Consider the following 70,662-nt stretch of genomic DNA (forward strand, 5'->3'; position numbering starts at 1 on the left):
AAGCAGGAAGTTTATGTCCCTGTATCTTTAAGATATGGAAAGGGGCTGGAGATCTGGCTCACAGGTTAAGAACACTGGCTGCTCCTCCAGAGGACCCAGGTTTAATTCCGAGCACCAGACGTGACAAAGGGTTAATAGCTGTGTTAGTTAGCTTCTTGTCAACGGGACACAAGCTAGGGTATCTGGGAAGAAAGAACATCAGTTGATAAAGTACCTCAATTAGATAGCCTGGTGGCAAGTCTGCAGAGCATTTTCTTGATAAATGATTGATGCAGGACGGCCCTGCCCATTGTGGATGGTTCCATCCCTGAGCAGGGGTCCTGGGTTCTATAATAAGGCAGGCTGAACACACCATGAGGTAAGCAGTACCTCCATGGCTTGTGCATCAGCTCCTGCCTCGAGAGTCCCTGGCCCGACTTCCTCCAGTGATGGAGTGTGACCCGAGGGTGAGCTGAAAAAGCATCTCCTCCCCAAGCTGCCTTTGGTCCTTGTGTTGTATGTCAGCAATGGAAACCCAAACTGAGATAGTAGCATAGAAGATCAAAAGATGGCCTTTGTCGTGCAGACTTAAGATACTATCACTTCCTCCTTTAAGAGCTGAACAGCCCAGAGGGAGATGCTTTTGCTGATGAAAATGTTTTTCTCAATGTTATTTAAACCTAAGATATGTGTGTGTGTGTGTGTGTGTGTGTGTGTGTGTGTAAATTTACCGTGAGGGCAAACCAAATCCCCCTGATTATATTTGTATATGAAAGAAAAAGGGACAGAAAGAAATGAAAGAAGTGTAAGTTTTGGATCAGGCATCATCTACTGCCCCGGTGTCCATCTGGACTTTGGTTCCCTTACCTAGATCTGGTGATGCTGGCCAATGTCTTCTCTTGCATTAGGGAACACAGACCTGTCCCATGCAGCCATTTCCCTAGCTACCTTTTCAAACATCTTATAAAGAGGCAACATGTGGAGCTTAAATGTACATATTTTGACCTTAAAAGTTAGAGAAGTCAACCTCTCCTTCAGAACACTGTGAGGGAGGAAGCCAGCGGACTCCTCCCTGCCCGTGCTGCTGGCCTTCCAGAGAGCAGAGACAGGTAAAAATGCCAAGAGCAGTGCTGAGACTCACGGGAAGCCAGGCAGCGGTGGCGCATGCCTCTAGGGAGGCAGAGGCAGGCAGATCTCTGAGTTTGAGGCCAGCCTGGGCTACAGAGTGAGTTCTAGGACAACCAGGGCTACATAGAGAAACCCTGTCTCGAAAAACCAAAACAAACAACAACAAACAAAACTGATGCCTTAAACTAAATATGTTGGAAACAGAAAGGGGTCTACCAAACAGGATACTTAAATAACCAGCTCAGAATAAAGAAATGAACATTGGCCAGACCAAGGGAGGTCTGAGAGAACCCGGGTAAGAGCCCCCTGCAGTCTGTGGATGCGGGATGTCGCCTCTCAGAGGCTTTCGGAGATGCTCCTGCATTCAGAGCTGTGCAGAACAGCACTTTAAGGCATGGTGTTGGGTGGCCCCTCCCACCACGGCTGGACGACGAGGATGGTCAGGTTGTGGTGGCCCGCTCCAAGCCTCCCGTCCCAGTGAGGCGTCTGGGTCAGGCCACGTGGGGACGGCTTTCCATTGATTCAGGGGTCTGAATGCGTCCACCCAGGTGACTCCTCCGGTAAAACGTACATTATTTTCAGAGCCCCATGTTTGGTGCGGTAAGAGTCAATGCAGAAACAGAGCTCTTACCTCAAATGGATTGAGAGATGGTTCCTTCTGGAGCAGAATATGAGTGACCATGGCTAAGGAACACAGCGTTTAGGGCCCTCCAAATTCCATGTTCCAATTCGGAAGTTGTTCCATTAAGTTTTTATAACAAACAGGATAAAGAATGTCACACCTTGGAGCTGGAGAGGTGGCTCAGCAGTTTGTCCAGAGGACTCAAGTTCAATTCCCAGCACCCACAGCAGGTGTATTTCCTGCTCCAGGGGAAATCTCACTCCTCTAGCCTCTGGAGGCACTGACCTCCACATACACATAATTTCAAATAATAACAATAAATCTTTAAAAAGTCATAAATGAGGCACTTTTCAAGTACATTAGAAGAAACATCAGAGAAGTAATTTCAACTTGAAGATGTAACTTTATTCTGGGATGGTGTGTGCATATGTGCATGTGCGTGCGTGCGTGCGTGCGTGTGTGCGTGTGTGTGTGTGTGTGTGTGTGTGTGTGTGTGTATTTGGGTATATATGATGAGTGTGTATGATGGATATGTGCACTGATGGGAATACATGATGAGGCTATTGCTGACAACTATATATGATGGGTGTGTGTGTTAAGTTTGTGTGCTAATATGTGCTGTGTATTTTTCCGGCCTCCTTTTGAAGGCTGAATGTTGAAACAGACACTTAGAAATGCAAATATGGGCCGGGCGGTGGTGGCGCACGCCTTTAATCCCAGCACTCGGGAGGCAGAGCCAGGCGGATCTCTGTGAGTTCGAGGCCAGCCTGGGCTACCAAGTGAGTCCCAGGAAAGGCGCAAAGCTACACAGGGAAACCCTGTCTCGAAAAACCAAAAAAAAAAAAAAAAAAAAAAAAAGAAATGCAAATATGGGGCTGCAGAGATGACTCAGAGGTTAAGAACACTGACTGCTCTTCCAGAGGTCCTGAGTTCAATTCCCAGCACCCACATGGTGGCTCACAACCATCTGTAATGAGATCTGGTGCCCTCTTCTGGTGTGCAGACATACATACAAACAGAACACTGTATACGCAATAAATAAATAAATCTTTAAAAAAAAAAAAGAAGCCGGGCAGTGGTGGCGCACGCCTTTAATCCCAGCACTCGGGAGGCAGAGCCAGGTGGATCTCTGTGAGTTCGAGGCCAACCTGGGCTACCAAGTGAGCTCCAGGAAAGGCACAAAGCTACACAGAGAAACCCTGTCTCAAAAAAAAAAAAAAAAAAAAAAAAAAAGAAATGCAAATATGTTTTGTGGTCACATATGTGGGAATAGGTGTGCTTCTAGGCCGGATGGTCATGTGAACAAGCCAGGTGTCCCACCCTTGTGTGTGTAGGAACATAGGGCACGGATCTGCCTGCTGCTTGGACCCCAGTAAGCGCTGTCATTAGTGTCCTGGCATGAATCACAGCCATACCCCTCCAGCCAATACCCTACTATCTGTGCACAAGGCAGAGCTTACGATGTGACTGTCTTAACTTGCTACTGGTGAGCCTTGAATTAGAGTTTATAGCTGAACCCCAGGAGATCGGGTCCCCGCCCCCAGGCCCACAGGTCCTCCCTTGGGAGAGGGACATGTCTGTAGGCAAGGCGGGGGTGGTACCAACAAAAGTCAAGAAACTGGCTTTTTTTCCCTCTTCTTTTTGAGATTATAATTTAATTACAACATTTCTTCCTTCCCTTTCCTTCCCCCAAACCCATCTACATACACCCCTCCTTCAAATTCATGGCTTCTTTTTTAGCTGTTATTGCATACGTAAATGTATTTGTGTATACAAACGTTTTTCTAAATATAACCTGTTCCATCTGTATAGTGTTACCTGTATGTATAGTTTCAGGGCTGGCCCTTTGGCACTGGGCAGCCCACTGGAGTGCTCTTCCCTGGGGAGGACCACCTCTCCCACTCCCAGCTTTCCCCGGTGGCCTGCAGGTCTGTGTAGGGTCGAGGCCTCATGGGCTTTTCCCGTCCACTTTGACTTGCCCATTGGTGTCCTCTGTGTTCAGCTCACATTTGGACAGTCATGTGGCTAAGACTTGAACTTGGCTTTCAATATGCCTTAGGCACATAGTAAATTTGTGTGTTCTTTTTTTCCTACAAAATGGGGTCCTGGGGATGTAGATCAGTGGCAGCACACTTGCCCAGTGTGAGTAAGGTCCCAGGTTTGACCCCAGGGTTCCTAGAAAGAAAAAAGAAACACATGAACATGACCCAATCAGTCCCCGGCTCCCCCACTTCCTGTAATAGGGGGGTCAGCAATAGATCTGAGGCTGCAGCGTGGGTGCCTGAGAGCCCCTCACAGTTCTGCAGCTAGTAGCTGTAGGCAGGGGCATCTTTCTGATCCTGTCCCTTGCCTCTGCAACTTGGCTGACAACTGCAAGAGTCCCTGGTGACACCGAGCTCCGGGGCAAGGGGCAGACAGACAGCAGACAGGCCAAGGGACCAACAGGAGCGTGAAGCAGGCCAACACGGGAGATGATGTAACACAGAGCGTGAGAAGCAGGCCATGTGGGTGGTCAGGCTAGTGTCTGGAGAGATGACGTCCTCGCTGTGGTCGGAATGACGTGCAGGTGTGATGGGGACAGCGAGGGCAAAGGCCACCAGTATTTAAGGGTCAGAGGTGAGTGAGTAAAGGGATTGCGCCTAATCAAAGAGCCCAGAGAGAGAGAACACCCTGCACGAGCCACTTGTGCAAAGGGCTAGAGCCAGACCTCCGGGCCCAGGACCCCCACACAGCAGTCATTGGCAGTACTTGGCTGCCTGTCTACCAAGTACTGAGTTGGGAAGATCCACTGCCCACACTGGCTGTCCCCAGGGCTCCTCACTACCGTACAGTCTTTGCCTATGCTGTTCCCACTCTCTTAAATGCTGTTCCTTGTTTTTTGTTGTTTTTGCTGTTTGGTTCCCAACAACCATGCCCGGTGGTTTGCATGGCCTGTAACTCCAGCCACAGAGGGGTCCGCTCCTCTGGCCCCCACAGGCCCCTGCACTCACACACATAATTAAAGATAAGCTAAACCTCAACACAAAAGCTTAGTTTTTCCCTATCCAGGGCCACCAAGTGGGCTGTGCGTTTTCTCAAAAACCGCTCGTGTGGAAGCATTCTTCCTGGCTGTTGGCATCATCCCTGACCACCTTCCCAACAGGCCTGTGGCCGCTACCTTCGCCACCTTCATTTGGTTCCAGCCTTGCACACTGTCTGATACACACTACCAGCGAGCTTAACGAGAAGGAGGCAGGAGAGGGCCCCGCCCAGAGAGGAAGAGGACGGCTGATCCTGAGCCCGCCTGAGGAGAGTTCACTCTACCCATCCCAACATCCCCACAGCTGGAGCACCAGGTCTGCTAAATCAGGGGATGGCTCTCTCTCTCTCTCTCAAGGCTGCCCTGACCACAGAGGAGAAGGGGGCTTTCCTTGGCCTGGGCTGCCGGGAAGCTGTGGGTGGGAGGTGGTACCCACAGAAAGACAGACACCCCCAGCTTCCTGAAGCAGAACCGGAGCGGGCTGCGGCAGGCGCTGAGGTTGCCCACAGAGAGGGCAGAGGTTGGTCTGCAGAGGCAGGGCAGCGCGACCTGTGGCTGCCCCGCCCTGGCTGAGTTCTGCACCCCTACCCAGGAGGCTGTGTGAGCGGTCTTTGGCCTGGAGCAGGACCCATCTCAGGAAGTAGCCGAGGATGCTCCCGGCGCTGTGGAAGAGTCTTAGGCACATCGCCTAAGTCGGCAAGGATTTATCCTCCACCGGGTCACAGAACTGATGTCTCCCAAGATTGGCCCCTGCTCCTCTGCGCCTCCAGAAGACATGAAGGTCCTTTAAATCCAGCTCACCATCATCTCGGCCAGCCCCACCCATTGTCGGCATTCTGTCTGGCCCACTCACAGTGTTGCTGAATCCCAGCTCACCCTTCCCTCTCCGCCGTTATTCAGGGCTCCACCCCCTGCCCCCGATGGTTCATGCCTCATCTCGCTCCATGCTTCTTTTCCCCTTCCTCAGCCATAGTGTAGACATCTCGGTGTTATCATATCTTCTTCCCCTCCCAGAATCCCACAGTATCTTCCTGCCTTCTAGCCTGAAGCTTCCGTTCCAGACTTGTCAGGTTCCAGCAGCTGGGCCACCTCTCAGGTCTTAGTCACTTGTTCTATTAACTGGAGGCTTGCTTACGGTTTCAAGAGTGAGTCCGTGATCACGGCAGGTAGCAGACAGGCATGGTGCTGAGAGCTTTGCATCCAGATCCACAGAGAGCAGGCAGAGAGAGAGAGACTGGGCCTGAGGCTTCTGAAACCTCAAAACCTAACCCCAGTGACACACCCCTTCCAACAAGGCCACACCTCCTAATCCTTCTCAAAATAGGTCCACTCCCTGATGACTAAACATTCAAATACATGAGCCTATGGGGGCCATTCTCATTCAAACCACCACAGCATCCTGAGAGAAGGTCAGGCCTTGCAGCCTGGCCTCCTCTCAGGCCCCTCACATCCCTGCCCTGCAGCCTGGCCTCCTCTCAGGCCCCTCACACCCCTGCCCTGCAGCCTGGCCTCCTCTCAGGCCCCCCACACCCCCTGCCCTGCAGCCTGGTCTCCTCTCAGGACTCCCACACCCCTGCCCTGCAGCCTGGCCTCCTCTCAGGCCCCTCACACCCCTGCCCTGCAGCCTGACCTCCTCTCAGGCCTCTCACACCCCTGCCCTGCAGCCTGACCTCCTCTCAGGCCCCTCACACCCCTGCCCTGCAGCCTGACCTCCTCTCAGGCCTCTCACACCTCTGCCCTGCAGCCTGGCCTCCTCTCAGGCCCCTCACACCTCTGCCCTGCAGCCTGGCCTCCTCTCAGGCCCCTCACACCCCTGCCCTGCAGCCTGGCCTCCTCTCAGGCCCCTCACACCCCTGCCCTGCAGCCTGGCCTCCCCTCAGGCCCCCTACACCCCTGCCCTGCAGCTGTCTTCTCTGAGCCCTCCTCCGTTCCCTACCCCTTGCATTGCCCTGCTCCAGTTCAAGTACCCCCATCTCCTTGGCCTCCCCAGGAGCATCTCCCAGAGTGCAACATGCAGAGCGTGCCCTGGCCCCAGGCACTGTGAAAGTCTCAGGCAGGGCTCTAAGCAGCAGCTTCTGAGCCCAGTGTACGAGGAGCCAGAAGGTAGCTTGCAGAGATGAACTGGTGTTCTCTCCACAGTCCTGGGAAGGGACAGAGAAGTCATTGCACTCCTCGGAGCTAGCCCCAAGCTCAGGAAGACAGAAGGCCCCCCAGGCCATTCGAAGCTGAGGTTTCGGGGTTTGTTTTTTGCTTGTTTGTTTGGCTGGGTTTTTTGTTTGTTTGGTTTGGTTTTGGTTTGGTTTTGTGGGGAGGCAGTGGCAGTCACAGACCTAGTCGCTGATATACATCATGCACTTAAAAGCTGAGCCTGGAGAAATGGCTGGCTCAGCTGCTGAGAGGATTTGCCGCTCTTGTACTCAGACGGCGGCTCTCAGCTGCCTGTAGCTTCAGTTCTAGGGGACCTGACCCTCTCCCATGGCCCCTGTGGGTGCCAGGTACCATATCTACGAAATTAAAAATAAATAAATACATAACATCGAGACGTTCTCTAGGATCCGGGGCCTGGTGATCGGAGAACAGGCCCTGGCGGATACAGTGCGTGTTCCAGCGAGTCCCCAGTCTGGACACTCATCCTGGACCCAATAGAGGCGGCATGAGCACCTGGGGCTTCCGAGCTCACTGTCCCAGCTCTTTCTTTGTTTTGGTGCTGGGAACAGAAACATTGGCCTTAGCCAGGCAGCGGTGGCGCACGCCTTTAGTCCCAGCCCTCGAGAGGCAGAGGCAGGCGGATCTCTGTGGGTTCAAAGCCAGTCTGGTCTACAGATCCAGTTCCAGGACAGCAGGGCTGCATAGTAAAACCCTGTATCTATCTATCTATCTATCTATCTATCTATCTATCTATCTATCTATCTATCTATCTATCTATCATCTATCTACCTATCCATATTATTTAAAAATCGTATAATCGTATGTATGTGTGTATGTGCATGTGAGTACAGGAGCCTGCAGGGACAGAGGAGTCGGATTCCTCTGGAGTTGGAATTACAGGCAGTTGTGAGCCGCCTGACATGGGCTCTGGGAAATGAACTTGGGTTCTCTGCAAAAATCTTCCCACTCTTTAACCGCTGAGCCGTCTCCCCAGTCTCTCCCACTTTATTATCTTTTAAGATTTATTTTATTTTATGTGTATTGTGTTTCCCCTGTGTGTATGTCTGTCCACCTGATGCCCTTGACTACTGGAAGATGATGCTGTATCCCCTGGAACGGGAGTTACATGAGCCATCACGTGGGTGCTGGAGACTGAACCTGGACCCTCTACAGGAGCAGCCAATGTTCTCAAGCGCTGAGCCATCTCTCCAGCCCCAGGCTACCTTTTTTTTTTTTTAAGTTATTTATTTATTTATTTATTTTTTATGTGTATCGGTGTTTGCCTGCATATCTGTGTGAGGGTGTCAGATCTTGGAGTTACAGACAGTTGTAGGCTGCCATGTAGGTGCTGGGAATTGAACCCAGGTCCTCTGGAAGAGCAGTCAGTGCTCTTAACCACTGAGCCATCTCTCCAGCCCCCTACCTTTTTTTGAGACACAGTCTCTCATTGAATCTGACCCTTAACCATTCGCCTAGGCTGCTTGACCATCTTGTGTCAGAGATGGCTGTCTGTCCCTCAGTGCTGGGCTCACAGGCCCCTGGTGCCGCGTGGGGACTCAGATTAGATTCATTTGCTCCTGCACCTGCTAACCGCTGTCCGGATTTGAACTTGTAAAGTGATTTTGTGTGTATGGGTGTCTTACCGGCTAGTGAGGGTGTGCCTGGTGCCTGAAGCATTAGAAGAGGATGTGAGTCCCCTGGGCCATCCCTCCAACACGCCCTCATCCCAGCTTTAATGATTACTTTCTTTTTAGTGAGAGATGGAGACCTTAGAGGCAAAAATGAATATGACCCCTGCTTTTACCTTACTTGGCCTTCAAAGGCCAAGCCTCAGTTTCCCTTCTGCATAGTGTATGGTTGAAGCCCACTTCCCCCCTGACAGGATTTCCTAGGCAAAGTGTAGGGCTAGCATTGCCTCAGGCAGGTATGTAAGCTGTAAATAGCTCCTCCCTCCCTCCCTCCCTCCCTCCCTCCTTCCCTCCCTCCCTCTCTCCCTCCCTCCCTCCTTCCCTCCCTCCCTCTCCTTCCCTCCCTCCCTCTCCTTCCCTCCCTCCTTCCCCCTCCCCTCCTTCCTTCCCCCTCTCTCTCCTTCCCTCCCTCCTTCCCTCCCTCCCTCTCCTTCCCTCCCTCCCTCTCCTTCCCTCTCTCCTTCCCTCTTCCTCCCTCCCTTCCCCTCCCTCCCTCTTCCTCCCTCCCTTCCCCTCCCTCCCTCTCCTTCCCTCCCTCCTTCACTTCCTCCCTCTCCCTCCCTCCCTCCTTCCCTCTTCCTCCCTCCCTTCCCCTCCCTCCCTCTTCCTCCCTCCCTTCCCCTCCCTCCCTCTCCTTCCCTCCCTCCTTCACTTCCTCCCTCTCCCTCCCTCCCTCCTTCCCTCTTCCTCCCTCCCTTCCCCTCCCTCCCTCTTCCTCCCTCCCTCCTTCACTTCCTCCCTCTCCTTCCCTCCCTCCTTCACTTCCTCCCTCTCCTTCCCTCCCTCCTTCCCCCTCCCTCCCTCCCTCCCTCCCTCCCTCCCTTCCCCTCCCTCCCTTCCCCTCCCTCCCTCCCCCTCCCTCCCTTCCCCTCCCTCCCTCCCTCCTTCCCTCCCTTCCCCTCCCTCCCTCTCTCTCTCCCTCCCTCCTTCACTTCCTCCCTCTCCTTCCCTCCCTCCTTCCCCCTCCCTCTCTCCCTCCCTCCCTCCCTCCCTTCCCCTCCCTCCCTCTCTCCCTCCCTCCCTCCCTCCCTCCCTTCCCCTCCCTCCCTCCCTCCCTCCCTCCCTTCCCCTCCCTCCCTCCCTCTCTCCCTCCCTCCTTCACTTCCTCCCTTCTTGATGCTTTTTTTTTGCCTTGCTGTTCTGTAAAGCTCTTCTCTTAGTCCCTGTCCCCTACCATCTTCTGCGGTCCACGCCAGGCCTGTCCGGGCCGTCCACAGAACCCCTTGTGGCACCAAGAAAAAGGTCACAGTCCACAGTGGATCAAGAGGCCTCAGCACAGGCAGCAAAGCTCCTTGCTTCCTGGAGTGTCCCCAAGGGCTGGGCTTGCCCAGGGAGGGACGAAGGTCCCAGAGCAGGTGGGGCCCTGAAGCCTGGGGCAGAGAGCAGATCAGAAGGGCCAGGTAGCTCCCCGGGTTCTGAGGTGGGTGCTGGGGCAGGGGCAGCTGTGGGCCTGTGGCTCTTAGGACAGAGGCAAGGGATGGCTGCTGTGCACACAGCCTGTGGCAGGTCTGAGTCAAAACACCTAAGGTCGACCCCAGCTGGTCATGAGGAGAGCTGCCCAGTCATTGCCTTATGCTGGCTCCCGTCACCCAGACAGGCTAGGCGCGGCCCAGTCAGCTGTGACTCAGGCCACAGTGGCCTTGCCACGCAGCCCAGGGGCATCAAGTACAGGGACGCCCCCTCCCCACACCCAACCCCGCTGCTTCTCCTAGCAACCCAGCAACACCTTCCCCACCCCTGTAGGCCCTGTCTGTGGTGTGGGCTCTTTACCTCTTGGGTCCTCAGCTCGGGCTTGGGGTGGAAGTGGGGGGAGCCTCAGGCCACCAGCTCTGGACGGAAGTCAGGTGGGGGGCAGGGTGAGGAGTCAACGCCAGAGAAGCCTCAGCAGGAGAGGGAAGCAGAGGGGCCCAACCACGATGGTGTCGCCCTGAAGACCGGACAATCTGTGCAGACTGTGGAGGGCTGCGGCAGGCACAGAGACCACGGTAGGCTTCCCTTGAGGGGGCAGGATTGAGGGCCTCTGCTGCTCCCCACGTTTATCCTCAGGAGGGTAGATGGTACATCAACTGCTCCTTGTGGCCTACACAGCTCTCCAGGACTCGGTCTCCCTGTCTGTAATGGATGCATTGTGAGGCAGGTTCGTAAGGCTCTCTTGGAGGATGTCCAGGCAAAGCTGGAGATGAGCTGTGAGAGTGCCCTGGGGGTTAAAGTTCACGGGAGGGGTAGAGGCCAGTGGGGACAGCACATGGATTCAAACCTTGCGTGGAATGATCGTCGGAGGGTTAGTAGGTTCCGAAGGCAGTCAGTCTTGATACCTGGGTGTCCGAGGGACATTCAGGTTCCTTTCTTTGTTCAGAGCAGCGGCGTTCTGAGAGTGCAGAGGCCTCATTTACCCTGTCCCCCCAGAATAGGCTGCAGTGGGCCACAGGGGCCCTTGTGGGTGCTCGGGGGAACTTGACTAGCCAAGGTCATCACTCCTCTGTCTTTGACCTTGGCCAGATCAGAACTTGGCTGTTCTGGGAACCTGGACATCCTAATCCCAGGACAGTGACAAAGTGGGGGAAAACCAGAGACCGAGTCTGTGCCGAGGCCCAAACCGGGGGCTTGTCGCCCCAAATGAAAAGAGACACTCATCTTTAGCTTGCGGTCAGTGTCTCTCCAAACTTGGTAGGGGCTGCCAAGAGGCTGGGAAGTTGTCCCCAGGATCCTGTCCATGCCGTACCATGCTGGGACAGGACGGGGCAGTGGGGATCCTGTGACTACAGATGGCACAGTCAGGTGTCCCTGGCTTGAATTTGGCTCTTGCCTCCTGCTGTGTGGATTAGGGTAGTTCATTTTCCTTCCCTGGGTCACCCTGGCTCCCCTGTAAAACCGGGAGCCTGATCCCCACCTGGAAGAACCGTCAGGTCAAGGTGGGAACAGGTAACAGGACCAAACGGGGCGCCGCCCTTCCTCCAAAGCCTTCTCACCAAGGCTGCACCCCATAGTCCACTGCATACAGTTCTGCCACCCCCTTGTGGCCAGGCTTTTGGACTTCACCCTGCAGATGTTAGGGTAAAGCCTCTCTGGGAATCTTCTTCCCCTGTGTTGGCTGATGGCCTCTGCCCACCCCCACCCTGCTCTGAGCCCCAGGCACCACTCACTTCCTCAAATCCACCCGTCCAGCCCCACCCACCTGCCTGCACCAGCTGAGCCGCTCTGCCTGCTGTCCCTGCCGCCCCTGGGAGGCGCTGCTGCCCAGGGCTTGGAGCTGCTAAAAGTGCCTGGCAAGAAGCCCTGAGCTCGGTTTTCCAGGACACTGGGGAGACAGACCATCCACATGCCCCAGATCAGTGACTGGATCTAGTCAGGGAAATGGGGTCTCAAGAAGCAAGTCCTCTCTGGAGTTCTCACAAGCACACCAGTTTTGAAGCTCTGGGGTCCCATCACCTTGGAAGCCCAGGACAGGCACCAGGCCACGTACCATTAAGGATGGCCCACTGATTTGCTGTGTGGCTTTTGGAAAGTGTCATCCCCTCTCTGGGCCTCACCTTTGAAGCTGTACCAGATAAAGATGTCAATAATAAAAGCGTACCTCTGGCTTTGCCAACATATGGTTGACGACACTGTTACCAAGTTCGCACATGTCGGAACAGGTTTGAGTGATGGTATCTCCTGCCTCAGGTGGCACAGCTCGTAGGTGACAGAGAGGAGACTGGATCGGAGGTCTGACAGATTCCAGGGCCCTTGGCCCCACTCTTCCAGCCAACAGAGTCACACCCTGCTTGGAGAGATAGGCAGGACTGTAGAGGGGTAGGGTGCCAAGGCAGGAGTTAGAGGCAACCGTCTTCGCGCTAAAAGGGTCCTCAGCTCTCAGCCTGTAGGTCAGAGTCGGCACTGGGGAAATGCCACAGCTGAGGGCTTCATAGAACCCACTGTGATACGAGTGCTGGGCACAGGTCCCACCTGGAAAGGGAGGGAACGGAAGCAGGGTCCAGGGGTGCGGTGGGGTGAGGCCAGTTGGGCAGGAGATCAGAGCGGATTGTGTCATGGAGCCATGTGGCTGATAAGCGCTGGCCACCTGGCCTAGGCAGGAGGAGGTGCTCCCCTGGGGTGACTGGAACAGAGCCCCTCACAGACCTTGCTGCCTTGAGTACCTCCTGAATGCCCCAAACACGGTTCAGCTTTCTAGGCCCATCTCAGAGAGGATGGGGTGGGATGGGGATGCAGAGCTTTGCACACTTTGTGACCCTGGACAATTCATTCAACTTCCTGAGCCTCAGTTTCCTACGGTGTCAAAGGAGAGATGCCTCCTGTGACAGATGGGGGGTGGGGATGGAGGTCTTAGGGTGTCTTCTAGGCACTCGGCCATGACTTTTTTTTTGGAGTGGAAGGGAGGTCCCTGGGGCTGGTGGACATGCTAGCCTTGTGCGCCGGGAGGGTCCCCAAGATTTGCAGAGGTCCCAGGGTTTGGGGCTGGTGTGAGACGGAGTCAGACCTATGCTTCCTGACAGGGGAGCCGGTCCTGGCTGTGTCCCTCTGGTCCCCGGCAGCTCCGGCGGCACTGTCCCCACAGAGTCCACGCTTATTCTTTTCTCTCCCAGAAAAAAGTAGACAGTTCACCCTGACGAGTCTTCCTCCTAACCTTCCAGGGGATTGAACCTTCATTCTTCTCATCTACCTCATATTATTCCGTTCCTAACATCCTCAAAAAGGTGTTTTTTTGTTGTTGTTGTTTCAAGTCACCCTGGCACTGAGGGTTAAGACAGGGCTCAGGCCACCCAGCATCACCTCTTGGTCCAGCTAGGTGGCCAGGCCCTACCTATGTGGTCAGTTCCCAGCTTCCTGTGTGTCTGTCCACTGTTGTTTCCGGTTCTGTTTATTGCATCTAAGTTCAGGAAACCAATAAGTGGCACCACACACACACCCGTGATTATTTAATAGCAGTCATGCTACGGTCTCTCTCTCTCTCTTTCTCTCTCTCTCTCTCTCTCTCTCTCTCTCTCTCTCTCTCTCTTTTGGAAAACCCAGTGGGAAAAGGAAGCTGTCAAGTCGGCTCTGACATCAGCGTTGTCCCTGTGCCAAAAGTCAGGGTGGCCGGGGTGGGAGGGGTAGGGCGGGGTGAGGAAGCCAGCTGCTGGTGGCCCCCGTGACATGAGGCTGCCCCATGGTTCCCAGGGGCAGGGGCTAGACAGTGAAAGGCAGGAATTGACAGAGACCCAGGGGCACATGCATACACACGCACAGGGTCATGCCTGTCTACCAACCAGACCTGCTGTGCTGTCCTTACAGGCACACACAGGCACACACACACACACACACACCAGAGGACTTGCAAAGTCCAGCTCTGTCATAACCCCCCCCACACACACACACAAACGGCATACTCGAATGCACACACATGCACAATAGGACCAGACACAGATAAACAGACTCATGCCGACACCGCTCTCTATACATGCACACAGCTCACCGAGACCGGCTCCACCAAGCTTCTGCCGCACAGGGAGTCCAGTCTGCAGGGCGCCCTCTTCTGGACTCAGCTGGGCCCCTGGGCATAGGCCACCCTGAAGAAGCCCGACCACTTCCTCCTCCTACCGTGTGTGTGAAGGGCTCCTGATGCCCATGAGGGAAAGGCTTGGTAGCTGTGACCGTCTCCAGCCTCACCCAGGTAAGGCCAGAGCAGGGTAAGGAGGGTCTGAGGGTCTGAGGCAGAGGAAGGAAGTGGCTTTGGAGAAGCTGGGTTCCACAAGGGACTTCATTACGGCTCACCCTGATGCCAGGCCTTGCCCCTGGCCTGCCCATACCTGGGCCCAAGATGCACCTCTGGCCCGTTTCTGGGCTGGCTTTAGTGGCAGCCATGGTAAAAGTCAGGCACTATGTGCTGCCAACTGCTGGGTGACCCTAGGCAAGTCACACAGACCTTCTGGGCCAGGCTTGCGCCACTGATTCACATAGCAAGAAACACGTGGGCACACACAGACAACTGGAGAGAACGCTTCAGGGAGCAGGCTCACCCTTGTTCTGGTGCCGTCTAGGGATTTGCCATTCTATTTCTCTTTGAAAGCGCTACTGGCGCCTTGTACCTCGAACCTGTAACCCATGGATGGGGTGGTAGAGGCCAGTGTGAAAGCATTGCTCTCCACCTCTGCCTGAGATAGTCCTGGGTATTCAGGGAGAAGAGGGCCATAGTCTAAGTGCTCACACAACATGGACACAAAATGCTGGCCCAGGAGTAGCCTAGTCCACAGATAGAGGGTTGGAAAGGTAGTGTCAGGGTGGGACCAGCCACCCACCATGCCACAACCTGGCCTCCGGCCCTGCTGATGCTCAGCTCTGTGGGCTGCCACTTCCTTCGCAATTTCTATCAGAAGTGAAGGGGAAAAAAAAATGCAGTCACTCTGATTCACCTCCAGGGGCTTGATTCCTGACGTAGGACTAGTCAGGAAATGTCGGGGTGATGCTGGGGCTGCTGGCCGTTGGCCAGGCTGCTTCTGGCTCTTCTTTGGCCCCGAGCGGGTGTCCTGGTGTCTGCCAGAGATGGGATGGGGTAAGGGTGAGAAGGGACAGATTCCATGCAGCCCTGGACCTCGCCAGGACTGTGAGACGGGAGGGCTTGCCGATACTCACTGAGGCTGCCTGCTCCCAGGGACCGTGCCCACCCCCGAGGACTGAGAGGCCCCCCAAGGCACCCCAGCTCTAACCATCAGGACTATGCTGAATTTCCAGGCTGGGTCCAAGCTCTTTGCTCCCGCTTAGCCAGAGTTGACAGAGTATTTATTCTGAATCTCCCTTGTTTTCCGAGGGGAAACTGAGGCGTCATCATCGCCCAGGGCTGCACAGCCCGTGTGTGGTTTGTGTTGGATTCCGACCTCACGGGTCTTCTTGGCTCAAGAGCCTGTACCACCCTTCATCTGGCAACACAGTCCCCTTGTTCCAAAAGTAACTATCGACTAAGGATGTCAGCTCCGTGGGGCACCAGAAGGAAGGCGGCAGGTCCAACGGCACCTTCACTTCTCAAGGTGGAAAATGGAGGTGACTCTGCCTTTTTGGACGTGGCATCCACTATCAGACCCATGCCAGCACCTTCCGGGGTTTCTCCCATTTCCTTTAACTACCTGTTGCCAGCTCTGGCCTTGAGAAGCACCCTCCAGGCCTCAGCTTCCTCTTCGAGCTCGCTCACCTTCCAGGTGAGGTCACCAAAGCCCAGCTAAGGCTTTGTTTTTTGAAGAACTGAGCTCCTCTAGGGGAGGGTGCAGGGAGAATGGGGCTGGCCTGGCTGGGGGGACAGCTCAGCATCTGGGTCACCAGTCTCGGGGAATTCCCAGTGCCCAGAGAGCTGCTTACTTACCTGCTGAGTAACCACTGCCCACACAGGATGCCTGGCTGACAGGCCACCTCCCCAAAACCCTGCCAGCTGCCACTGCTGCTCAGTCCTCTCTCCTGAGTCTCAGTGCCCCAGGGCCCAGGAAAGAGACAGAACAGCAGGCAGGCAAGGGGCTAGCCCCCACCCCCGCGTCCTTCCCCCAGGGACTCTGCAGGGGGCCAGCTGGTGATTCAAATTCCTCTGAGCTGAGCGTCTCAGATGGGGTCTGGGGGTGTGAATCAGCTCCTGGGGGTGGTAAGGTCCAGCCAGCCACTGTCTTCAGCTCAAGCCTTGACTGGGGTAGCTGTGTGTGTGTGTGTGTGTGTGTGTGTGTGTGTGTGTGTGTGTGAGAGAGAGAGAGAGAGAGAGAGAGAGAGAGAGAGAGAGAGAGAGAGAGAGAGAGAGAGAGAGGTATGTATATGGGGGTATGACAGGTTGTGTGTAGGTCTGTGTCACATGTGTATGTGGGGGTGACAGGTTGTGGGGGGATGTGTGACACAGAGAAGGCACACTACCACACCAGGCCCCTCTCCTGTCTGACCCTTCTGAGGTATCCCTGGAGCTGGAAGCTGTGGGTGAGGATCCCCCTTCTCCTGTCTGTTGTTACCTTGGCTCTGGAGTGCCTCAGTTTAGCGGCTCTGCATCACTCACAGGACAAAGACCTCTGTTTCCCATGAGTCTTTAGGGTCTATGCTGACACACAGGAGGCTTGCTGGGTGTCAGGAACCCTGCTGGACCTCAGGCTCTCCCAACGGACGATTATTGGCGTGTGTGCCATTCTTCTTACTCAGAGAGGAGGACACTGAGGACGAGGAGCGTCCGCTTCCCCAAAGCCACACGGCTTGTGCTTCACTGAGCCCAATCTCCAGCCCGTTTCCAAATGAGCTCAAAGTCTGCACACGCTTCACACCACCCGAGTTCCCACCTCTGCCCAGACCGCTCTCAAGGTGTGAGATGGATAATGACATACAAACAAAAACAAAGAGCGTCCGCTCTGATGCTCCCTCCCCCAGGGCTGTCGGGAGCAGACCCCCCCTCCGACCCTCAGAACAGGGCAGTGTGTTTCTACTCGAAACAAGAATGGGCAGGAGGGCACCAAGGCCAAATGAGCAGGTCAGGGCTGCAGGGGACTGAGGGGCTGGACTGCAGGGGGCTGGGGGTGGGGCTTCCTGTTAAGTCCTTAGTGGGTCATAGAGGAGGGACCACTGTGGCCTGCCAGCCAGAGTCTGGGCTCTGACGCTGGTACGTCTTTGTGCACCCTTGTGCGTGTGCCTTGACTTGCTAACTTTTAGCTTCCACAAGTGAAAAGCAAGCAGCCGTGATGTTCCAGGAGAGCTGCAAACGTTGAGTGAAAGTCAATGGGAAAATCAAGCCTAACTGGCCGTCTGTATCAAAGTGGATGGGAGAGCTCCGAGGGGCCGGGGCCCCTGGCCAGTCGACAGGCTGGCTTGCTGGAGAGAAGACACAGCCACCTGGGGACTGCACCTAGGGCCTGGCATGACAGTCCCCTATGCCCGCTGAGGGATTCCCCGTGTGAGAACTGCCCGTCCCCCTCCTCCTGAAGCCTCAAACCCCCCCCCCCCCCAAGCAGGCCCAGCGTGCAGGAGCTGGGCAGGCTGCAGATGAAATCACAGCTGGAAGGAGCTGGGCTGGGGCTGCCACTCCAGGGTGGGGCTCAGGGTCACAACCCTGGGAACCGGCAGCCAAAAAGGGAGGCTGCCTTGTGCGAGGGAGCCGGGGGAAACACACACAGCACACAGCGGCACAGAGAGGGAGGGCCGGAGGCAAACTCCAGCTGAAGCCAGCCACGTTGCAGGCAGCTTTGAGGACAGAGGCTCAGCTCTGCTTGGAGACCTTTCCTGGCATCTCCCCAGAGGCCCTGCGCAGGTGGTGCCTCAGACATGGACTGGAGCGGGAGGCAGGGCCTGGGGCACCGAGGGGCCCAGAGCGCTGGGGGAGAGCGGACTGAGTCAGGTACTGTGAGAGGGGAAACTGAGGCACAAAGAGAGTCAGCTAGAGGCCTGAAATGAAAAGGCCCTAATGTCAGTGTCTTCTAGAACTTATTCCCATTTCCTGTTTCCTGTAGGGTGGAGCTGAGATTAAATGGCCATTGAGGGGGGCCTGTAGTACCATCGTGTGGTTTAGAGATCCAGAGGTCAGTACAAGGCCTGAGCCCACGGGAAGGATGTGGAGAGGAAGGCATAGGAATCGAACAGTTAGGGCTGTGGCCTCCATGAGCACTGGGCACTCAGTGAGGGACTTCGCCTTGAGGGACCAGAGATGGATAGAAAGGACCATGATGGGTTTCTGGGATGATAGATTTGGGACCCATGCTAAGGAAGCTAGGCTGAGTCCGAGAGCAGATGTTTGGAAGACATGCTCTAGAGCTGGTCTAGAGTGCTCCAGGAGTTCTGGTGATGTGGAGCTGGGATTTCTCCAGTGTGTAGTTACCATCTCACTTGTGTGTACAGGAATGGTAAGCCCCAGGTGGGGCCACCAGGAAGAAACAAGAAGTGTCGGGGTACAGGGGGAAAGAAAGGGTGCCTGGCCTCTGGATGCGCCCCCCCCCCAACACACACACTGGAAAGTACTAGATGGGAGGGGCGGTTTTATCACTCCACTATCCAAGGCTCTGCCAAAAGACCACAAGGAACAAGAATCAGGACGGATCGGGGTGTATGTGTGGTGGGGGTGGGGAGGGGAGAGCAGCAGGCACAAAGGTTCATCCTGGTAGGATGCGAGAACATCCGAGCAGACCCTGGTTGTGCCTAGAGGCAGTAGCTGGGGACGCGGAGATGACCAAAGGTGCTTCAGCGGCTAGGCAAAGCTTTGGAAAACCCGTTGTCCCATTTCGACCCCGAGTTAGGTCAGGCAGAAGGGTTGGGGTAGGGTCCCCAGGGCTATGACATCTCCAGGTCTGGAAGGACCCAGTGGCTCTGGGCCCTAGGGAGGTGTGTCTGGTCAGTACTCGGTCATCTCATGCTTCTCTGTACGGCCTTACATTTAGTAAGGAGACCCTGATCTCATTTCACCCTGTCCTCTTCCTCACTGTCCCTGAGACATCCAGTAATCTACCAGCAAGGACCCACACCAGGTGTTGGGACCCTGCCTTAGACTGTAGAAACACCTGTTGAGAGTCACCTTCATACTCTGAGGCCACGCCCCAAGGGGTTTCCAAGGAGTGTCTGGTGGTGGTGGTGGTGGAGGGCATCAGCCATTCCTCAGCACCCTAAGGAATCTGGGGGTCCCATTTTGCCCAGCATCCCTGGATCACTGCTTTAGGGGTCCCTTCAGAATAGAGAGGCTGAGGTACCTTCCTGAAGTGCCTCCCCAGATGGTCCCAACGAGACACAATTTCATGTCTTCCCAGAGCTCACAAGTACCAATCAGTAGAGGGGGCATGCTGATGGACGTAAGGGGGTCAGAACCTTTGGTACACTGGCACCATAGCCCCTGTAGTATCTCTTTGCCTACTGGCAATGGGCAGGCTAGAGAAAGGCCACCCCTAAAGTAGCTTCCAGCGTCCACGTTCTGCTCTACTTTATGGCTGTCTAAAGTCCAAAAGGGCACAGCCCCCCTTCCTGGAAACAGCTCAGTGGAACCTCAGCCTGACTCCTTCTGCCGCCCGCAAAGCCCCCCCCCCCCCACCAGGAGTCACAGTCTGCCACCCCCCCCAAACCCAGATGAACCTGGGGCGTCTGAAGGGCACAAGGCTGGGGACCCCATCTGAGTCCCCCTGAGATCCCCTTCCCACCAGACCCATCTGCAAACGACGCCCAGAGCAAGCCACTCAGGAAAACCACAGGGCGTTTTTTTGTTAAGACTTCATTTTAATTTTATCAATCAAATTCTTAGAAGAAGGAAAAAGTCTGCCCTACCCACCCTCCCCCCTCACTCGTTCCCCCTCCCCCCCTCACTCTCACTTTCTTCCATTCATAATTTCCTATGATGCACCTCAAACAACTTCCTGGACTGGGGATCCCGGCTAAATATAGCTGTTTCTCTGTCTTACAACACAGGCTCCAGTATATAAATCAGGCAAATTCCCCATTTGAGCATGAACTTCTGAAAACGGCCTGCATCTAAGGTCTCCTCCAAGGCCCTCTGGAGTCCAGCCCATAATGAAGGTCTTGGCCGCAGGTAAATCCACGCGCCGGGCGCCGATTGCGAGCGAGTCCCCGCTGCGGACGCGCCGGCAGCCTGGGGCGCTGGGCGAGCACCCGCGGGACACCCGCCCGCCGCGCCACTCGGACACTTGGGGCGCCCGCGCAGTCCCGGGCCAGCCGGAGGCGCTGGGTGGCGGCCGGGAGCGAGCGCCGCACATGGCCCGGGCACCGCGCGCCCAGCCCGCCGGGGCCAGCAGGTTGGCGGCGAGGGACCCGGACGGCGCAGCCTTGCTCCAGCGCCTCCTCTCCTCGCCCCACTGCTCTCCCGCGCTGCTCTTGCTTCTCCGCTGTCGCCCGGATTCACCCTCCCTCTTTCTTTTTCTTTCTTTCTTTCCGCTTTCTCTTTTCCAACTGCGTCCCGGGCTGCTCCTTGGGAGGGGCGCAGGCGGCTGAGCAGCTTGCAAACTCCGGCCAGGACCGGCGCAGGTGCCGCTTCCGTCTGCTAGTCCCTGGAAAGCTGTGATTGGCGCGAGGTGAGATGCGGGTATGGGTACCCTCGCAGCCATCCCGGGGCCTTAACACTGTCTGGGGATGCTGGGATCATTAGGGGACACCAGGGGAGTGAATTTAAGGTTCTATGGTCTTTTCAGTCCCAACATGGAGAGTTCAGGTGGGAGGTCTCCAGCCTCCAAGAGTTGATTTCAGCCTCTATTACCTTCTGGTGTCTTCAGCCGGGTGTTGGAAAGGCCGGGCTGGGGTGAGGGGGCCGGTGTAGCTGGAAGTGAAGGAGGGGTAGGCGCCCCGGGGGAGGGGTGATCCTGGACAGGCCCGGACAGCTCCCCGCTCTCCTGACACCTTTCGCTTTCCTCTTGCGTGTCCGCCTGCGACCTTTTCCCTGGTCTCTTTCCTGGTTGCACCATTTCCTCTCACTCCAAAGTGTGTGGAGTTGGGGGGCGCGCGGGGGGTGGGGTGGGGGTGGGGAGCTGTAGCAAGTTGGGGTGACAGAAGATTTGGATGGAGAGTGGTGAAACTGCAGAACAAACAGGTGGAAGGTCCTCCATAGGGGACCCCATTGAGGAAGGCTAGAGATGGGATTAGAGGCAAGTGGCCTAGGGAGCCAGAATCAAGCTGCAGGTTTGGGAAGAGAGAGTCAACAGAAACCACAGCCCCCAGCCTCCACGGCCCGCAAGGGGTCCAGTTTGGAGTTCTAGGCTGCAATGGGCCAATGAACATCAAGTAAATTAAAAATCTGGCCCATCCTGGGAGGGGGAAGAGAGGCTTCATTTCTCTTCCCCTCTGCTGGACAGGGAAACTGAGGCCAGGGAGCAGAGAAAGAGAGAACTGCTTTAGAGAGAACTCTGGCAAGAGACCTGGAGTCAGGGGGCCCGGGAACTGCAGCAGAGCAGTGAAACCCTGGAGGGTGAGGGGAGGTGGGTCGGGCTCCTTACCCAGCCCCCAGGCAACAAGCTGAGAGCCTCAAGCCAGCCTCCCGGCTTTTCCATTCACCCTTCTCGTCTCTTCCCAGGAGTTGTGCCCTTACTGCTGGTTCTGCACTGGAAACACGGGGCAGGGAGTCCCCTTCCCATCACCCCTGTGAACGCCACCTGTGCCACACGCCACCCGTGCCACGGCAACCTCATGAACCAGATCAAGAATCAACTGACACAGCTCAATGGTAGTGCCAACGCGCTCTTCATTTCCTACGTAAGTTCCCTTCCCGGGACCCCCAGGATGGCGGGAAGCTGTGTGGGCTGCAGGGGAGCCCTGAGGAACTGGAAGACACAGTGGGAAGGGGCTTGGTTGAAGCAAGCCCATACCTCCATGGCTTCCTCCTCACATCCTAGCCTAGGCTAGGCAGTCACTCTTCCCAGTCGCCAGTGAGTGGGGAGCAGACCTGGGATGAGAGGTGAGGACTTGTCACGCAGCTCAGGGTGGGCAAAGAAGAGGGATAAGGCAGTGAGTGGACAAGGGGGTGTCATTGAAAACATTGGGGTGCCCAGGAAGAGACTGGGGTGATTGAAAGTGCAAGTGTGCGTGGTGTTCTGGCTGAGGTGACGCCTGTGAAATGCCACATTTCCTCTCTATCCATTTATGTCACAGTGACCTTGATGAGTGAGTTCACTCCTCTGATCACTGCTGACTCATGAGTCTAGTTGCCTACAGGGCAGTAAGTTGAGTCCCCATGTCACAGGTGGGGAAACTAAGGGGCAAAAGCTTGCCCCAAGGGGTGGTGGCAAGCTGGAACACTCACCCTGACTCCCATGACCTCTTTCCTTTGTTCTTTAGTACACAGCTCAAGGGGAGCCGTTTCCCAACAACGTGGACAAGCTGTGTGGGCCCAACATGACAGATTTCCCGCCTTTCCACGCCAATGGGACAGAGAAGACCAAGTTGGTGGAGCTGTATCGGATGGTGGCGTACCTGAGTGCCTCCCTGGGTAACATCACCCGGGATCAGAAGATCCTGAACCCCGGTGCCCTGAGCCTACACAGCAAGCTCAACACTACTATAGACATCATGCGTGGGCTCCTCAGCAACGTGCTGTGCCGGTTGTGCAACAAATACCGCGTGGGCCACGTGGACGTGACCTACGGCCCTGACACCTCCAGCAAAGATGTCTTCCAAAAGAAAAAGTTGGGCTGCCAGCTCCTGGGGACATACAAGCAAGTCATTAGCGTGGTGGCCCAGGCCTTCTAGACAGGGAGGTCTTGAGTATGCCATGGACTGAAGGATTTCAGGAGCAGGATCCAGATGCGGGGAGGGGGGCGGGACTCAAAGTGTGCTGGGGTTCAGGGCATTGCTAAACCCAAAGGGGACTGCTGGCAGACCCCAGGGATTTCTAGCCACTCATTGAACTCTGGGCTGGGCCATGATGGAGTCCAGCAAAGCTTGAACCTTCCATCGGCAGGGCCTCCATATAGCCCAGCGCCAGCTAGAAATAGCAACAAGAGTGTTGGATTGACTAAGTGTGATTGGGTGACGAGGTTAAGTGGGAGAGACTTCTGTCCCACCAACTCCCTCAGGCCCTTGTTCACTAGGCGTGTGAACAAGATGCACACATTGTCTACAGCGGAGAGCAAAGGTCTGAGGAGTCTCCTGGCCCCCCTGGAGAGTGACCACCACCTGGGCCTTTGCTGTCCCTTCGAGAGACTTTGGAAGGCTTGGTTGGAATGTGTGCGGGCCAGAGGGTCCAGAAGGACTCCTTATCTTTTTGAAATTTTGTGGGTGGAAGACAGAGAAGGTACCCTGTGATGGAATGTATCTTCTCTTGGGTTTGATTAGAGAATTCAGGCTTAGGGATTGTCATGTTAGGTGGAAGATTCTGGAAGGTCATTGGTGTGCAGGCTCCTAGGGAAGAAGCAAGGCCATCTTCAGGTCTGGAAAGGAAGTCCCTGGAAGAGGATGAGCCCATCAAAGTCCGATGGGCTCATTCTTTTCTCTGTAGTCTCCCCCACAGCCTGGATGGTTGGGGTCTCCTAGCTGGACCTAGAGGTGGGGTGTGCGCAGGAGGGAAGACGTAGGTTGCAAAGGCAGGTGAGGTGTTCAATAGGTCCCCAGAGTCCTCCCAGGGGAGGATCTCTAACTCTGGGAGCCAGGGAAGGAGCAAGCCGCCATGCTGGGGTGGTAGCGGACTCCAGGTTTCATCTGCTTTTATTGACCCTGGAGAACAGGTGATCCTAAACAGACAGACTGGTAGCTTAGAGTAGAAGGTCATGTCTGAGGCCCTGGAGGTCACACAAAGGTACTTGAGGGGACCAGAGGCTGCCTTGGGTCCCTAGAGCATGGAAAAGCTGAACTTGAGGTCAGGGTCTCAGGGAAGCTAGAGACCCTAGAGCGCTGTGTGTGATCCAGTGCTGCTGTCTATTTATTACTATATCCTATTTATGTTAACTTATTGGTGCTTTAAATGGCAAAGTTAATTCCCCGAAACAGTATGAGGCCCCTTACGTGGGAGCTGGGGTCGAGCCTCACCTAGTGGGGTTTGGTCTGGGAGCTGATGATGTTATAGGTAGAATAAGCCTCATGGGTGAAGCCTAGAGAAGGGTCAAGATCAAAGAGCTGGCTAGCTCCCCTGCCTCACTCACACTGTGACTCACTTTGAGGGTGTCAGGGTCCCCCAGAAGGAGCTGAGCCACTGTGTGGAGTGGCTGATTCCCCCCCCCCTTTCTGCTCTCCAGTGGGGTGGAGCCATTTGTGGTGGTTGTTGTTTTGTCCCACGGTGCTCTCTGGCGCCCCCTGGATTCCGGCTGTGTGTCACACCATTCATAATGAAATGAATGGCCCTGGAACCTTGGGCAAAGCGGATTCTTCGTTCCTCAAAGAGCAGCTGAAGAGCACTGAGACGTCCTGACCGGGGGGACCCCGCGTGCTTCCACCCCACCCAGCATGGAAGCTCCTCGGGTGGCCTGAACACCCACAGAATGCAGGAAGTTGGGGCAGTGCAGGCCCTGAACTGGGCCTGAACGGCTGCCCAGTGCTCCGGAGAAGGCGAGAGCAAAGCCTGAGACGCCTGGGACGCAGACCAGGAAGCTGTGGTCCTTGCTTCATCGCTGCCTTCCCACTCCCGCCCATGTCTGGGCTTCCAGGCAGGGAATCCGATCTGATCTCTCCTTTGTGCTGGGGCCAGGCAAGCAGAGGAACGCCCTCGATCTGGGAGCAGGGTAGCGAGGAAGGCAGCCAAGCTGGGGCAGTGGCTGCCTGCAGCACTAGCTGCTGCCTCTCAGCCTCCGAGCAGGGCGGTCCTTAGCAGTTTGGCCGCAGGATTCTGCTGCATGCATTTTTGCACCTTTTTCCGTCATTCTCCAAGCACTTTACCTGGACGGCAGGAGGCTAGCCCCTGAAGCTCTGGGTAGGACAAGGCCTGGAACCGTGCGCGGGAGCAGCCAGGAGACTCACAGGTGGTGTATGTGGCCCCGCTCTCCTGCGGCTGCATCAGGCCCAGCTCAGGACTTTGGAGGAGGCTGCCCTTCTCCAAACCGAGAGGCAACTTGTCGAAAAGCCAAGATGATTCCACAGCTGGGGCCTGCTGGGTCTTGCCATCACTTCACATTCCTATGGGCATGGATTCCCTGGGCTCAGCCCACCTGGCAGCTTTCAAGGTTCAGGGACCAATGGACTCTTCTTCCTCTGTGTGCACAGCCCCTGGCTCCACAATGCAACCGCCATCTGCCTACATCTGACTCCAGCAGTACCGAGACATTTTTGCACAGCATCCCAGAATCATGGAGCCTTTGGGAAAACAAAACAAAAACAAAAAAATCTTTAGGGGCAGGTAGCTGTGCACCTTGATATCTTACACCTGCTAGCGTTGACTCCCATCGGGCATGATGGGTAATGTGCCTGGGCCGGAGAAGGGGGTGGGGTGGGGCATTTTGCAGTTTATCAAGAGAGAAGCGTAGGGTCCTTTATTTATTATTTAAAACTTCAAGCCCGAAAGCACTGATAGTTCACTGGTCTCTCCTCTCTGTCCTCGCCTACTTCCATGTCCTTGATCCTCACTCTAGCAATCCAGCTCTGCTTTGCTGGCTCTCTGGAGCAGACATGGCATGTGGGCCAGGACCCCAGAATCTTGCGTGGGAGTGTCTTGAGAAGTGCAATGGTATGGCTGTTTGCATTTGAATGATCCCCATCCCAGCCCAGGCTCTCCTCTGCACTGCTGGTTCAGCCCGTGAGGCCTCAGCTCTTTCCCCTTTCCTTTTCACTGGAAGGGACTTGGCCTTGGGTGACAAATTCCTCTTTGATGAATGTACCCTGTGGGAATGTTTCATACTGACAGATTATTTTTATTTATTCAATGTCATATTTAAATATTTATTTTTTATACTGAAGGAGTACCATTTTTTAAGAAGAAAAAATGAATTAATAAAGAACCCACTCTTGTCAAGCTTTCTGGAGTGTATTGATATGGGGGGGCAGCTTGTTGGGACTTGGCTGGACAAAGGACAGAAGGGGTGGAAGATGAGGTCTCCCCCACTGGGCCAGCGTCAGCAGGGGTAGGGGGTGGGGTTTTACCCCAGGAATAACAAGGTGAGTGGTGTCTAGAATATGAGATGCTACCAAGAAAGGACAGATTGCTTCCATGGGTGCTACTGTATCATTTCACTAGCCACAAAACACTCACAACAGCCCAGCTGGGCTGTTTCCATTCAGCTGAGGAGGAGACTGGAGCCCAGAGAGATGGAACTACGTGTGCAGAATAATTTGACATGTGGAGGTCAACCCCTCCCAATGAGAGGTGCAGCTAGTCCCTAGACCAATGGGTGTGGGCCTGCTCAGCTTCCAGCCTCATGTTCTTCCCTTTGCATGGAGTTTCAGGGACTTGGAGATGCCGACTGTCTGGAGCTTTATCACCAGGAAGGGTCCATAGTGACGTAATGGGTATGGGCTCAAAAGACCCACGTGGAGGAGACAGGTCCTCCCGAATCCACGAGACACTGGGCTCTATCTGGGCTAACCAGCCAGACATGACAGCCTTTCTGTTAGACTTTTCAGGGTACAAGTGGCTCCTCAGGAGCACTGCTGTCAGCCCACTCTCTTCCACTGAAAGGTACCTTCTCCACAGTGACCTTTCTCCTATTCCTCGGGGAACAATGAGGTTCAAACTGGGTAGCCACAGACAGATGTGTTCTGGTGGGTCCCCTAAATATCTCTGGGGCTTTGGTCTGGAGTTTGAGTCTGGGGCTTCCCTGGGAGATTGACTTTGGAGAGCAGGGCACGGTTTCTGCATCTATGAATTGATGCACAGATGTGTGTGGGGGCTGCAGCCTGGCAGCTCAGGCTGGACGAGGTAAAGGCTAACCCTTCTGGGAAGATGCCAGCGACAAAACTTCCTAGGAGTCGGGGTCAGGGCCAGGAGGTTATGGACTTCCAGAGCCGTCGGGGTCCTTCAGCCAGAGTCCCCTTTTCTCCTCGGTGCCGGGATAGGATGGATCCACTGCCTCCCACCTCTCCAGAACTGCTTAGCATGCACTTCACTGGGGGCTGATTAGAAACGTGGATCATCATCTCCCTCCAGCAAGGACAGACTGCAGCATCAGAAACCAGCCAGATCCCCGGGCATCTGTGGGTGAGAGGGAGGCTACCCTAACCCGCTCCTCCTGAGATCTCTATGCCAGCTGGAGCAGTCACCCAGGCCTGGAAGTCAGTGGCAGAGAAGGCTCTGGCTCATCCCTTTGCGGGAAGCTGCAGTTGCCTGTCCACCTGCACGCAGCTGCACACTGCCCCACCCAAGCAGGGCCCTTATCCTGAATCCTTATCTATGGTTCGGGTAAAGCAGGCTGAAGGTTTTTAAGAGCCCAGGCAGGGGCTGCAGGGGTGTGACCTAAGGTGGCCTCTGGGGCTGGATTTCTCACCCAGGTTTTTGGTTCCTGGATTGAAATGACCACCTGCCTGCCCTCTGGGAGAGGGCCCTGCCCTGGCCTGATAGAGCAATGGACTATTAATTGGCTATTGGGTCATTCTTGAGAGGACAGTGGCAACTAACTGTGATTGGAGAAAGCGGTGTGACTGGCCTGCTGTGCTGGGAAAGGCTGGCTGGCTGGGGTCCTTGCCTCTCAGTGACCATCTACCTTTGTATCTGTGAACTTTCGAGAGCAATCGGTGATGAGATCCGTCCTCTACCTAATAGTGGTACCCGAGGGAGCGGAGGGGCGGGGAGACAGAGATGTCGTGTGCATTACATCTCTCTCCAAGTCTAGCCTGTCCTGCCATGGATGGCAGGGACCCAAAGCTGGGTGAATGTCACACACACCCCAGCTGTCTGCTTTGTGGTGAGAGTCTCAGTCCCCCGATGGGTGTGCCAAGGACAGTAGTTTTGCTATCTCTGAATCCAAGGCCGGGGCCAGGCTGCTGGCGACAAACTGGAGAGTGTGGATGAACCTCCCAACAACTGCTCCCCTGGTGGCAACTGAGACCCAGGTCCACAGGACCCAGGTGACAAAGGCCTCATGCCCTCAGGTACATGGTGGAGCTGTGGGACTAGAGACTTTGCCTATGGGACTCCCCCTGGAATTCAAGAGGACAAGGCCCCCGGTCTTAGAGGATGACTGCCGAAAGATATTCCACCGTATCCACAGGTTCATGGGCTCCGCAGTTTCCAAAGAGCTCATCTTTTGGTCTTCTGTTCCCTTCTGTTTCTAGCCGTCATCTGCACCTGGCCGCAGCAAACATGGTCAGAACTGATAAGGGCCTCTTTGTACCAGGCTTTTTACCTAGGGGGCTCAAGTGTTAACGTAGAAGAAAGAGGATTTTCTAAGTTAAAAACCCCAGTTTTGAAGATAATGCAGCAGGAGAATTCATTTATTGCATCAAACCACCCCGTTTTCAGTAATAAATGTGAATGGCATAATGGAGTCAGCGGTGTGTTTATCTCCTGATTACAGCCTTCATTGTCCACAACAGCAGCGACCAGCAGTTCACAATGGAAAGTGCTTTAAACCCACTGATAGCACGGAGCATCAAAGACACAGAAGATACGAGCTGAATGGGAAGACTAAGACGGGACGGGGTCCAGAGTGTAAGGGGCCACGCAGGGACTGTAGCTGGACTTCAAAGGGAAATGTCGTCTTGTTATGTGACTCTCACAGCTAGAAAGGAGGAGGCCTGAGGTAAGCAGAACCCGGGGAGGACTGCGCTCTGCTCCGAGGGAACTTCCCCTAGACACCCCTGGAAGGTGGAAGTGGGGCCTACTTTTAGCCATGCCTGTATCCCTAGGAGGCCGTTCCTACCGAAGTCTGTGCACATGCTGAGGCCCAGTGAAACCCAACGGGGACCCTACAAGGGGACAGGATGACAGGCATGTGGTAGGCCTTTGTCCCTCCTCTAAGGGGAGACTTTTGAATCCTGATACTGAATATGTCTCAGAAGTTTCCATCTGCCCTCAGGCTTTCAAAACTCACTAGGGGTCTGAGGAACAAGACAGAGTCTCATTAGGTGCCCCTGGCTAGGCTCAAACTCAGGATCCTTCTGCCTGCCTCAGCCTCCTGAGATCACAGGCAGGCACCATCATGCCCCATTCAGTCTCTCTCTCCCTCCCTTCCTCCCCCTCTCATTAGTTTTTCAAGACAGGGTTTCTCTGTGGAACAGTCCTGGCTGTCCTGGATCTCACTTTGTCAACCAGGCTGGCCTCAGACTCACGAGATCCACCTGAGTGCTGGGATTAAAGGCGTGCACCACCACCACCCAGCATGGCCCACTTTCCAAACCCTTTTTGGCTTATCTCTGTGTGTGAGTTGTGTGGTGTAAGTGTGTACATGTGTTTGTGTGCGCCCCAAGCCAGAGCGTCACAGCAAAGGTTTCCCTTCATTGCTTCTCTCCATCTTAGTCTTTGAGATAGAGTCACTCACTGAAACCGAAGCTCACCAGTTGTACTGACCACTGACCGGCCAGCAAGTCCTGAAATCCTCCTGCCTCTGTCTCCTCAGCATTAGGACTGCAGGGATGTGTTGCTGTGTCTCGGTTTTCTGTGGGTTCTGGGGATCCCAACTCTGGTCCTCGTGTTTGCACAGAAAGGAATTTACTGCTGTCTTTACATCTCTCCAGACCTTCAAAACCCCCCTTTACTGCTCTATAACAAACCCACAGAACAGGCAGCAGGGGCCTTCTCCGGAAGGTTCTGTGAAGGGCAGAGGTGGCAGCAAGAATGTTCTGAGGGAGGCTGAGGAAAGAGGACTCGGGAAGAGATTTAGGGCTTGCGGCCTTGAGTGTCTGCCCTCACCTTTTTCCAAGGCTACTTGGGTCCTCTGGGACCCTGACGGAAAGTCTTTGGCCACTGGCTTTGGCATCCTGGCAGCTTCTGGAGCTTCCTCCTGCAGTCAGAGGCCCAGCTTGAATCTGTCCCTTTGACTTGGGGAAGTCTGGCCTCACCCCAAGCGCCAAATATTTCAATTATGAGGACGTGGTCCAGCCCTGCCCACTCCATTCAGCCTCGGGGACCGGGGGCGGGTGTATGCGAAGAAGAGAGGGAGAGCCGCAGACGGACCACAGATGGGGACCAAGCCGGGGTTCAGCGAGCCCAGCAGACAGGCTCTCTCCACTGTACTGACACTGACTGAAACCGCTGGCGGAGAGGAAACTATGCACGAGGCATTTTTGTCATTCTTAGCAGCCTGGCCAACTCCTGCCCAGACGGTCAATGAATCAAAGCCAGAAGGCCCTTTACCTGCCAGGGCTCTTTCTGGGTCCCCCCCCCCCCTCACCGAGGCCCCAGGCCTCTGGGCCTAGCAGGCCAGCTGGAACCCTTCCAGGTCCCCAGAAAAGATGATCTTCAATCTTTATAGGGAAAAATGTGTCACAGGCAAGGACCAGGTGCGGCTAGCCCACGGGTTCAGAACCCTGAGTCCCCTTCTGCCTGATCTCCTCATCCTCGTCCCTTTCACGGGTGTTTTGAATTCTGCTCTACCCTGCCTAGAGTTAGGGCTGGTACTAATGCCCCAAGGCCTGTGTGATCCCAACTTTGGGACACAAATCTTGGCAGATGTCATGTATTAAGAATCTCAGCATGAGATATCTTGGATTATCCAGTCAGCCTGAATTCTAAGGACAAATGTCTTCATGGGACACACGCAAGGCGAGGCAGGGGGGACGGCTGTGGGAGGCAGACCGGGTGACACTGTGGCAGGCCAAGGGCTCCATGGGCCACTGGAAGCTAGAAGGGGCCAGCAAGGGCCTTCTTCGCCTGGAGGCTTTTTAGCAGAGTGTTCCTGCCATCTTATGTTTAGACTCATGGTTCCCAGAGAGTAGGAGACAGTTTGGTTGGCTGAAGCCACCTAGCTTGTGGCAATGTGTAAGGACAAACCTGAGACTGCTGTGCTTGGAGAAGTGTTCTCTGAAGGCTTGATTACCCGGAAGTAGTGGGGTCAGCCAGGCGGTGGAGGTGCACGTCTTTAATCCCAGCATTTGGGAGACAGAAGCAGGGGGATCTCTGTGAGTTCGAGGTCAGCCTGGTCTACAAAGCGAGTTCCAGGACAGTCAAGGCTACACAGAGAAATCCGGACTTAACAAACAAACAAAAAGTGTGGGGTCTAGGGAGCTGGAGAGATGACTCAACAGTTAAGAACATTTGTTCTGCCGGGTGGCGGTGGCGCACGCCTTTAATCCCAGCACTCGGGAGGCAGAGCCAGGCGGATCTCTGTGAGTTCAAGGCCAGCCTGGTCTACAGATTGAGTCCCAGGAGAGGCTCCAAAGCTACACAGAGAAACCCTGTCGGGGGTGGGGGTGGGGTGGGGGGAGAACACTTGTTCTTGCTGAGGACCCAGGTTTGACTCTTAGCACCCACATGGCAGCTCATAACCATCTATAACTCCAGTTCCAGGCCACACGACACCCTCTTCTGACCTCCGAGAGCACTAAGCACGCATGTGAGGGAAGCATCCATACTCATGAAATAAGAGAAATCTTAAAAAAAGAAAGAAAAAGGTGGGTCTAGTGGCAGGTCTTGGGTCCCTGGGAGCATGCCGCGATAGGGATTGTGGGAACTTAGCCCTTTCCAACCTCGGTTCCACCACACTGTCCTGCTCCACCAGATAGCAGGTCACGGAACACAGACTCAGACTTCCGACTCTGTGACCGAAGGAACAGCTCTTTTCAGGTTGTCTCAGGCATTTTGTTACAGCGACAGAGTCACCTGCCTCCTGTCCACCCCGATCTTTGCCATGTTGTCTCTCTACCTGTATCAAAACCGCTCAAATCAGACTCTCTGTGGCCTGAGGTCCCCACCACTGTCACAGCCACATCCCTCTGTGTTGTTGCGACAGCCTTTGGGCTCGTCTCCCTGCCTCAAGGCTTTCTGTGTGATCAAGCCATCTCACTTCAAAAGTTTTAAAGTTTCTGCACAAGATGCCAACAGGATAAGGCCCATGTCTTGTCAGTCACGATCTAATCCCCAGCTCAAGGCTGACTTCAAGTGCACGGACAGGGTGCTCCGGCAGAAGGGCCCTGAGCCTGTTAACAACCTGCTGTCGCTACCTGGCATATCCATCTCCCAAGCTAGCCTTCCCGGCTTGCCAGCTACGTGCGCGTGCGGCAGCTCCCATCAGCCACAGCAGAGGCTTAGACGTCTGCCGAGCGCGTCACATCCTCCACATCTTGACTGCTGCCTTTGTTTTGGCCCTTTGTCTAGGATGCCTGCTCTCTTTGGCTATGTGCAAGATTCTGATTCTTCAAGGTTATTTCCCTAGAGGCTGCCTATTTGTGAATTGTTCTCTGACTCCGTAAGTTGGGTTCTTCTGGACCAAGGTTCGAGTCTTTGTGAGCCTTTCCAGGGCTGTGGAATTTGTCCAACTTTCCCTTCATGGGATCACGTTTCCCGAGGACCTGTTGTTCGTTGAGCATCTACTGCATACCGAGCATGTGGTAGCTTCTCCCCCAGGTCCTAGCAATAACACTTTCACTATTCGAGGCCCGAGTTAGGTATCCAAACACGTTCTGCTGTATAAAATGAGGAACACACCAGCCAGCATTGTCCACACTAGTGAGAGTTTGGCAGGATAGACTCTCGCTGGGCCTGGGGGCGTGAGCCTGTAACCCCACCTATTCAGGAGGCTGAGGCAGGAGGATCACCAAGTACAGGACATGTCTGGACTTCGGAGTGCATTCAAGGCCAAGATGAGAACTTAGGGAGACCCTGTCTCAAAACAAAAAGTAAAAAGAGGAACATAGCTCAGTGGCAGAGACATTTCCTAGCATGTGTAAGACCCTGGGTTCAGTTCTTAGTAACAAACCGTCCTAAGAACAAAACAAAAACAAAAACAAACAAACAAAACAGCCAGAGTCTTGGCCTATCTCAAAAAAGAAAGGCAGGGAAAATTGGATGGGGGCGGGCAGAGAGAGGTAGCATGAGATGTCCCACCTCTCAGGCATCTGGTTGAAACGGACGCAACTAATTCCAGCCAAATTAACAACTGCTTAAGTCCATTCTCCTCCCCAGCTGTGAAGGCCAGTTTTCTAGAAATCACTGGAAGTCCCATTTACTGGGAAAGGGTAGGGCCTGGCTAGCGCTAAGACATTTTAACTGCTTACTGTCCCTTGAGGAGTTCATGCCCACACTTGGGCATGTCTCTCTTCTGGGAGCCTCTCTCCTAATGCTCATGCTTACACTTACATTAAAATCTTTACTAAGACCTTTAACTTGGCTTCATAAAATGAACTAGTTTTGAAATTGTTTTCGGAGTGGAAGGCACAAATTCGGGGTTGTCCTGATTCAAGATCCCTAAAAGATTAGGAGAGTTCCTCGGGCTGTCAGGGGTAGTAGTTACAGAGTTGTGTGTCCGTGGCTTCACAGCTGGCAAAGCCAGCCCATTGCAATCTGCACCTTGAGGGGACTCTCGGGGCTCTGTTCATCCCAGGTGACAGGAGCTGAGGAGCCATAAGGCATAGGCCCCGTGGCCTCTGTTAAGCTTCTTCAATCCTAGGGGCCACAGGCAGCTCCTGAATCCCATGAGTGGCAGCTGATAAAACCTCTATGCAGCCAGGTAGCACCTGCATGTCAATGCCCTATCCACCGACCTCAAGGGTCATTAATTTTGGGAATTCTCCAGCACCCACACTGCCATAGAAACTGTCAGAAGGTGAACCCCAACTCTCCTACTAGAGGAGGAACTACACAGGGTGTCTCCAGGTCCAGCGGAGAAAGCCCTGCTGCCTCCCTGCCCTTGTTCCGGGAGGTCCAGCTTCCTGGAAGCAGGGAAGGCCAGGCAGAGGGAGAGCAGAGGGAGACAGACGCCGGTGGAGGGGCCGGGCATGAGGTCAGGCCCACGTCAGCCCTTCTCTCGTTCTCCTAACGTGGCTGGGAAGAGGCTGCTGAGCGGGTGCCAGCCACAGAGGAGGTCTGTCCCCTGCTTTGGGGCCAGACCACAGGCAGCCGCGCTGGGCCTCGGCCAGGCCCGGGGGAGGGGTGTTCTCAGCCCCCAGCTCCTCTCTGTCTGGGCTTCGGGACCCCTCCCCATCCCAGATCCCAGCAGCGGTCCAGGGCTCTTCCAAGCAGGTGAGGTCATTGTCTCCACCAGACCAGCCTGACGCAGAGAAGTCAGCCACCCACATGGCAGGATGCATACACCACCCGGGTACCCCTCTCCCCATAGCAGCCCCAGCCCCTGACTCTCTCCAAGGGACCCACACGAATTCATTCCAACACCTGCTGGGGGGCAGAGGTGGGTGGGCTGGGAAAGAAAGAAAAGATAGACTCCAGGACCCTCCGAGCCAGCTTGTGTCCAGCAGAACACGCTAGAGTGAACCGGGAGTCGGTTTGGGGCAGCCAGGTTCTGGAAGCTTTCCCCTCAGCATTATTCTATATGCCCACGGGACTCTCTTCTGCTCAGGGCTTGGCAGCGTCAAGCCTTTAATTCTGCATTTGGGGTTTCCCAGTACTGCTTGGATCCTGGACACCAGAAAGTTCTTAGGGAATGCCTAGGGAGATCTGAGGCCCTTGGAGCAGGGAGGGAGGCCCTTAGGCCCAGCACAGGCAAAATCAGGAATTCTCATCCCTCACCAGGATGCTTGGCACTCAGGAGATATTTTTGGCTGGCACACACCACTGCTGGGGAATCCTGGCTTCTATGGGGCCAAAGCCAGTGCTGTAAGGCTGTTTAAGCATGTGCCACAGTCCTCTGGGCAGCTCCGCACCTGCCAACAACCATCGCTTTCAAACTGAATGCTGTGTCACCAAAATGAATCTGCCACCCCACCAGCCACCTCTCATTTCTCCCTATCCAGTCTGCTTCCCCTTCACAGTGACACCTGAGACATCACTGTCACTATGTGGTTCTTCGCTTTAGGTCTGTTTGTGCACACACACACGCTCTTGTACCTATCCACACACGCATACTCATGGTAATTAGAGAAGTCACCCACAGTCACCTTCATACATGGAAGTGAGGTGGCCCTGGAATCTGAACGAGAATAGGCAGCTCTTCACCCTAGCTGGGGGGGGAGGTGGAGAGGGGGGTTCCTTGTCTCTTGGACTCGAGATCCAGCACTTCACTCTCTGAGCTTCCGCTGTCAGATTATCATAAGGTAAGGCTGATGTGAGCTGATGTGAGCCGGGAGCTGACATGAGCCAGCTCAGGCTTTGGAGCCTAACTGCCCTGGCTCAGTCTCTGCCCCTCACTGGCCCTGGTGGTCAGGACTTCTCCTCTTTCTATCTCTCTCTCTCTCTTTCTTTTCTTTTCTTTTCTTTTCTTTCTTTCTTTCTTTCTTTCTTTCTTTCTTTCTTTTTTTTTTTTTTTTTTTTTTGAGACAGGGTTTCTCTGTGTAGTTTTGGTGCCTATCCTGGATCTCGCTCTGTAGCCCAGGCTGGCCTCAGACCCACAGAGATCCACCTGCCTCCCGAGTGCTGGAATTAAATGTGTGTACCACCACCACCTGGCTCCTGTTTCTTTTTGAGTTCCCATTTCCTTGAATGTAAAATGGTGGGCCCTGCCCAACTCCCAGGGCTGCTGGGAAGACATATGAGATGTTGTCCAGAAGACACACCTAACGCCACCTACACAGTAGCATTCCATGACAATGGTTGTTCCTTTCCTTTGGAGTTCCAAGCCAGTCCAGTCTACACCATGAGGTCAGTCAGCTATGCCCACCATCCTAGGGTTGCAGATAAAGTACATCTCAATGTCGCTGAGCATCCTGAATTTTGATATGCTCAGTTCAGCTGCCTGCCTGTTTTTTTTTCTTTTTGTAAATAAAGCTTTATTAGAACATAGCCAGGCCCAATAATTTACATATCCTCTGTATTTTTGTGCTGTACCAGAGATGGGTAGTGATGATAGAGACTGTGACAGTCCACGCGGATTGTGACCGCTGGAGTCTGACCCGCAGAAAAAGCTGCCTGAGTCCTCCTCTGTGTCTTGCTCCTGAGTGGTTGGTATGCGAGCGAAGCCTGTGGAGTCACTGCTCCTTGCTTAGGACAGTGAAAAAGGGATGCATGGGAGACAGGGGCCGTTCGCCATCACCCTGGAGTCACAGCCTGGAAGAAATTGGGAAGAGCCCTGCCCTGGGGCTGGGGGTGGGGATGGTAGCCTGGGTTCTAGACTTGGATTGTCACTGACTTTGAAATGACCTTCACAAAATCTATTTGAGTCCTTTATTAGTTTAACACATGCTTATGGAAGTTGTGGTATGTTCCACACGCTGGCTGCACGCAGGGCCCTTCTCCTAGGAGCATCCACTCCAGCTGGATGAAGAGTGGTGAGCGGTTCATAAACAGACAAGATGGCGTCCACTGCTAATAGGGTGCCCTGGAATCTGAGAAGGGGCTAGCTTAGCTGAGAAAGACCTGACCTAAGAGGAGACGCCTCAGTTTCCCCCTCTACTGCCCCATGGTACTGCCAAGGTTGCTTAGGGGAGAAATACAGTGGCCAGCCAACTGGCGTATGCCTCCTAAAGCCCTTTGGGTAAGAGCCCTTGGGAGGTGCAGGTGGCCAGCTGTTTCCTCTCTTGTTTTCCCAGGGAAGCATCCTGCACTGTACTGGACCCAGTGGAAAGGCTTGTCGTGTGGGCTCCCTGCACAGTTAGCCTCTGGGCAGAGCCTGTTTCTAGCCATTCTTGACAGTTTGGGTCACCCTCTCTTAAGCCTCTGACCAGTGTCCTTTCAGGTAGGTGACAGGGCCTAACTGAGGGTGGTGGCATTGTAGTGGTCAGTGCTCCCCGAGGCTCCTGGCACCCAACAGCCTGACCCCACACCGCAGACTCCCTCTGGTTCCAATCCTTGCTTATAGACCAGTCTCTGACGGGATTAATCTGGTGAGTGAGTCATCTGAGATGATGACTGATGATGGGGGAGGCAGGGTCAGGATGTCGGCAGCTCAGAAGAGACACTGGAGGCCACACATTCACATTTCCACTGGAGCCTTCAGTGCTGAGGCAAGTGGGTGACTAACAGACAAGTTTTAGGCCCAGGGCCAGTTGGTAGGTGTGCATGTGTGTGTGAGAGGTGGTGGTGGGGGGTCATACCCTTGATATATAATGTGTGCAAAACATTGTCCCTTACTGGCAAGCAGGGCTTTCAAAGTTTCCTACCTTGAGCTCACCTCATAGGCACTCAAAGATTTAATTCCACACTGCCTTTCTGGGAGAAGCAGGCCTCATTCCAGATTTTTCTGCAGGTGTTCATTCCGCACCAGGCACCAGAATCCTACTGGGAAGCACAGGGCCCTCTCACAGAGAGGCCCCATAGTCACTGCAGCTTGTAAGTCAGCGGCAGAATAGGAGCAAGGAGGAGAGGGAAGGCCCAAGACACGGCTGGTGTCCTTGTGAAGACTGTTTGTCATTCAGCCCTCCATGGTCTGGTGCTCTTTCCTCCGTAGCAGCATTGGCCCAAGACAGCTCTGATGTCCTCCTCTGCCAACAAGGGCGCTCATCAGTACTCAAAGAAAAATAAGATTTTTGTTTTGTGTTTTGTTTTGTGTTTTGTTTTTTGGAGACAGGGTTTCTCCGTGTAACAGCCCTGGCTGTCCTGGAAGTCACTTTGTAGACCAGGCTGGCCTCCAAACTCACAAAAATCAGCCTGCCTCTGCCTCCCCAGTGTCCGGATTAAAGGCGTTTGCCACCACCACCAGGCTGAAAAACAAGATTTTATATTCACAAAAGTTAGAGCAACAGTGGATTAAATAAAACAAAACAGCAAGTCTTTTTTTGTGAAGCTTCTCAAAGTCTTCAGGACAGCTGGGTGGGAAAGGCGTGGATGGCGTTCCAGGGACACCATCTGGGAAACGTTGACCTAACCACCTCCTTTGAGGTTCCATTAGCAAGTCCCTGCCTTGCCCTCGCCATAGGCCCTGCCCACAAGAAGGCTGGCCTTATGCTGAATTCTGTCAGAGGATCTCTGTCCACACCAGACCCTTTAGCCGTGGCCTGAGGAGTCTATCAGCGGGGAACAGGAGAGAATGAGACAGACAAAGCACTGCTTCTCCTGACCTAAATCCAAGCTTCACCCCACACCGGAGCTGAACTCAAAAGCGCCGCCCTCACCTCACTGGGTTCCTGTAGACACTCACCTGACCTCACTAAGTCAAAGTTGGGGCTAGGAAGACCTTTCCAAAATATAACTGGGACCTGGGAGATGGCTCAGCAGGCACTTGCTGCTAAGTCTGGTGATCTGAGTTTGATTCTGGATCCTACAGACTGTGGTCACCCGACTTCCATGTGTGCACGCACAAATAAATAAATGTTAAAAAAAAAAACCCACAATAAACCAAAAAGACAAATAACCGAGGTACCCCCTGCTTAAACCTTTGGCAGCCTTCTGGTAGCCTGAAGATCAAGCCGAAAGCCTACTTCTCTGTTTCATTTTCCATCAATTCCTGACTTGTACTCCATAAAACTGAACTGTGTTAGGGACCGGATGTGCCCTGCTCACTCCTGCTCTGTTCGTCTCCGCCTCTGTGCATCCAGCTCACACCCTGAGCATCCCTCCTAGTCACGTTCTCTCAATGGTGTTAGTCTTCCTTGGAGTGGCCCTCCACTGCCTTTTCCCTGTGAGAACACTTCACGCTCCTAGCAACATGCCCAATTTATTAATGACCTTGGATGGTTATTTCTCTCTAGTTAGACCCAGACTCCTTCTCCACCAGGGTCCCAGAATCCAGTCCCCACACACCTGCACTGATTGCTATGTACCCAAATTGTTCCGGACACCAGAAAACACAGGGATCCCAGGGGTACAGTAGAGCCACAGGGAGGCTTCATGGTCCAGATTCTCTCCATGTCTTCTTTTTCTGTGGAACAGGGATTTTTTTTGAGTCACCAGACACATAGCACAGAACAAGGTCTAGCCTGCACTAAATGATATGCATGTAGATCCTGCTGCATCTGGGGATCCCAGTGTCACTGAGTGGCACATATCCGAGCATCACAAACATAGCATGAGGCTATTGGATGACAAACTCCAGAAGTGGGTGGAACGATGTTCTACCCAAAAGACGGAACATGAGAGTGTGATCTCATTGGCCAACAGCGTGGTCACTGTGGATGTAACTAAGTCGGTCCCTACATGACATCATCCTGGACTGTGAGGGGTTCCTTCACTCTACCATCAGGTGTGCTAAGAGAAACGCAGAAGGTGCCTCTGACGCAAGCTGCAGAAAGCATAGCGAGATCCTCCCCAGGGCCTCTGGATGGACCTGACACCCCTGCTTCAGACTTCCGGCCTCCAGAACTGCAGATGAATGTAGATGAAATGTCTGTTGTTTTCCACCACAGTTTTTTGTGATTTACCATGGTAACCATAGAGAAAGAATTCTATTCCTCAGGGTCTCTCCCAGATCCAAGAAGATAGTCTCAGCACCCCTCTGAAGCTGAGAATCTAACTCTAGGAATATATATATATATAAATTCTAAGATATTTGTCATGGACACCCTGTTTCCTTTCACGTCACCCCTCAATGGCCTTCTAGCACCCATGGAAGTTACAGAAGAATCCCTCAAGATGTCTCGGTCTTAGCTTAGGTTGTGCCTGCCCTCGGGGGCGGGGCAAATGCGCTTCCCTAACACCTCCTCTGTCACGGGCCTGCACAGCCTGAAGATAGCTTAGATATTCTATTTCCGGCAGAACCTCTCTAACTGATCCCCCAATCAGCTGCCTTAACCAGCAGAGTAAACCTTAGCCCTCTGTCCTAGAGACCATATGTCTTCATCGACTTCTCAGTCATCAGCGGTTGACTCGATCCTGAACCCAGAGCAATCAATCACTCAGCCCAGGTTTGTTTCTGGTCCTCAGCTAACAGACTCATGTCAAATGTCCCAGTTTCCAAGTCAGCCCGCTTGGTTCAGGTGTGCTTTGGCCTTGGCAGACGTCTGACACAAAGCTGAGGCCTCCACCACTGGTAAGGGATGCCATCTCTCTGACTGTGAGTTTTCTCAACAGATAAAAATCAAAACAAAACAAAGACTTTCAGAGCAAAGCTCACGGGACGGAGCTGACGCTGGCATCACTTTCCAGAGCTCTAGCCTGGGACAGCTGTCTTCTGGAGGCTGTGCCCACAGCTGCCAGTCTAGGAGCAAAGTTGGGGTGTCTCCACTCCAGGCTTTGTCTTCTGAAATCAGCAGAGCCTGCCCAGGTCTGCTCAAGCACTCGGTCTGTAACCCTTTCTGGGATAGTGAGTCTTTGCCGAGTTCTGTGAATTCCTGTTTATACTGAGACCCACTGAAATAAACAGGTCCTCAGCTGACCAGAATTTTCCATTCTAGAATGTTCAGGGAAATCCCAGGCACAGTGCTCACCCTGGCCCCTGCCTCTGAATCGCCTAGCATCCACTCTGTTATATGGGGGTATATGCTACCATTAGGTGGGGGCAGTTGTAGCTTGAAGACCTCAGTCCCAGTTGGGGCTGTGGGGGGCCCCACAGTACTGTGAGGTCACCCACTGCCTCTCTGCATGAAATCTTCCTTTAAGAAGTAGGGGTTCTTTCACTGCAGACAAAATAAAAACACCCACAAACACTTGGAAACCACCAATTAGTTTGAATCTTAGTGTTTTACGAAAGAAACCCAGGAAAGGCGCCCTCACAGGGCTGTGGCTTCCATGTGGCCCTTCACAGGGCTGTGGCTCCCACGTAGCCTCTTGCAGAGCTGTGGCCTTCCTGAGGTCTGGGCTGTGGCTTCCACTTAGCCCAAATGCTCAGTGAACTGGGCCGTCTACCTCCTGTTTATTCCAAAGAGCTCTCCTTCCAGATCGGGAGAAAGGTGCCATTTGGGAGTCGGGGGTTTGGTGGACAAGGCTGGGGTCCCCCTACTCTTTAAGTCATCCCCTCTTCCAGGCTCTGTCCCACCCTGCAACATCCTTCTTGTGTAGTGAGCTGTCATCTGGGTCAGAGATCTGTCCCCACAGGGCCCTGGCAGAACACATCACCAGCAGGCTGTCTCCCGGGAATGCACTCGGGCCATGAGTGCACAGCTGGGCTGCCCGGGACGGGACCATTGCACAGCTGTATGTATTTCTCTTCTCACATATGACAGTTTCCAGAGTGCCGGACACGGGGACTCAGAGCTGAGCCACCCCCAGATGGCTCTCCAGAGGTCTGCTGCCCAGGGGGACGTCACGCACGGAGGCACACAAACTCTATGCCTTTTAGGGAATCACTGACAAGGGGGGTCGCGGGGGACCTGCATCAAGAGCGCCACTTCATCTAGAACATCTGTCAGAGTCGGAGAAAGCCTGGCTGAGGGTTGGGGAGTATGTCCTGAGAACAGAGTCACCAAGACAGCTAGGACATTAAACTTGGGTGATTCATCCACGGCTTAGCATCATAGAGGGCACAAGGCTCAAGACACGGGGGATTCTTGTGGTTGCTTGTGTACATGAAGACATCACAGGATCTCTGGGATCTTAAAGGTCATCTAAGCCAGTCGCTCTTAATCAGGGATGATTTTACCCCGGGTACACATGCACTGTCTGGGAAACGGTTCTCACTCTTTCACTGCCGGGAGAGCTGCTGGGATGGGTGGGTGAGGGGCAGGGATGCTGTCAGGGCAAAGGACAACCCCACCTCAGAGGCTGACCCTTGTGCCGAGCCTGTAAGGCAGGCGAGGCTCTGGGCTCACTCCCCTCAGAGTTCACTCTCCATACTCGCTCTCCCTGCTGAGCCTCATAGTGGTGCTTCAGCGCCCTTGGTGATGGGGAGCTCACTACCTGTTAGTTTGGCTTTTGCCCACGGTTCTGGCCTAAGACCCTGGCCCGCCTCGTCTGACGGTAGTTTAGAAGGCCGTTCGTGTTCCAGAGGGGCCCTGCTCCACACCCTGGAGGAAGGCTACAGAGACTAAGATCTGAAGAGAAGCCTCGCTGCCCTCCCAGTCTATTAGCATTCCTGAACACACATGAAGTCTTCCCAACCCCTAAAGACTGGGTTCAAGAAGTTTCTAGACACAGGGAGGTGCCTTCAGGGAAGTGTCAGAGAGATAGAAGGTCTCTCCTTTCTCCCATTCCTGCTCCCAGACACCCCTTCCTCTGCAACCTTTGGAATAATCCTACGATAATCCTGTGGACAGTGGTGCTTCCCGGGTTCTGTGAAAGGCTCAAGCTAACGGAAACTGGGAAGGGAGTGTGGGAGCCCTGGTTTGTAGCGGGCAGGTTAAAAGCCGGGGAGAACCACTGGCCTCTGAAGGCTGGTCCCGGAAACAGCCTCTGCCTGTGAGTGTTGAACTGAGTGAACTCAAGACACCCAGCTGTGTTATTCATTTCAGAGGGGCTCAATCTCTTGCTGCTGGGCAGAGATTTCCACGCCTATTATGTCCAGAGAAATGTTTAGGAGAGGAAACTGAGTCAGAGGCTTCTTCTTATCTAGCCTCAGATGGCCCCTTGGGCAGCCTGTTCCATCATGGTCCCTTGTCCGTGTTCATGTTACTCTGACCCTGGGATTGTCATGAACTAGTTTCATTTAGTCTTCGCCTATGAAGCTTCCGCACATTTGAAGATACCTGTGTGAACCCGCCATACAGAACACCCTCCACGGGACCCAGGGCATTGTCTTTGTTCTCTTTCTCTCTCTCTCTCTCTCTCTCTCTCTCTCTCTCTCTCTCTCTCTCTCTCTCTCTCTCTCTCTCTCTCTCTCTGTGTGTGTGTTGCTGTGAACCCAGGGCCTTGCCCATGCTAGGCAAGATTCTACCGGCTGACCCAGGACGCCCTGCTCATGTGCTCATGCAGGAAGCACAGGTATCATGTCACCCACCACTTCAGCTCAGAGCCAATGGGCTAAAGGGGAGTGTGATGGAACCCCAGGAACCCCAACACCTTGGCTGCCTCCACGAACCTCCGTTTATCTCCCACAGAATGGATACAGGACACCTGAGGCCTTCCTTCCTTGTGATGTCACCCCGAAGGGAGCGACAGCGAGGTGAAGTCACGGTCCAAGACGGCACAAGAGATGTCACTGTGCTGCAATTAGCCCTGCCCTAGAACCTGCGTGGCTGGCCAGGTGTTTTCAAGAGACCAGCAAGAGTGACACCCGTCCAGAGAACAAGTCTGCAGCGCAGGAGTGCTGTTCAGAGAGTCCCACTCACAAGGGGGAGGACGAGAAAAACGTCTTCTGCCTCCAGATCCGGGGCCCATGAACACCAGGAAACGGGGACTCACGGGCCAGGGGAGTAAGGAAGAAGCAGAGAGTGGAAGGATGGGGTGGGGAGCTGTGGGCTCTGTGTGGGTGGAGTGTGGCCCGTGCGGCCTCCACCCAGGCACCTGCCTCTCTCACACACCGGCGCCTCGTTTTTTCACTTCCTCCCGTGGCCTGTGTTTCCTTCCTCCCTTCAAAGCCCGCGAGCTGTCACCTCTGGAGTGCTCTCTGTCTTTTCTTGGAATTTGCCCAGGAGGCGACACCTGCGTTTCTGTTTCAATTTCTCCTCAGACACCAGTGTTTCCCCGGGGAGGCCCAGGAGCAGGGGTTCAGGGCAAGGGGAGGCAGGTGTCAGGGCCTGGGGTCATGAGTCTCCCTGGATTGCCCGCCCCATGGCCCTGGCATGTGCTGGCTAGTGTCCTGAATGGAACTGTTCACACATCTGTCCTCCCGGACTTAGGAGTTCTGACAAATCTCAACCTCAGATTTCTCCCTTTCTGCTTTCCAGACAGGGTCTCACTGCGGAGCTCAGGCTAGCCTCAACCTGGATCCTCCTGTCTCTGCTGCTGGAGTGCTGGGATCACAGGTGTCCAGCACCACGCCTGTCTCTAATTTGGCAGTTTTTTTTTTTTTTTTTTGTATTGTTTGTTTTTTCATGACAGGGTTTCTCTGTGTACTTTTGGTGCCTGCCCTGGATCTCGCTCTGTAGACCAGGCTAGTCTCACAGAGATCTGCCTGGCTCTGCCTCCCGAGTGCTGGAATTAAAGGGGTGCGCCGCCGCCGCCGCCGCCGCCGCCGCCACCACGGCCTGGCCTTACTTTTGCTTTTTAAAATAGCTTTACAGATTAGGATGCCCACAACATTCAACTCACATTTCAGTGGCTTCTAATGTATTCGAGTATGTACCCACCACCACAGGCAATTGTAGAGCATTTTCATGACTGTCAAAACAACCATGCTTGCTATGGTGGCCCAGGTCTGTAATTCTAGTACTTGTGAAGCTGGAGGCCAGCCTGGGCTACTGTCCTAATAAACAAAAAACAATGTATGCCCTTTGGCTATCCCCCTCCACCTTGGGCAACCTATAATCTGCCTTTTGTCTGCATGGAGTTCCCTATTTTGGAAGTTTCATATAAATGGAATCTTTGGGGATTGATGTCTAATCATTTGAGCTAGTGTTTTTAAAGACGGCCCAGTTGGAGCATAGCTTCATTCATTTCATGGTTGATAACATTCCATTGTTGGGATAGAACATATTCTCTGATGTCTGTCTATCGGCTTAGCGGCTGCACATGAATCTACTGATATTTTAATTATCATTTGCATCCTCACAGGCCCCCCAAAGTCAGTGTCCTGCCGGCCACTCAGGCCTCAGCCAGTCCCTAGGAGGTGTGGTATGTAGGTTTAAATTAAGTCTCTATAATTCTATTTACAACAAAGACTCGGAAGTCAGATGTGGGGGTGAAAACCTGCTAGATCAGGGAAGCTGAGAAGCACCAGGTGACCTTGCTTTTTGGCCAGGGACCAGCAAGAGACATGTTTCTTCACTCGTCCCCAAACCCAAAGGAAGCTCAAACGCTAGCTCTTTCCTTCCTGTGCGTCTCCTCTATCAAAACTGCTGGCTTCTCTATGGCTAATTCTAGCCAGCTAGTCTCTGGCTCTGCCCCCTGATTCAAGGTAGACTTTATCGTCAGTCTTGGAGTATCAGAATGGTCAAGCCGGGCGGTGGTGGCGTACGCCTTTAATCCCAGCACTCGGGAGGCAGAGCCAGGCGGATCTCTGTGAGTTTGAGGCCAGCCTGGTCTACAGAGCAAGATCCAGGATAGGCACCAAAACTACACAGAGAAACCCTGTCTCAAAAAACAAAACAAAAAACAAAAAACAAACAAACAAACAAACAAACAAAAACGGAGTGTGATCAAAATATCCCACAATTTTTTTCCTCTGGTTAGGTAACCTCTACTTTCTCTACTTTTTAGAAACAGACTCATGGCCTTGAACTCACAGTGCAGCCAAGAATGCCCTTGAAGATCTGATCCTCCTTCTCCACCTCCCAAATGCTGAAATTACAGGCGCACACAACCATGTCCAGTTTTGGGGTGCTTAGGAATCAAACCCAGGGCTTCATGCACGCTAGGCAGGCACTCCCCATCCCCAGCCTACAAGTGTATTTCCACTACCCTGAAGAATGTTGCTGAGAACACTCTGTACGGGTACCAGCATGGACCCAGTCTTCATTTTCCTTCGATATGTATTGAGCTCCGTTTTCAGCCCTTGGAGGAACAGCAGCCAGTGACCCACAGCGTCTGCACCAAGCCACGCTCTCCGCAGCAGCGTCCATGGGTCCGGGTGCATCCCCACCTCATGGCTATCTCTGATTACAATCTGACTTTTGGATTCTAGCCATCTTAGTAGGTGTGAACCGATGAGTCTTAAACCTTGTTTGCTGAGCAATGAGGCCCGGCGGTGGAGGCCTGGAGGTGGCTCCGGGCTTGAGAGCTACCTGAAATTCTCAGCACGAATGGGATGGTGTGACAGCCTCAGTGTAGAGCCATGTAAAGTGCTAGTGTCGTTGCTGGCCTAAGACACGTGCTCAGGAAACAAGAGCACCAACAGTTGCTCAGACTGCCCTGAAAGGCTTGCCGAGAGGTCCTTGGTGGCAATGAGAGCTGGCTGGCATGCCATGAGGAGTCCAGGGTTGCTATTTCAGGATCTCATGCAGGAACCCTGTGGCCACAGCCTGTCTCCAGGCTGGCCCTTGTCTAGCCTGTGGAACTGCTTCTTTTTACGGTGGTTGGAGACTCAGCCCGAGGACGCCTCCTCCTGATGGTTTGAATTAGAAAGCAGTTGATGCTTTGTAGAAAAAGTTGAGGAAAACATTATTGTTGGAGGCCAGCTCCCTCACTGGCAGAGCAAACTGGCCTGGCCTGGCATTCCAGAGCACAAAAGCCTAAGCTGGCAAAATCGGAGCCTTCCTGTCGGGACTCCCCCCGACCTCCCTCCCTCCCATCTGGTCCGCTGGGCCTGGGAACCGCTGGCTGCCAGGTAGGAGTTGGTAGGAGTTGGAGGCTCTTCCTCTGGCTATGTGGGCTCCTCCAGCAAGCAGCCACTCAGTAGACTGAGCTCTGACTCAGCTCCTAGCCTGGCAAGGCCCTGGGTGTCTGGCAGTGTAGAGAAAGTATTTGCCAAAGAAAGAGAGACGCACTGGGGGGTGGGGTGGGGGTGGGGAGAGACAAGATGGCCAGAGGCTGGCTAGACACAGGTCAGAAGAGGAAAGGTGGTGTTACTGTTGTTTTATGGTTGTGGAAACTGAGGCTCAAAGGGGCGGTGTAGACAGATGTGCCTACAGTCTCATGGCCAGTGAGCCACGGACTGAGAACCGGGCCCAGGAAGCTCTGATGCCCTGCCAAAGGTATTGCATGAATGCCAGGAGCTTTAAGAATCCATGCTGGGCTCTCCATGTTCCTTCCCCCCGGACCCAGAGTGGCCCTGGAGGGGCCATAAGGTCCCAGGGAGGCCTCCCTTCACACTGGCTATTGTCCTTATGGTGGCATCTGCTTGGTCAGCAACAGTTAGAGCCCTGTGACCGGGACTGCCTTATCTTTGGCTTGTGACATGGTGGCCGGCGGTGTTCACAGAAGCCTGGCATCAGATAGGCAGCGTGATTGCCAGGCCCTGCAGGCTGCTGATAATACCCTATGTGGCACAGGATTGAGCAGGCAGAGGGTCCCGTGTGTCCGTTCTTCATGTTGTCCCAAGTCCCAGCTCCTCCTTCCTCGGGAAGACAGGCATCTGAGGGTCCAGGCCACTGAGCTAATGAGCCCCACCCCCAAGACCCCATTCAAGGTACCCCTCCCCTCCTTCACTTGGGCATGAGTTGACCCTGTTACAGTCAACAGGAGTGGGCACCCCAGATTTCCACCCGCAGCTGAGGGTCTCTGGTCTCCACCCATGAGTTGCTGAGATAACATGTGTTACCCATAACAGCAGTTGGCTTGTGGCAGGGGCGCCACAGACGGACACATTCACTTCCCAGCCCTTTTGCCTCCACGGGATGCTCCCCGGTCTGGAATGCCTCTTCTTTGTGGCCTTTCCAAACCCGTCCCCTCTTTTAAGGCCAAGTCCAAATTCCACTTTCTCCACAGGGTCATCCTGGACCTCCCTGGTCCCTGAGCACCCTGCCCCCACCCCCTACATCTCCTTTTTACAGCACTCAAAATAAGCCTTTCCAGAGGATGAATAAAAATCGGTTTGGAAGGGTGAGTTATCGGGTGATTTCAGCTCTCCTGCCTGCTGAGCTAGGGCGGGGTGTGCGCACGCGGTCGCAGATGCGGACACTCTGCCTTCCCCAAATTGTGCATAATTACATTTAAAGGATGTGCACGTCAAGCACATTGGTGCATATCTAAAGTTCCAGTCATTCAGGCAGCCACGTGATCAGCTTGGGCAACACAGGGGGACCCTGCCTCAGAAATATCACTTTAGCCAGGCGGTGGTGGTGCACACCTTTAATCCTAGCACATGGGAGGCAGAAGCAGGTGGATCTCTGTGAGTTGGAGGCCAGCCTGGTCTACAGAGTGAGTTCCAGCACAGCCAGGATTACACAGAGAAACCCTGTCTTGAAAAACAACAACAACAGTAACACATATACTTGGTAATTAGGAAAGAGTCCCACAGACGTGCTGTTGGGAGGGTCTGTCCCCTGGTCATGCGCTGTATCATGCTTCAGCTTTCCTTTTCACTGATGGGCCTGGGGGTCTCTTACTCTTGGACGTGGAGCCACTTCAGCCTTTGGGGTATGACAATCACTATTTCACACAGCCTTAGCCCTGTTGGCTCCAGCCCTGAGGTTCATCTGAAACAGACCTTCTGAGGAGTGTCCTCTCCCCTCCCCCCAGGCCCACTTCCGGCTTTCTGAGGGCCACGCCAGGTCCTCTCCAGTGGCACCTACCTACCAGAGACTCTCCAGTTTCCTTGGCTACTACAGTGACTAAGGAGCGGCTTCCCTTGCTAGATCACAAGTTCTTTAAGAGTGGGAGCAGGTCTTATGCCCTCGCCTCCTGGCTCAGTGCTCACCCATGGCCCAGCAGATGCTGTGGAGCCTAGAGAAGGAACCCTGCTTACGGATACAAGATACAACAATGATGACGACCGTCGCTGAGCTCTGAGCGCTGACCTTGAGCCTTTCTTTAATGGATTATGTCACACAGCACTGCCTGGCCATCCAAGGGTTGGTGCATCCTACTGAGCGGAAAGGGAGATTGGGGAAGACAATATCCTTCCCTTCCCCATCTGTGATGATCTGAGTGTTTCTGCAAGCCCATTGGCTGGGACAGCTGAGTACTCTTTGGCCTGCTGGGGCCAGGACATACTGGCAATGGAGACTTGGGCTATTGCCTTTTTCAGGATGACAGTGAGATTCCTAGACCCATTTGGGAAGACCTAGGCACTGGGAAGGCTAGCACTACCCACTTTCCCACTCCTGCCTCCATTAACTGCCTGGCTCCTCTCTTGATCGCTCGAGCTGGGCCACGTAGCTGACCTATACAGGCCACGCTCTGTCTTGAGGAGTTCTTCATTTCTGCTCCAGTGCCCACCAGCTCCCGGGTCTGTGAGATGTCAGCTGTGTGGGTAGCTTTTCCCAGCCCCCACCAGTCAACGCTGGAGGCTGGCAACAACCTCTGTGCCAACAAAACCGTCACACAGTGAGGCTTGTCTTGTCTGTCCCTATGCTTAATCTAGTGGCTTCCAGGAGCAGGGAGGGCCGGTCTTGTTCCTGCTGTCCTCAGGCTATGTATGGGACCACACAGGTGGACCAGAAGAGGGACTAATTGAGGGGCACTTCCTGCAGCTCCCTTCCTCAGCATGCAGCTCACCCATGAATCTCTTTGGGTTTCCCAGAGGATGCAACATGGGCCTGACCTGAGATTTTTTTTTTGCAACATATGACTCACAATCTGGAATTAGACAGAACTCCATTCCCTGCTGTGGTCCCTGGCTGTGCAATGTTGGGGAAGTTATGCAACCTCTCTGTGCAATGGCCCATTAGAGATGATAGCAACTACTTCCTCAGTGCTAAGGATGTGGGATTACACAAATAAAAGATCACAATGAGTATGGCTGTAATTATTATTGCTGGTAATGAATCAAAAGGTCCTTCTTTCCAATTAACATCTTTGTCCTTTAGCAGACACAGCCAAGGTCTTGGGGATAGAACTGGAAAGGACTGGGAGGTGAGCCAGAGGCTGAGACTGCAGCTCAGAGGACACGGGGAACAGGAGACCTGGAGAAAGTCCCTCCCTCTCAGTGCTACACGGATGACTAAGAGGCAGAGCAATCGTAGATCCTGATTTTCTACCTGCCAGGGCTGTGGGGGGAGCAGAGAAATGGAAGAGGATTTCCTTCACAGACAGTTGCTGAATACCTACTGTGTTCCGGGGTTTGGAGAGGGCCAAGTCAAGCAAGGGCATGACTTGGGCACGAGCTCTCTTCTAGTACACCTGACAGGGGGTCACTCTCGCATTGTAGGAGGCCAGCATGTAGGGCCAGGCATGGCTGTAATTCAGCCGTGTGACTTAACGGTCCAGTCCCGTTCTGTCCTCTTCCCACTCCCTGGGGAGCTCCTCTGAGCTCAGTGCCCGAGTCTGTGGTTGAAGGGACTTTGAGGTGGCCATGAAAACGCACCTTCCTCCTGGCTCTGGTGTGAGGATTAAGTGAGTTCATTCATGTAAAGGGCTCAGCGCTAAGCCAGACATGTCTGAGGCATCACTGAGTGCTGCCATAGTTCATGCCCTGCCGTGACCTTGCCATGACCTCGATGCCTGGCACCTGAAGATGCAGAGGTGACTCTGTCCTTCAAAGAGTCGGAGATGGGGAGCATGACTAACAATGGAGCGTGCCCTCTTCCTGTCACTGGGCTGTCTGGACCCACTAGCAACATTAGAAGATTTGACAAAAAATATCCCAAACTGTTCATCATAAGGTAGTTTTTTTGTTTGTTTTTGATACTGGGCATCAAACCCAGAGCCTCAGGCATGCTAATTCCATGCTGGATTTATATTTCAAACCTCATAAGCAAGGGCATGCCTGCTTTTATGCTCATGTACATACTATTTGAATAATTGAATGTTTGGTTTTGTTATGGTAAAATATACACTTTTCCATTATAGTCAGGTGTGTGTGTGTGTGTGTGTATGTGTGTGTGTGTGTGTGTGTGTACATATGTGATGCAGCTGGAGCTTAAAGTTGGGTGTCTCCCTCAATCATCCTTCATATTTTAAAGAAGATCTGTTATTTGTGTGCATACACGTCTTAGGGCATGTATTGCTATGAAGAGACACCATGACCGCAGCAACTCTTACAAAGGAAAACATTTAATTGGGGCTGGCTTACAGTTTCAGAGGTTTAGTCCATTATCATCATGGATCAACAAGGCAGTGTACAGGCAGACATGGTGCTGAAGAAGGAGCTGAGAGTTCTACATCTTGATTTGCAGGCAACAGGAAGTGACCTGTCTATCATACTGGACGTAGCCTGAGCACATGAGACCTCAAAGCCCATCCTCACAGAGACACACTCTCTCCAACAAGGCCACACCTCCTAGTAGTGTCATCCTTATGGGCCAAGCATTCAAACACATGAGTCTACGGAGGCCAGACCTATTCAAACCACCACAACATGTGTGCCTGCATGAGTTTCTATATACCCTAGGAGGCCAGAGGGCATTGTACCCTGGAACTGGAGTTATAGGCAGTTGTGAGCCAGCAGATGTGGGTGCCCAGCATCCAACCTGGGTCCTCTACAAAGGTAGTAAGTGCTCCTAATTGCTGAGCCAACTCTCCAACCCTCCACCTTATTTTTTGAGACAGGGACTCTTGCTGAACCTTGGGTTTACAACTAGATGGGCTGGCCAGCAAGCCTCAGGGACCCTCCCGTCCATACTCCCAGCACTGGGATTACAGGTGTGCTCCACCATGCCAAGCTCTCTGTGTAGCTTTGGAGCCTTTCCTGGAACTCACTTGGTAGCCCAGGCTGGCCTCGAACTCACAGAGATGCGCCTGCCTCTGCCTCCTGAGTGCTGGGATTAAAGGCGCGCGAAGTCACCGCCGCCACCACCCGGCCATGCCAAGCTTTTGTGTGGGTGCTTATGTTTGTGTTTTACCAACTGAGCTGCTCTCATTTTTGATAGTCATTTTTAAATTTTTAAATTTTAAAAAGTTTGGAGGCATGAATACATCCACATTCTTCTGTAGCCATTGCTACCAGCCATCCCCAGGACTTTCTCATCTTCTCCAACTGACACCAAACACTGAGTATTCCTCTCCCAGTTCCTGGGAACATTCATTCTTTCTGCCCTTGTTATTTGGGCTGCTGCTCAGGGTACCTTTTGTGCACGGTCCTTTTGTGTCTGGCCTATTTCATTTAGATTGGTGCCCTCAAGTTCATAAATGTAACGGGTGTTAGAATTTCATTCTTTTTGGAGTGAATAATATTCAATACATTACTCTTGCAAAGGATGACTGGGGGGAAAGCAATCTACTGAATGACTGAAAATCTGCCCAGTGGAGGGATTGGAGGAGGCAGAGGACTCCCTGGACTGGCTAGGATCTGTGGCTTTGTCACCGGAGCCACAGTCGAGCAGCTGACACTGAGGCAGGTGCCTGTAAACCAGCCCAAGGTCTCGTCAGACTTCCCACTAGGGTCCCAGCCTCCCTGTGCCGTGACCTGGGGACAAAGAAGAAACTCAGCTGAGGGTTATGACTCACGGGCCACTGAAGCCAGGCAGGGCCCCCGCACTTGGTCCTCGTGGCCCCTGTCATTCAACCTGGGTAGTGACCAGTTGTCTTGGAGTCTCTGCTCCCTTCTTCAGCCTGGGTCCCCAGGCTCTAGGGATGACCCAGTTGGCCCAGTGAGTAAGGGCCCCCGACAATTCCTCCTTTCATAAGCCTGCGCGCTGACTAATGCCTCTCGGTTGGGCTCATACTGGGCCCTTCCACTTCAAAACCAGGCCCTGGCCCGGAGCTGACCCAGGAGGTTTGTTCCCCTGGGGCTGCCCTCCCCCCGAGTTCCTCTTGGTGACCTGGACCTCTCTGGAGCCCTCTTCTTCCGGGGCCTTGCTGCCAAGCACTGGGCTGTCCCTGTGGTAAGCACTCCTTGCTGAGGGGCTGGCTCCTTGGGCCTCTCCTTCCCCGTTGTTAACCCTTAGGACATGATGGCCAGCCAGCTACTCACACATTGACTCCTGGGCACTCCCAGGAGTGACTCCACTGAGGGGACCTCAGGCACTCGGCCAATAGGGGAACTCTTTCCAAACTGCGGCCTAAGCTCCTTCAAGGCCTTCTGGAAAGACATGGGCTCTGGAATGAGAGCTAAGTTTGAATTCTACATGGCAGGAAGAACTATAGGACAGGGTTGGGAATAATTCTTCTCTACCAGGACGGGTATGAAGCACCTCCGGAGAGCAAGTCATCCTGGCCTTGAGTGGAGAGTGACAGCCGATGGGGGAGCTCAGAGGTAGACTCGGGGAAGACCGCGCTGCTCAGGAAGGGTTGATCTGGACTCATGGAACTGTGGAGACTGCGAGTCTGGAGCTGAGTTGGGACAGTTGCTCCCATGGGGGCAGGATGATGAGTACAGACAGTGTAAGACCTCTGATGGCTGAGAAGACGGCTCGGTCTGGGATAGGCTGTCTTGTCCCTTTGGTGGAGAGGGGAGGGTAAGACTGTGACCACCATGGCCGTTTGCCCTCACTATTAGATGACTATGGGAATAACTTGGCATGTTCTGAGAGGTGGCCAGGGAACTGAAAAGCTCCAGCCTGGGAGGCCGAGGCTATGATCTGGTCCCAGCTGGCTCTTGCACTGGCTGTGTGGCCACGGCTGAGTCACAGTCTCTGAGTGACACATCCCTTATCTACAAAGGATGGTAGTAAGTTGTGAGGCCTCTGGAGGTCCTTCCCAGCTCTGAGAGGCTGTAACTGCAGCCATCTTTACAAATGAAAAGCAAAGATGATGTGCTAAGAAAGATGTGGCCAATAAAGGCAGATGGTCAGGCCAGCAGTTTTTCTCTTCCAGTGTCCCACGTGGACAAGGCCTCGGGTGAATTCTGGCATTTGTTCATTTTGATAGATAATCAAGGCAACATCTGAGGGCTGGTGCTTCCAGAAGAGCCTGATCGAACAGTTCCCACCTTCAGCTCTAGCTCTTTCGGGCACAACCTGTGTGCCACAAGGACCTTCAAGTCCACAGCTTCCCTGAATTCTTACTAAGCCTTCTCTTCCCTCAGGTCTCGGCTGCCTCACCACCTCCCACGCTCACCCAGGGTCGGGGATGCCCGTGCCTCGAATGTGTCTTCCAAGGGACCGGTCCTGAAATAAGTTTGGGGAAACTTGTTTCCTGGCAGTGAGGTGACATCAGCTAAGATGGCCAGGCAGGGACACGTGACGTGCTCTGTGGGAAAAAGGGTGACAGCTTCAGCCAGGAGGGAGCTCTCTGTACAGCTCCAATCTCAGTCTAGAGCAGCCCCTCCCCCACCCGCCATCACAGCCCTGGCTTGTTTTCACCAGGGTCGTCTTAGCTCAAAAGCACACCGATGTATGGGGGGGGGGGGAGCTTTTCCTTCACCACTCTGCCTAGGACAGAGAAGGTTCTGGAAAGATCCATGTGCGGTGCCTAACGGCATTTGAGAGGCAGCACAAAGTTAAGCTTCAGATAGAGTTGCAAGGCTAAGTTGCAGTCACCCGGAGTCAACAGTTCCATCCTTTAAGAGCCTGGGACGTGTTTTTAGACTGTGGCTGTCTGTCTAATCAGTGGCTTTTTGCCTGTCACTGGCGCCCAGGGCTCCCAGCATCTGGACCTGGAACACGGATGTGTGTGGGTGGGATGGGAAGCTGTGCAGGCTGCCTGGAAGAATCCGCCTCTGTCTCCATCTTCACATGCACCTGCCATCCTCAGACCCTTGGAAAACATTGTGACTTTTACCTTCCAAACCTCTCTGGGCCTGGGGGGAGGGGGGTGCAGGCCGGGAGCCCACGGACCTGCATTCCTGGCATTCCAGCCTCCTGACAGCTCCTGGTACTGTAGCCACTGAGCCTGCAATGCCCAAAAATTCCAGCTGACTCATCCGTGGGTGAACAAGGCCAATTCGAGGGGCGGGTGGAACCTCGTGGGGCTATCTCTGTAGAGGTCCCCAATTCAAAGGGAGAGCAGGGCGTGGGGTGATGGCCTGGATGTGAGTCATTTCTGTGTGAGTGACATCCAGGTGTCACTTGAGACATCAGTGCAAGGTAACGGGTGAGGCATGACTGTGGAGCAGCAGTCTTAGCTCTGACCTCAGATCCCTGCATCAGGTTCCGCCGTTACCGCTCCTGTGGCCCCATTAGCTCCGGGAGTCTCAGACATCCTGTGGAGATGGTTGTGAGCAGTGGTTCCCAAGCAGCAGTGGCGAGGAGATGAAGCAAGAGTATGCAAATGAGCACTTTCCCTGACACACTGGAGCTGCTCAGCAATGATGACCTGGATTGGGATGTCACCCCTTTGATGCAATGACGTGAGACCTGCTTCCGGGTGGGCAGGAGGGTGTGTAATCATAGCTCACTTGGTCCCATGGGTCGAAAGGCTGCCAAATTGCACGGTGGTGGGAAGTCCCAGCCTGTTTTTGGGATTCAGAATGGCATTTCTCTTTGAATTTCCCCATCAGACCAGAGTAGGGCAGCTGAGCCTCCCGTGCATGGGGGGGGGGGGCTGGGGGGGCGCTGGGGGGGCTGTGGCCACAGACAGGGAACGGGGCTGAAGGGAGAGGGCAGTGGCTTTTCTAGTGTTCACAGCTCCAGATGGCTTTTCTAGTGCTCCTCCAGATGGCTGATAACCAGATCCCTGCCAAGTTCCTCCTGCCTCTCCCCAGACTTGTCCGATGCCAAAGTGTTTCTCAAAAGGGGGAAATATGGGCCCTTCGTCACTGCCTCATCACGGGTTCCCAGAGCCCCCAGCTTCGCCCAGCCTCCCGGTTGTCTTCCCAGGGAATGTCTCAGGAGGTTTATTCCCAGCTCCGTCCAGGGACCAGGAGCCTGAGGTGTGCAAACAGGAGAGGACATGGAAGGTGACAAGATATTGGGGCTCTCTTTCCCTGCCTGCAGAAGACACGCAGGAGACCAACACAAAGTATGATGGAGACTCACACGTGTCCTTCCTCGGCAGGCTAGTCCTGGGGTAGAGAGACAACCAGCTCTGGGTTCAAATCCTCACCCTATCCCCACAGCTGGGGCTTGTCCTGTCACTCTCCCATGTAAAGTGACTGTGACAACTGCCAGCTCCAGGGTTGTCTGAAGCACTGAGATGGCGAGCGTGCAGTGTGGAGTCATGCACTCCCAAAATGACATTTTTACTTGGCCCTCACAAACGAGGGCTTGTCTGACTTTGCCGGACTTGTCACCTTCCAGACAGAGAAACTGAGGCAGGTGGTGGGAAGAGAACTCAGATGTTGTTTCCATGCTTCAGTCACTATACCAGGTTAGCTCCAGAAGGAAGCCGCGATAACTCAGGGAAGAAGTCTGGCCGTCTGCTTCAGCCCCTCAGGCGGCTCTCAGGGCTGCTGCCAAGAGCTGCTTGGCGGCCGCTCTTCCCCTTGGTGCCATCAGCGTTGGTCCAGATGTTCCAGCAGCAGCCCTGGGAGCTGTTTCAGGTTTTGCCTCTCTGGGTCTCCTTCCCCATAGCCTCTCTTTCCTCTGTTTTCCCCCCGGCTGGTCCCTGTAGCTTTGAACACGAAAACCTGCAGCTCCGGTGACATTAGAAATCCATCAGTTTCTTCCTCAGATCTCTGGAAATGTCTCAGCCAGACTAAAAAGAGAGAGAGGGCTGGGGTGCCTGGAGATCTTGTAACGTGCACCTGGGAAGAGCACACCACAAACCGCCCTTAGTGGTTTCTGCTTCCAGGTCCTTAGCTCCCAATCCCAGCATGCCCAGCGTCCTACAGACTAGGAGCCTGGGAGATTCTGTACGCTGCGGTGTGTGCCGTTTCATTGACTGATCCCATCTTCCTGACTCTATGAGGCAGGTGCTCTCACCTCTTTTTCTGCTTGAGAAGCTGGACTCGGAAAGGGTCATGTGACTCATCTGTGGTCATTGAACTACTGTGCTTTCTCCACGATGGGTGGCTGGGGCGTCACTCTGTGACCAGTGCCTGCTGACCTGTGCACAGCCTGTGAGCTAGACTGTCGGCTTGAAAGGGAAAGCCAGTCCCGTGAGAAATCCTGGGCTTTGTGTTGTCATTAAAGAGAGGGTCAAATCCTTCACTTACATATAGCCTCATAAGGATCATAGGGAGAATTTCCAACAGTGTACATCTAACACGACCAACACAAAACCAGAAAGGTATGTGTATTAGTAAGGGTGAATGTGCATCTGTGAATGCGAGTGTATGTTTTCATAAGGAAGTGTAAGGATTTATGTGTGAGAGTGTATGTAGGTACACATGTGCCTAAGGATATGAGGGTGAATGTGTGCGCGCTAATGTATGTATGTAGGTGTTTACACATGGGCATGACAAAGTGTGCATCTGGGTTATACAAACATACCAAACATACCTGTATGCTGGGTGGAGTGAAGGCAGGCAGACGATACATAGAATGTATAATGAGAGCAAGGATACCGTCGTCTCGAGAGATTCATCTTTTGACTTTTGACATCTCCTTGGTGTAGAGCACCAGATGGCTGGTTCTCAGCACCAGCTGTGGTTTTTGTTTTGTTTTGTTTTGTTTGAGACAGGGTCTTGTGTAGCCCAGGCTGGCCCATGGCTTTGAATTGGTTATGTAGCCAAGGATGACCCTGAACTTCCTCCAGTTCCTCTTCGTCTGTCTCCTACATGGATTGTAGGCAAGTTGGGATTATAGGCAAGTTGGGATTATTAGGCTATGCTAGAAATCAAATCTAGGGCTTTGTGTGTGCCAGGCAAGTGCTTTACCGTATGGGCCTCATCTCACGCCCCAACCATATATATATGGATATATATATATATATGGATATATATATATATATATATATATATATATATATATATATATATATATATGAAATATCTGTGCAGCCCTGGCTGTCCTGGAACTATGGAAACCAGGCTGGCCTTGAAACTTACTGTGATCCACCTGTCTCTGCTTCCGTAGTGCGGGGATTAATGGTATGCACCACCACACCCCACCCACCTCCATAAATCTTTTAAAACACATTTATCTTTCTTACTATCAATCGAGACGCAGCCATCAAGCACACAGTCCCCTTCCTCGGTGACTGGCCACGCCCTCCTAGGCCCTGTGGCCTCCTCAGGCCCAGCTTCCTGAGCCGGGGTGCCCTGAGCCCACAGCTGGCTCTGTACCTCAGGGAGTGGCCCTGCTCTATCCAGGGCAGATTAACTTCCCTGGGACCGGCTTTGTCTTGGCTCGTACGTAAAGTAACAGCATGGGCTGAGAGCTGAACGCAGAGGCCTCTCCCTCCCACCCCGGGGCTGGTTCTGCTGAAAACATTTCATTTAGGCTTCTCAATTTGCTTTCCCTGGCTGGGAATCCTGGGCCGAGGGGAAACACCTAGGGCTCAGCTATTTTGTCTGCTGCAATTTGGGAGAGGGATTTGATATCCACACAGAGGAGGTTCCAGCCTCGCAGCGGGTTCGGGCTGTTTGTTTGCTGAGTACAGGGTGGGTGGGGTACGGCTAAGAATGCTGTAATTGGAAGCAGGAGCGTAGAGGCTGACACTTGTGCAGATCCCATTCTCTGCTGAGGGTCCGGCTTGTGTGATAGCGTGAGGGAGTCTGCTCCTCTCTTGTGCACATGTCCTGCCAAAGCAAGCCTGAGTTCATTTAAATCTGATGTTTCAAACACCCTCCCACGCTCCACCCCAAAGCCTTCCTTCATTTACATATTGCTTCTTAAGGATCATAAAGACCTTAAACTTCAACTCTGAAATCCCAGAGCTCGAGCCCAGCCATCTGCCCAGACCTTTTCAGGACCCACCAGCAGCTTCCGAAGGCCAGGCCTGCAGCATTCAGGTGTCCGTCATTGTCCTACTCCCTGCCTGGCACACAACAGACCTTGTACATATTTGTCAGATGAGTGAAGGATGAGCTAATTCACTACTGCTCCGGGTACATGGCCTTGGTAGACAGCCATATTTCAAAGATCCTTTGGATCTTTGAGCCAAAAGAATTTGAGCCAAACTCAACTTCCCTCGGAATGCCATCCCTGGAACGATACTGCTTAGGTGTACCAGGAAGGCCCTGATTATGTGAAGGTGGACATTATGCACCTCCAAAGGCCTGCAGCCAAGCTGAAAATAGTTCTCATAACCCTTTCTCACATCCTGAGGAAGACGATCCTTTAGGACCTGGTCCCTTTCTTCAGAACATGAGCAGAATTTTCGATACTTACTGAAATGTGGTCCCCAAATTATAGATGTAGTCTGGTCAGAGATAAGAACATTGGAAACTATGAGACTGTGGGCACCTTCCCGTCCTGTATGCTGACATCCTAACTCCCAGGTACAGAAAGAAGGACAGAAAGAGAAAATTATGGGGACATGGGAAGAGAAAAGGGCCCCTCACCAAGGTTCAAGCTTCTTGCGAACTAAGGATCAAGAATTCCAATACAATTAGCAACATTTGCTTAAGGCCATTCTCCCTTCCCAGCCGTAAACCTACAATTTTCTAGGAATCTCACCAGAAACCTCATTTACAGTAAAAAATCCCTTGTGCAACCCTAGTGGCTTCTGGTTTTACCTTATCAGATTATAATCCCACCCTATAATCTCACTTACCAAAGAGAAAAAAAAAATTTCTTAGCAACCTTTTGAGATTTACTGAGAACCGCCAAAACGGTCTATACAGCTAATGCTGGCACGTACGTACGTGGCTCCCCCTTAAGCTTGCGCCCACACTCGAGTGCACGTCATCCTCTCTCAGGTGCGGAGGGTGTCAGTACGCAGTTGTGCCTTGTCCCAGCAACGGCTGACAGTATCTTGTTTGTTAAGGGAGTTTTGCTAGATGTAGTCAAGCCAAGATGAAGCCATAAAACTCGAGGCCTGACAGCCTTATGCGTGAGATTTGGAGATAGACACATGGGAAAAAAGCCACGTGAGGACAGAGGCAGAAATTAGAGCGATGCATCTACCAGAGACTAGTGTGACCGCCAAGGGTTGCTGGCAACGCCTGGGAGCCCAGAGGGAGGCACGGAGTAGACCTGAGCTGAGCTTCCAGGAGGAATTAGCGGGCTGCCGTGTAGACTTCTGGCTTCCAGAACCGAGAGAGAATGTACATTTGATTGGGCTTGCTTTTTTTGTTTTGTTTTGTTTTTGAGATAGGTTCATGCTCTGGGCCCCATGCTGGGTTTGAACCCACAGTCCTCTGGCTTTGGCCTGGTGAGTGCTAGGGTGACAGCTGTCTGTGACCACAGATGACCCACCTTTGCTGCTTTAGACGACCTTGTTCATGGGGCTTCGTTACAGCAGTCCTGGAACATTAATATTTTGGACCACCACCTGCCTTGACTTTTATATCAATATAAAACATCATTCTTGGCAATCACGTGCTTGCAGACTTAAAAAAATTTCCTGAAACCCAAAAGTTACCAAGTAAATACAAAGCCCTAGAAAAATGATTGGATGTAAGATAAACATGAGATAAACAGGCTGAAGGCATTCGACTGGCCCCATAACCACAGCATTCTGATTACAATAGCATCCGAGGCCATGAATCTCCTAGCAACGAACTTGTGTGGGATCTTGATAAAGAATGAGAGGCAGCGTGGAGGGAAGGGAAACTCTAACCAAGATATATTCTGAGGGGAAAAAAAAAATCTATTTTCAATAAAAGGCGATTTTAAAAGAAATTTAAATAAAATGGGTATTGTGAAATAAGAAAATTAAATTTATAAATTTTCCTCAACTCCAAATTTCAATAAAAACCACCACAGAATTTGTAGATTTAAAAGTCCATATTTAGTGATCAGGAGAAAGTGACAAAGACAATTCTGGAAGCGGGGAGCGGCCAGTCCTAGAAATCCTCACACTGGCTAAGGCATTAAGGAGATAAAATGGCAGCACATCTGAACGAGTGTCCGGCCTCTCATCCCCTCTGAGAAACAGACTTGGACGGGGTGGAGGATGCTGAGAACTGGAGCCAGCTGAGGGCTTATGCAGAGTGAAGAAAGTGTCTTCCGGTGTGCTTGACAGACCACATCTCAGAACGCTTCTCTCTGACCCGACCAACTAAGTTGTTCTGGCACTGGCCACACTCTCCCCGTGTTGTTTCTGAATCAAGTCACCAAGGCAACGTTTTCTTAGCCCAGTCATTTCTGGGACCATATTGGCTCAGGGAAGCACCCCAAATGTACAGACTTTATATTCTCAGTTTTAATAAAAGTTTGCTGAACATCTAGAATGTGCAAAGCTCTATGCTAGGCCCCAAACGTTCCTGAAGATTAGTGACACATATTTATTGCTACAAGATGGATTTGCACCTGATACTTAGGAAGCCAGCCCACAGATTTGCCACAGAAGCACCCAGCTGAGCAGTCATATGCCACTGAACCAGCTTGGCTTTCCTCGACTCATTATGTGAGAGCGACCAGATGTGATGCAAACCCAATACAATTCAGTGAGAATGAAGAAGCATCTAAGATGCTGTTACACCTGCAAGCATTTTGTGGAGAAGGTCTTCTTCGCCACAGGATGGACCCAGAGGCTGCATCCCAGATGCTGACGTCTAGGGTGGAACCAGGGTTAGGAAAGGAAGGTGAAGCACTAGTACCTGCTTATGACTCTGGAAAGAAGGGCTGGAGAGATGGCTCAGTGGTTAAAAGCACTGGCTGCTCTTCCAAAGGATCCAGGTTCAGTTCCTAGCACCCACATGGGAGCTCACAACTGCCTGTAGCTCCAGTTCCAGGGCATCCAATGGTCTCATCTAGCCTCTTTAGGCAGTATGCATGACCATGGTGGACAGACAGACATGCAGGCAAAACACCCACACACATAAAATAAATAAACAACAACAAAAAGATCATGGAAAGCACTGGCACATGTGGCTTGATTTTGTGGGCTGACAGAGGGTAGTCCATCATAGGATGGGCCTAACTCAGGTGACAGGGCTTTAAAGAGGGGGTGGGGCCAGAGTCCAGGCCAGCTCAGTTCAACCAGAATCTTAGATGAGGCCCTTGAACACTCTGGCCTTGGCTGTTGTGGCCAATGCTCCTCAGGTCACATGCTGGTGAAAACGAAGGCTAGAGAGCAGATCTCTGCCCTCTTCTAAATTGCACGTGGGCTGGTACAAGTAGAAAGCACACACGCTCTTGCCCGTGTATGGGGTTTTGCCTGCTTTGTGTCTGCACTCCACACGCCTGCAGTGCTCAGGGAGGCCAGCAGAGGGTGTTGTGTCCCTGGAACTGGAGTAATGGACGGTTGGGAGCCTCCATATGGGTGCTGGGGATTGAACCAGGTCCTCTGCAGGTGCTTTTTCCTGCAGGGCTCTCTCTCCGGCCCACCATAGCTATATTTGGAGTGGTTTTCTTGTTGAGGGTCTCCCTCAGCCAGTTTCTTGGCAGGGGCATCATTATCCTGATGCCTTTTAAAGAGTGTGTCTGCATGGTATGGAGATGGGGAGCCATGAGGGGTTTCTTTTCTAGAAATTTCTATACCTCTCAGACAATTGCTGTAACGGTGCTATAATCATGGTTCTGCAGTAGGCTTTATCATACTGTTTGTTTGGCACATTTTATTTTAGAGGCCTTAGCCTGGTGCTTTGAATGTGAGCTGGTCATGATTGAATAATTCCCAAGGAAAGGAAGAGGCATCTCCAGGTTTGGGGATGATGTGTGTGTGTGTGTGTGTGTGTGTGTGTGTGTGTGTGTGTGTGTGCGTGTGTGTGTTTCAGTTCAGATTAAAATGAAGAACTTTAGAGGTACCCTTCCCCCACTCCTTTTTTGAGAAGCGATTTCAATGTGTAGCCATCCTAGAACTAACCTGCCCCTCTCTCCCGAATGCCCGACTAACAGGTGTGTGCCATGGCACCCAGCTGAGGAAGTCCAGTTCCTGTCAGGAGATGTGACTGTGTCCGGTCCCTGAGCAGCTCCTGCCCATCACCAGGGGGGAGCCTGCCCGAAGGCTCGGGTGCAGAGAAAACTCTTACTCAGAAAGAAACCAAGCGAAGAAGGAGCTAGACCGGAGATAACCAGACACCAACCAGTCTTCCAAGCAGCTAAAGGGTGTGGGGGTGGGGGTGGGGGGAGAGTCCTCATTTACATAGAAAATAAACTTCCTGTCCTATTAAACAATGAGGCATTCAAAATCTGCCCGAGTAAAAGTCCCCTGATGCAATGAGAGGGTGAGCAATTTCATGTCAGGCTGTTGTTATGGGATTTAAACATGTCCTAGCTAGGGCTTGAGGTGAAAGTCGGAGCCAAAGACAATAGCCCAAAACCCCACATGCGCAGGAGCCTCATTCCAGGGCAGCTTCCTTAAGAGAGCAGTGCAGACTTTTCACAGACCAAGTGACTTCAAAGGTGGGCCCGCATCACACGCCTCCCCCCTTGACTGGAGCCCAGACCACCACAGCCCCTTTGTTTCCTGGTTTATTTTATGAGATTCTCACACACATTACAACGCAATCATCTGAGCTCCCGGACCAACAGGAAAGCAGTCTTCCCTGAGTGCTTCCTTTGTCCAGCACCGACCCTTGGTCACTGTAAGCTGATGGGCGTGCTGGCCAAACTGGGCACCCAGGGACACGATGCTCTCCCACCCCAACACACCCAAGGCTCTCCGGTTGAATTCCCCAGGGAGGAGGTGGCCAGGGAGAGGGAGCGGGGAAATTTTCTTACATCACTTGACGTGCTTCCTTTCACTCACAAAATCCTGAGTCATGACTGCAGCCTCGTTGCCTCGGGCTCTGGCTGAAATCAGAGGCTATAGATTTGGAAACCTGACTCCACGGCTGACTCTTGTCCAATTCAAAGGAAATGTGTATTAGTTTAGTCGCCCCTCTTCAGGCTGAAGTGCCTTCTAATTGAGGGGATTACGTGAGGAAAGTGGCTAGGTCGTGGCTTAGTAAGCCGATGCCATGTTAGTGAACAATATCTGACATTCGGTGAGTTTACAAAAAGGGCAGTCTCTCTATTTGTTTGAACCGAGATTAAGTGAAAGGAAAAGTTTTTCTTTCCCATCCCAAGACAAATGGGAAACACATGTTTTCGTTTTTTTGACTTTGTAAGTACAAGGCTCCCCACACTTCCCCCGCCCCCTTCAGCTGTGAGTTTTCAAGGACTGCCTAACTTCCCTCTCTTCAGTGGCCAAAGCCAATACCCTGGGAGCCTTTAGATTTCCAGACAGCAGGGCTCAGGGCAAGGGCCTGATTCCAGGTCACCACGTGGGGTGTTCCCGAGCCTGTGATTTTATGAGCAGATAAAATGGTAAAAACTTAGCAGGGAGGTGGTGGACACGCCTTTAATCCCAGCACTTGGGAGGCAGAGGCAGGTGGGTCTCTGTGAGTTCTAGCCTGGTCTATAGAGTGAGTTCCAGGATATCCAGGTGCCACAGAGAACCCTGACTTGAAAAAAAAAAGATGGTAAAATTTAGTGCCAGGAGCCCCAGGTCAATGGGTAAACTTTTGCCCAAATAACCCCATCAGATGCCACTTTCTTTGTCTGTAAAATTATCCTTAAATGCCTATGTTAATTTTTCAACTCTGGAAAGAATGTTCATATTCAGTTTTTTTTTTTTAATTTTGTTTTGTTTTGTTTTTTTGTTTTTGTTTTTGTTTTTTTTTGAGATAGTGCCTCACTGTGTAGGCCTGGCCAGCTTGGAACTTGCTATTGTAGATCAGGCTGGCCTTGAACCCACAGAGATCCACCTACCTCTGAGCCCAGCCCCAGCCTCAGTTTTTTCTGGTGGGGGAAGATGTGTGTGGCTGACGGCACCCCGAATATGGTCTCAGGACAGAATGCAAGCCTGAGGGGTGAGAGGCCTCACTCAAGGAGCCGCCCTGGTCTTGACTCAGTGCGACCTTGAAGGGCTGGCTCCCTTCCCTATTTGTGAGCCTGCCTCTCTTATCTGCGAGATGAGACTGCGGGACAGTTCGGCCCTGATGTAGCCGTTCAGATATGTGACAAGCCTCACTGTGGCTAGAGTGTACAGTACTTGGAGTTCCTTGGAATGAAAGGATCATTCATCTTAGAAGATAAGTTTTGAAAAGGGGATAGCCCATAAATATTTCTTGGATTATCACAAGAACAAAGAAAAATCAATTTTTAAAACTTTCTGCTTTCATTGAGTGGCTACTTGTTTGGCCTAAGTGCCCAAATGCTGAGCACGGAATGTAAAGAACCGGAGCCACAACCCTCCACCTGACAGGATGACGTTCCCGACTGGCTTCATGATTCCTGCCTCAGGATTCCACCCAAACTGACCCGACTTCGACTTGCATTATTCCAATTAATTCAAGCCCAGAATCCACTGGGACCTCCACAAGAATGCTGGGGTTATCCTACGGCTCACTAATGTGTGTGTGTGTGTGGGGGGGAGCGCATCGGGGAGTGGTGTTTCTAGATGTGGATGCAGGAGAAACTTCTGGTACTCAAAGCAATCCAGACTTAGGATATTTTGTATATGAACCTGCATGTATGTTTGTGCACTGTGCGCATGCCTGGTGCCCACAGAGGCCAGAAGAGGGTATCAAATCCCCTGGAACTGCAGTTACAGGCACTTGTGAGCCTCCATGTGGATACTGGGAATGGAACCTGGGTCTACTCCATGAGCAACGAGTGCTCTTTAAAAAACAAACAAACAAACAAACAAACAAACTTTTTTTTTAAAGACAAGGTTTTTTTGGAACTCGCTCTGTAGATCAGGCTGGCTTCAAACTCACAGAGATCTTCCTGCCTCAGCCTCTCAAGTGCTGGGATTAAAGGTGTGGGCCACCACCGCACCCGGCTTAAAACATTTTTTAATGATTTACTTATTCTTATTTTTTTGTGTGTTGGTGTTTTGCCTGCATGTATGTCTGTATGAGGGTGTCAGATCCCCTGGAATTGGAGTTACAGACAGTTGTGAGCTGCCATGTGGGTGCTGGGAATTGAACCTGGGTCCTCTGGAAGAGCAGCCAGTGCTCTTAACTGCTGAGCCATCTCTCCAGCCCCCTGGGCTCAAACATTTTTATTACATATTTATTTACTGTGTGTGTGTACATATACTCACACGCATGCGCTTGCCGTGGTGCTCCTATGGAGGCCAGAGGAGAGGAGCCAGGTGTCAGTGCCTACCTCCACTAAGGGGGATTGAACTCAGGTCCTCAGGCTTGGCAGCAAGCACCTCTACTCACTGAGCCATCTCACCGGCCTGACCTTTGGGCTTTTTATAGTCAGTCCTCACAACAGAAACCTCAACCCTCTACTGATTAGAATCTGCTTCCTCATAAACCCTAACTATTCACAGGTCCCTGAGCTACCTCAGTTCAGTTTCGCTCATCTTTCTCTCTGAAAACAGTATCAGGGCAAGTGATCTCTTTTTCAGAATAAATGGCCATCTTTTAACAGGTTTTAAAGGACTCAGTTTTCAGATTCCTAAATTTCATTGTTATGTTTCCCTAGACAGGCTTCAGATTTACATACTCTCTTGAATATTAACATGAGTATGAGCACTTGAACATGGTCTTTAGTAGAATGCTAACAAGAAACCTAATCCCTTTCCATCTTGGACCTTGGCAGCCACCTACCTTGGACTGGAGAAGCAGACGGCTCAACAGTGAAGCTTCAGATTGAATGGTCAATGTCTCATAAGGCAAATGGCTCTGTGGACTAAATGTAATGTTCTAAGTCTGGAGTGTTTGGTGACACTCGGCTCTCTTCCTGTTAGGACTATTTTTAGACATCAGTTAGGTCAGGTAACGGTTAGACCAGGTAAGAGATAAGACAGTAGTCAGTGCTCTGAAGAACACAGAAAGCCTTTTCTCCATCAAGTAACTGCTCTTGGTGCGCGACTGAGGGTAGCAGGTGACCCCGTTCTTTGCTGTCATTGTGTGAACCGGGCCCCTTCCAACTGGGGCTCTGCTTTTCTGTGGGGTTCTCCAGTCCAAGGTAGGTGGCTGCCAAGGTCCAAGATGGAAAGGGAGTAGGTTTCTTGTTAGCATCCTACTCAAGACCATGTTCCAGTGCTCATACTCAAGGGAGTGTGTAAACCGCAGCTTAGCTTTTAACGGCTGTGCGGGAACTCCCATTACTGAGGACATCTGGGCGAATGAAGGTTGGTGGCCAAGTGGGCAGCTTTGTTCACAGGTCCCTGAGCTGCCCCAGTCAGTTTCACTCATCTTCCTGTCTGAAGATAGTAACGGGGCAACCCTTAGTGACTTTGTTTTGTTTGGTTTTGGTTTTGGTTTTTTGAGACAGGGTTTCTCTGTGTAGTTTTGGTGCCTTTCCTGGAACTCACTCTGTAGACCAGGCTGGCCTTGAACTCACAGAGATCCGCCTGGCTCTGCCTCCCAAGTGCTGGGATTAAAGGCGTGCGCCACCACCGCCTGGCTTGTTTTGTTTTTTGTTTTTGTTTTTGAAGACAGGGTTTCTCTGTGTAGCCCTAGCTGTCCTGGAACTCACTTTGTAGACCAGGCTGGCCTCAAACTCACAAAGATCTGCCAGCCACTGCCTCTTGAGTGCTGCGATTAAAGGCGTGAGCTACCACCTCCCAGCTGCTAAGTAATCTCTTTTTCAGAAACTGTAGCCAATGTACCCACTGTCCTGCTTGGCAATTGCTGCTTCCCACAGGCTCCTGCTTGTTCATCTGGCCTCAACTGAAATGCCATTTCCTCAGAGAGGCCTACCTACCTCATGAAAAGTGGTCCCAGCAATACCCTCTCTAGTTATGTCCTTTTAGACCCCTGCATGAGATTTCACAGATTTTAAATGTTTCTCCTCTCCCACTAACCTTTTGACATTCTATGTGTATGTATAGTGTGTGCATCTGTGTGGGGTATGTGCATATGAATGCAGGTGTCCACGGGTATTGGAAGAAGATATCACATTCCCTCTGTATTGGAGCTACAGGTGGTTGTGAGCTATAGGACATGGATGCTGGGAACTAAACTTAAGTCCTCTAAAAGAGTAGCACATGCTCTTAACTGCTGAGCTGTGTCTTTATCCCCTGTGGACTATTCCTTTACACTGTGTGACTATATGTCACTGTGATTAGTTTAATAAAGACGCTGACTAGCCTATAGCTAAGCAGGACAAGGTTAGGTGGGAGAACCAGACTAAGAGAATGCTGGGAAGAAGTGGGAGGAGTCAGTGTGGATTGCAAGGAGACTTGGAGAGGAAGCAGGAGATGTGACAGGTCATAGATAAGAAATACGGGTTAATTTAAAATATAAGAGTTAGCTAGTAACAAGTTTGAGCTATTTGCTGAGCATTTATAATTAATAATAAGTCTCTGTGTGGTTATTTGGGAATTGACTGGCAGGAAAGGAAAGTCCATCTACAAGCCCCTCTTTACCCTGTGGTTGTTTCTATCTCTCACTAAGCACTGGCTGTGTGAGGGCAGGAACTCTGTCTCATGCACAACACAGTACCCAACACATGCTATGGTAAATAAGGGATGGTTCAATGAAAGAATAGTGAATAGACTGGATATGATGACATACCATTAATCCCACCACTCAGGAAGCAGAGGCAGGTGATCTCTATGAGTTGGGGGCCAGCCTGGTCTACATAGTGAGTTCCAAGACCTCCAGGGCTATGTAGTGAGGCTGTGTTCCAAAACAAAAACAAAAGCAAAACAGTGTAAGAGACATGACTTGTCTACTAAACAGTCTTATTTGCCAAATGCCTCACCCTGCTGGGGCATATAGTAATCAGCCCAAACCCTCCACCTCTGTTCATATCAGTGGCTGGGAAGATCAATTTCTTCAGCTGCTATTGAGAATCTGATCCTAGATACAGTATCTTATATTTACACCTATTAGATTACAGATGCTTGTAATTATCATTCTGTCCAAAACATTTACTTATTTTTTAAGATTGTGTATGTATTTATCTATGTGTGGGTATGTGCATGTGAGGTCAGATGTTGTCAGATTCCCTGGAGCTGGAGTTACAGGCTGTTGTGAGCCACTGGACATGGGTGCTAGGAATCAAACCTTGGTCCTCAGCAAGAGCAGTATGTACTCTTAGGTGCTGAGCCATCTCTCCAGCCCCTAAATGACTGTATATTTTTTTCTCTCTAATTTTTTCAACTCTAATTTTTTCAGAGGTCTTTTTTAATTTTAACACGCATTATGCCATAAGTTCACAGGGAATGTGTTCCCAGCTCAGGCTGTTTTCTGTTGGTTCACCTCAAGTGGGAATCTCTAGCTAGAGCAGGCTGCCTCTCAGTGGAACCACAGACTTTCTCTCAGGCCTTTTTCTTTTCCTTAATGTTCTCTATCACATGCCTCAGGAAGCAATCTTGGCTTTTTGGTGCTTGATATGGGCAATATGCATGTTAGTCCTGTTGACAAAAAGCATGCCTTATTTAAAATGTGAACAGCATGCTGGGTAACTATGGTGGTTTGAAAGAAAATGACCCCTAAAGGGAGTGGCACTATTAGGAGGTATGGCCTTGTTAAAGTAGGTGTCGCCTTGTTGGAGAAAGTGTGTTACTGTGGGGGCAGGCTTTGAGGGCTCTTTTGTTCAAGGTTTGTTCAGTGTGACACTCAGACTACTTCCTGTTGCCTGCAAGATGTAGAACTCTCAGCTCCTTCTCCAGCACCATGTCTGCCTGCACACTGCCATGTCCCACCATAATGATAATGGACTGAACCTCTGAACTGCAAACCACCCAATTAAATGTTTTCCTTTATAAGAGTTGCTGTGATCATAGTGTCTCTTCATAGCCATATAAAGCCTAAGACAGTAACAGTCTGGACTTCCACTTTACCACAGTAACATCTTTTCTTTCGGTTTATCAAGATAGTTTCTCTGCATAGCTTTGGAACCTGTCCTGGAACTCACTTTGTAGACCAAGCAGGCCTTGAACTCACAGAGATCCTCCTGGCTCTGCCTCCCAAGTGCTGGGATTAAAGGTGTGCACCACCACTGCCAGGCACATAGTAACATTTCTGGGGTGTTCCTTTTGTACTATTCCTTTGACATCTGCAAGGTCACTTTATTAGATTCATATATATATATATATATATATATATATATATATATATGGGCATAGTGAAACCACAGAAACAGACCACTCCATGGGTAGAAAGAAAGATTTATTGGGGATCAAACAGCAAAGGCTGTCTCTGGGGGGTGTGGTGGGGACAGAGAGGAGTAAAATGGCAGAAAAGCAAGAGGATTTTACATGACAGTCAGCGGGGTGGGGTGGGGTCTGTTTAGGGGGACAGATCAAAGTGGAGTTTCTGGGAGATTAAGGGAGGTTCCTGGTAAACCAAAACCCACCTTTAGTCTTCTGTTTACCCAGTAACAATTCTTCTGTTTACCCAAAGTCCTCCAGTTTAGGATAATGCCACCAGCACTGCCATTTGGGGGGCTTAACATTCCAACTTTTTTTGATAGTCCTTTGGCTACTTCCTGTTGATGTGGGGAGGAGGGCTTGAGAAGAGGCAGGGCTAGAATGCTGGTTCAAAGCTGGCTGGCCGGCAATGTAGCAGACCTGAGGAAATCCCGCTGGAAGCATCTGGTTACTGACTACGGGATTATTTCACTAATTGTGTCCTGAAGGAGCCTGAAGAGACAAGGAGCAGTCACTATGACGAGAAGGACAGAAGCCAGTGGGCTGAGGAGATGGAGGAGCTAGGGGCCCAAGGGATACCAAAAGGAGAGCCCTTCCCAGGAGTCTGCCCGTGGAGGCTGTAGTTCGTGAGCTGGCTGGCTCATGTCAATCTTTAATCCTTGGCTGCACTAGTTTACATGGTGACAACATTCCTCACCAGGGTAAAGACAGTGTCTCCTTTTTTGTCTGTCAGCAAGTTGAGGACTCACTGCTTTTGTGAGACTACGGAGGCTAGGGGAGGTGAGGCCATTTTGGAGCAGTTGCAGGGTCAAAGTTGATTCCTGGGTGGTGTCTGTCAGCTGAGTGGAAATCTGTGGGACAGAGACTGGACAGAAGGTACTGTCAGGGAGCTTAGGGGGATCTTTATCTTGGGTACATGCTTGAAGTCTCCAGTCATTCACCCCACTCCCTAAAGCTTACATGAATTTCTTTAAAGTTGACCAAAAGAGCTACACATTTCTGATGTATGAGCAGGACCACTCTGTAATCTATGCTCAATCTCACTGCAGAGGGAGCCGTCAACTCCTGCAAACCGCTTGAGCAGATACATACCTTTGAGCTATAGCAAAATAGCCTAGAAAGTTATCTACATAACATGAACAAGTTTAAAATGCCCAAAGGACATTTAATTTTTCTTGAGTCTGTAATATGATAATTTTAATTGTTTTTAAAGTTTTAGTAGTCAGTACCTCAGTACCTATAATTTAACAAAAATAGATTAATCACTTAGGACAAGTCTATTGATTTAAGTAAGGGTTTAACATTGATGTGTTAAATTTTGAACTTTGAAAATTGAATATCATATTATCATCTC

The 70,662-nt window shown here is 52.4% G+C and overlaps 1 protein-coding gene across 1 annotated transcript; it reads left to right on the forward strand.

Annotated features, from left to right (window-relative positions):
* The first annotated feature begins 19,945 nt into the window (after positions 1–19,945).
* Lif (LIF interleukin 6 family cytokine) lies at positions 19,946–25,900 on the forward strand. The gene is made up of 3 exons (XM_006972944.4): positions 19,946–20,069; positions 21,561–21,739; positions 22,322–25,900. Exons 1-3 carry the CDS (start codon positions 20,051–20,053, stop codon positions 22,730–22,732), a joined length of 609 nt encoding a protein of 202 aa, XP_006973006.1. The 5' UTR covers positions 19,946–20,050; the 3' UTR covers positions 22,733–25,900.
* Positions 25,901–70,662: the final 44,762 nt, after the last annotated feature.

This window comes from Peromyscus maniculatus, chromosome 10 (assembly GCF_049852395.1).
Source record: "Peromyscus maniculatus bairdii isolate BWxNUB_F1_BW_parent chromosome 10, HU_Pman_BW_mat_3.1, whole genome shotgun sequence".
Classification (NCBI taxonomy): domain Eukaryota; kingdom Metazoa; phylum Chordata; class Mammalia; order Rodentia; family Cricetidae; genus Peromyscus; species Peromyscus maniculatus.

Bases quoted from the DNA above. Each gene is read 5' to 3' on its own strand.
- Lif (XM_006972944.4), top strand. The intron at 21,740-22,321 runs GTAAGTTCCCTT...TTTGTTCTTTAG, and splicing joins ACGCGCTCTTCATTTCCTAC to TACACAGCTCAAGGGGAGCC.